The sequence below is a fragment of the Triticum urartu genome, chromosome 5 (assembly GCF_003073215.2).
Source record: "Triticum urartu cultivar G1812 chromosome 5, Tu2.1, whole genome shotgun sequence".
NCBI classification, from domain to species: Eukaryota; Viridiplantae; Streptophyta; class Magnoliopsida; order Poales; family Poaceae; genus Triticum; species Triticum urartu.
In genome coordinates, this window is record NC_053026.1 from 41,573,491 (window position 1) to 41,645,579 (window position 72,089).

A 72,089-nucleotide genomic window follows, 5' to 3' on the forward strand; every position below is an offset into this window, starting at 1 on the left:
ACCAATGTCGGTGTCAAAACCGGCGGATCTCGGGTAGGGGGTCCCGAACTGTGCGTCTAGGCTGGATGGTAACAGGAGGCAAGGGACACGAAGTTTTACCCAGGTTCGGGCCCTCTCGATGGAGGTAAAACCCTACGTCCTGCTTGATTAATATTGATGATATGGGTAGTACAAGAGTAGATCTACCATGAGATCAGAGAGGCTAAACCCTAGAAGCTAGCCTATGGTACGTTTGTTGATGTGTATGTTGTCCTACGGACTAAAACCCTCCGGTTTATATAGACACCGGATAGGGTTAGGGTTACATAGAGTCGGTTACAATGGTAGGAGATCTGAACATCCGTATCGCCAAGCTTGCCTTCCACGCCAAGGAAAGTCCCTTTCGGACATGGGACGGAGTCTTCAATCTTGTATCTTCATAGTCCAGGATTCCGGCTGAAGGTATAGTTTGGCTATCCGAACACCCCCTAATCCAGGACTCCCTCAGCAGGCGTCGACTAGCCGCTTCACGAGACCGAAGTAGCTACTGGGGATAACTTCGACTGGCCACAGCGGACTATCAAGTCCTTCATGGACAATTCGGCCACCCTATGCAGCTCGACCAGCTGTTTTAGCTGGTCGCTCAAGGGCATCGGATATTCTGGCGCAAGGTATTGCGACTAGAACAGCTTCTCCGCCGACCTCCCCTCTCTAGCTCAGAAGAATTCAGTAGCGTCAGAAACGCCGCGCGGCAGATCCGCAAACGCCCCTGGATAACACCAAATACGGGTCAGTAAGAGATATCTCTTCTCCACATACTTGCTTTGCATAATAAAAGCCTTACCCGCCGCGATCTTTTTGGCCTCCCAGATTTCCTGGAGGGCGCCTTGAGCTTCGGTCCGGGCCACTTGCGCACTCTGGCGGGCCTTCCCTAGTTCGGATTCTTGGTCCGCATGTTGACGCTCCAAGGACGCATATTTCTTTGAAGCATCCTGGAGCTCCCGCTAGACCTCCCTAACCCTTGCCTCATGCTTTTTCCGGACGGCTCGTTCCTTCGCCGCCCTCTCCTCGACCTCGGCCAGTGCTTTCTCGAGGGTTTCAACCTCATTCTCCGCTCCTACATATCACGGCACTACAATCAATATACATTGTTTATTCTTTCCGAACATATAGCAAGTCTCCACATACCTTGCTTGTCCTCCAGCTGCCTTTTCACAAGGCAGAGCTCTTCTTCGGCCCGGTCTAGACTCTACTTTAGTCCAGAGACCTCAGCGGCATGAGAGGTGGCGGCCAGCAGCGACGCGTGTGTTCATAAGACATATTCAGTTAGTTTCCTACGAAAATTACTTGATCCTCTATCCGGCTTTTCTTTCTGAACACCGGACAGTGTCTCAGGGGCTGCACTGTCTATATTGGGACTTTCTCTTTTACATTGCTTACCTCAACACCTGTCAGCAGGCTGCTGCAGGCTTCGGTTAGTCCGCTCTTGACGGACTGAACCCTCTCAATCACCGTACCCATAGGGATACTGGGTTCATCCACAATGGAAGCGCCTCATAGCGCCTCCAACAGATTATCCAGTGCCTCTGGTTGGACAAAGGTCACCGGCGGGATAGGCACACCTCCTTCTCTCGAAGGAGGCTGCTCGCCAGATTCCGAAGCCGTATAGGTCTCCGGAACCATATCCGGCTGGGGGCCAAACTGAACACGGCCCCCATCGCCGGTCTCCATGGGGATCTGTTCCGCCAAGTGTCCGGCGACCGAGGTTTCGCGCTCCATCGCCTCCCTGACGGCCTCCTGAACCTCCCCTTGGCTTGGGAAGGTCCTTCGGGGCAGCACCTCGGCGTCGCCCTTGGCCTTGGGAGAGTGAGCGGCCGGCGGAGACTCGCTGGCCATCGCCTTCGAATCCAGCGAACCTCCTGATGAGGATCACAGGGAGCTGTCGTGGGCTGGACTGCAATAGCATGATTAAACATGTTGATACCATGAAGAAGAGAGGTCGGGTACATGGACGTATGCGGGTTTCTAGTGCTTACGATGCAGCTAGGGGCTTATTTCAGGGGCGGCGCTCCGGGCTGCTATCAACATCCCACGCGGAGTTATCCGCAAGGGGGCCCTTCCCCCTCTTGGGCGCCTCCGCCTCCAGATTTGCGGAGGCCGCCCTCTTCATCCTCCCCCCATCATGGGGAGAGTTACTTTCATCCTCCTCCTCGTCGTCATCTTTGGCGGCGGAGGTGTGAGTCTTGTCTTCGGACGACACGTCCGAAGCTCCCTTGTGGCGGGGGCCACACCGGACCCCCTTGGCCTTCTTCTTGGCTTTCTTCTCCGGCGCCTGATAGGGCGCCGGGACCAGCATCCTCGCTAGGAGCGGGATGACTGGTTCCTCAGGCAGCGGAGCCAGACATTGAATCCGCTCCGCTTTCTCTGTCCATACCTGAAAAAATAAAAAATAGTAAAGTTTAGATATCCTCCTTGAACAAGCAAGTAGATGATACGCCTTGAGACATGAAAGACTTACCTCACTGGTAGGATGGACAAGATCGTGCCCGCGGTCTGAGTCTACGGCCGGTGGTGTCTCATTGCCCTTAAAGAGCAACTTCCAGGCATATTCGTGAGTGGTTCCGAAGAGCCTCTCCAAGGTTTGGTGCTTCTTCGGATCGAATTCCCATAAAGGGCAAGTTCGTCTTTGGCATGGGAGGATCCGACGAACTAGCATCACCTGGATCATGTTGACGAGCTTGATGTTTTTATCCACCATGCTTTGGATGCGCGTATGCAGCGCTATCTGTTCGTCCAACGAAGACCAATTTGGGCCCTTCTCTATCCAGGAGGTGAGCCGCATTGGATCTCCGGACTTGAGTTCGGGAGCCGCGGCCTAGGTGGCGTCGCAGGGCTCTGTGATATAGAACCACAGTTTCTGCCACTCCTTGACGGTCTCCACAAAAGTACCTTTGGGCCACGTGACATTGGGCAGCTTGCTCACCATGGCACCTCCGCACTCCGTGTGCTAGCCATCCACCACCTTCGGCTTCACGTTTAAGATCTTGAGCCATAGTCCAAAGTGGGGTTGGATGCGGAGGAAGGCCTCACACATGATAATGAATGCTGAGATGTTGAGGAAAGAGTTCGGGTCTAGATCATGGAAATCTAGCCCGTAATAGAACATAAGTCCGGGGACGAAAGGGTGGAGAGGAAACCCTAACCCGCGGACGAAGTGGGGGATGAACACCACCCTCTCGTTAGGCTTCAGGGTGGGGACGATTTGCCCCTTGGCTGGAAGCCGGTGGGCGATTTCTTTCGCCAAATACCCAGCCTCCCGAAGCTTGGTGATGTCCTTCTCCTTAATGGAGGAGGCCATCCACTTGCTTTACCCTCCAGATCCGGACATGGTTGAGTGCTTCCTTGAGGCGGAAACGATGAGGACTTGGGCGCTGGAGCTCAAGAATGGAAGGGCAGAGAAAGAGAGAAGGAGTGGGTGACGAAAGGGAATCCTTATCTCCTTATAAAGACGGTGAATATCAAACTCCTCCCCACTCGCCATGAAACTCTCCTATTCCCTAGGGGCCGTGCAAGCGGCATGGTTGGATTACCATACCCGTGTTGATGAGGATCCCGTAATAAGGGGACACGATCTCTGCTTTGACAAGATGTGCTAACAAAACCGCATCTTGAAATACGAAGCGGCAGGACGAAAAATGGTTCGAAATAATAATCGGGCAGGGACGTGATATCACGTTACAAAAGGTTGTCAGCGGATTTGACTCGTGAAATATTATACTCTCTGCGGTTGTGTGTGGTACTTGGGTTACATATCCGGATACATTCTTTGCATCCGAAGACTATTTTGGAGAAGGGAACCCGCCTTGCAATGTCGAAGACAATCTACACGCCGGACACCTCGTCAATGAAGCCTGGTTCAGGGGCTACTGAGGGAGTCCTGGACTAAGGGGTCCTCGGGCGTCCGGCCTGTTAGCCATGGGCCGGACTGATGGGCTGTGAAGATACAAAGACCGAAGACTCTACCCGTGTCCAGATGGGACTCTCCTTTGCATGGAAGGCAACTTGGCGACCAAATGTGAAGATTCCTTTCACTGTAACTGACTTTATGTAACCCTAGATCCCTCCCATGTCTATATAAACCGGAGGGCTAGATCCTTAAAGGGGAACGATGATAATCATAATCCAATAGGCTAGACTTCTAGGGTTTTAGCCATTACGATCTCGTGGTAGATCAACTCTTGTAACCCCCATTGAGGGAGTCCTGGATTAGGGGGTGTTCGGGTAGCCGGACTATACCTTCAGCTGGACTCCTGGACTATGAAGATACAAGATTGAAGACTTCGTCCCGTGTCCGGATGGGACTTTCCTTGGCGTGGAAGGCAAGCTTGGCGATGCGGATATTCAAGATCTGCTACCATTGTAACCGACTTTATGTAACCCTAACCCTATCCGGTGTCTATATAAACTGGAGGGTTGTAGTCCGTAGGCAATCAACTCCATACACAACAATCATACCATAGGCTAGCTTCTAGGGTTTAGCCTCCTTGATCTAGTGGTAGATCTACTCTTCTACTACCCATGTCATCAATATTAATCAAGCAGGAGTAGGGTATTACCTCCATCGAGAGGGCCCGAACCTGGGTAAAAAACATCTTGTCCCTTGTCTCCTGTTACCATCCGGCGTTGACGCACAGTTCGGGACCCCCTACCCGAGATCCGCCAGTTTTGACACTGACATTGGTGCTTTCATTGAGAGTTCCTCTGTGTCGTCGCATTTAGGCCCGATGGCTCCTTTGATCATCAACGATGATACGGTCCAGGGTGGAACTTTTCTCCCCGGACAGATCTTCGTCTTCGGCGGCTTCGCTCTGCAGGCCAATTCACTCGGCCACCTGGAGCAGATCGAAAGCTATGCCCCTGGCCATCAGGTCAGGTTTGGAATCCTAAACTACACGGCTGACATCCACGGGGACTTGATCTCCGACGGATTTGAGCCACAGCCAAGCGCGCCGCACTGTCTCGATGGGCATGATATAGCTCTTCCGACGAACAGCGCCTTGGAGGCCGCATACGCATCGGTTTCGACCATTGATTCGGAGCATACTGCGCCGATCGAGGATCAGCGGTTAGACGCTGCCTCAGGGGCTGCGATCTTAGAGGCGATCGAGCCGAACTCCAGCCCCGCACTCCGCATGGCCCGTGACTCCGAGGATCCGGACTCCTCCCCGGACTCCGTACCCCCCCCGCCCCTGCCAATCGAATCCGATTGGGCGCCGATAATGGAGTTCACCGCCGCAGACATCTTTCAGCATCCGCCTTTTGGCGACATCCTAAACTCTCTTAAGTCTCTCTCTTTCTCAGGAGAGCCCTGGCCGGACTACAGTCAGCGAGGGTGGGATACGGACGATAAGGAAATTCAAAGCCCACCCACCACCCACTTTGTAGCCACTGTCGATGATCTAACCGACATGCTTGACTTCAGCTCCGAAGACATCGACGGCATGGACGACGATGTAGGAGACGAACAGGAACCAGCACCTGTAGGGCGCTGGAAGGCCACCTCGTCATATGACATATATATGGTGGATACTCCAAAAGATGGAGATGGCGATGGAACAGTGGGGGATGACGCCCCCAAGAAATAGCCGAAGCGTCGGCGTCAGCGGCGCCGCTCTAAATCCCACCAAAACAAAAATGGTGATTCCGGCACGGGAGATAATACTACCCCGGACAACGCCGAAGAACACCCACCTCGGCAAGATTCGGCACGGGAAGATGGAGAAGCCAGCCCTCATGAGAGAGCGGCAGACCGAGAGGTCGAGGATGATAACTATACACCTCCCTCCGAAGACGAGGCAAGCCTCGATGACGACGAATTCGTCATACCATCAGACCCCGCCGAACAAGAGCATTTTAAACGCAGACTTTTAGCCACGGCAAGCAGCCTCAAGAAAAAGCAGCAACAGCTTAAAACTGCCCAGGATTTGCTAGCTGACAGATGGACTGAAGTCCTTACGGCCGAAGAGTATGAACTCGAACGCCCCTCCAAGAGTTACCCGAAGTGCAGGCCGCTACCCCGATCAGAGGAGGAAGCACCTACATCACCAGCGCATGACATGGCAGACCGGCCACCTCGCGGCCGCGACAAAGAGGCCCCTCGGCCATCCACCCAAGCCATGCCCCGACGCCGCTCAACTAAGGCACGGGAAAATGCGCCCGACCTGCGAGACATACTGGAGGATAACGCAAGACAAACAAGATCGATCTACGGATCACGCAGGCGCCCTACGGCATGTGACAATGATCTTCACTCTGGATACAACAAATCCGGCCGGGCCGAACACAACAGACATAGCGCTTCCGAGCTACGTCGTGATATAGCCCAGTACAGAGGCGCCGCAAACCCGCTATGCTTCACGAATGAAGTAATGGATCATAAAATCCCAGAGGGTTTCAAACCCATGAACATCAAATCATACGATGGCACAACAGACCCGGCGGTATGGATCAAGGATTATCTCCTTCACATCCACATGGCACGCGGCGATGATCTACACGCCATCAAATACCTCCCGCTCAAACTTAAAGGACCGGCCCGGCATTGGCTTAACAGCTTGCCAGCAGACTCAATCGGTTCTTCGGAGGACCTGGAAGCCGCAATCCTCGACAACTTCCAGGGCACTTACGTGTGACCGCCGGATGCCGACGACTTAAGCCACATCATTCAGCAGCCAGAGGAATCGGCCAGACAATTCTGGACACGGTTCCTAACAAAGAAAAACCAAATAGTCGACTGTCCGGACGCAGAGGCCCTAGCAGCCTTCAAGCATAACATCCGCGACGAGTGGCTTGCCCGGCACTTGGGACAGGAAAAGCCGAAATCCATGGCAGCCCTCACGACAATCATGACCCGCTTTTGTGCGGGAGAAGACAGCTGGCTAGCTCGCAGTAACAACTTATCAAAGAACCCTGGTAATTCGGATACCAAGGACAAAAGTGGCAGGACACGTCGGAATAAGCAAAAACGCCGCGTTAACAGGGACAGCAATGAAGACACGGCAGTCAATGCCGGATTCAAAGGCTATAAATCCGGTCAGCGGAAAAAGCCATTCAAAAAGAATACTCAGGGCCCGTCCAGTTTGGACCGAATACTCGATCGCTTGTGCCAGATACATGGCACCCCCGAAAGGCCAGCCAATCACACTAACAGGGATTGTTGGGTGTTCAAGCAGGTAGGCAAGTTAAGGGCCGAAAACAGAGACAAGGGGCTGCACAGCGATGACGACAAGGAGCCCAAGCCACCGAACAACAATGGACAGAAGGGCTTTCCCCCATAAGTGCGGACAGTGAACATGATATACGCAACCCACATTCCCAAGCGAGAGCGGAAGCGTGCGCTACGGGACGTATACGCGGTAGAGCCAGTCGCCCCAAAGTTCAACCCATGGTCCTCCTGCCCGATCACTTTTGATCGAAGGGACCATCCCACTAGCATCCGTCATGGCGGCTTCGCCGCATTGGTTCTCGACCCAATCATCGACGGATTTCATCTCACAAGAGTCCTCATGGAGGGCGGCAGTAGCCTGAGCCTGCTTTATCAGGATACTGTGCGGAAAATGGGCATAGATCCCTCAAGGATTAAGCCCACAAGAACGACCTTTAAAGGTGTTATACCAGGTGTAGAAGCCAACTATACAGGCTCAGTAACACTTGACGTGGTCTTCGGATCCCCGGACAATTTCCGAAGCGAAGAGTTATTCTTCGATATAGTCCCGTTTCGCAGTGGCTATCACGCCCTGCTCGGACGAACCACATTTGCAAAGTTCAATGCGGTGCCGCACTACGCATATCTCAAGCTCAAGATGCCAGGCCCTCGAGGAGTAATTACGGTCAACGGAAACACCGAACGCTCCCTCCGTACGGAGGAGCATACGGCGGCTCTCACAGCGGAGGTACGAAGTAGCCTTCTGAGGCAATTCTCCAGTCCGGCCATTAAAAAGCCAGACACTGCCAAGCGCGCCCGGAGTAACCCACGGCAGGACCGCCTGGCACACTCTGAGCAAGCGTAGCAATGCGGCCCCAACCCCAGCTATCGTGACATAGCGAAACCAGTACCTCGCGTACATAACTACGCCCTTGAAATACCCTGGGCACAGGGGAAGGGGCACAATAACGGCACGCCCAGAATACGGCTCAAAACGTACTAGGGGCTGCCGGATTCTCTTTTTAATTTTTTCTTACCTTCAGGACTCCATACTTCGGACGACCTGTTCGGCAATTCGACTGCCGCACAAATGATGCCAGATCCAGGGAGGCAGACAAGCCATGTCGCACTATGGAACTCCCAGGTGGTCTCTGTTACGAGCGGTATAACTGTTTTAAATACAATTCCGCGGCCTGCCCCCGGTCAGGACATACTGAATAGTCCAATATCTTTTGCTTACCGCACTATTTGTATCGTTCGGCTTTGATAAATAGCCTTTATATAAACAATGCATAGCTTTTGTCTATTTTCTGCATTACTCTCTTTTATATATGTTCATTAATGACATGTTGCACCCGTACACTGTGGTACGGCAAGTACGCCAGGGGCTTCAGTACCCTTTAATATGGTGTGAGAAGTCCGTACACTTTCACAAGTGTGGCACCCCGAACTTATAGCACTATATGCATCGGCTCCGAATCATGATTTGGGTCAATAGTTGGGTTTTCCCGGCTCCTATGTTTTGGTGCCTTACGTTCCTCTATATCGGCTAAGGTAGCACTTGGAGAACCACTGCCATTGTGCCCCGGTTGAGCTGGGTTAAGCACCTCAGTGGAGAAAGCTAAAACTGACTGTCATGATGAGGCGAGAGACCGGTCGCTGTTCGAGAGGTTTTTTCGAGTCCCTAAAGACTTATGCCGCTTCGAGCGAGGAGCCGGATTTGTCCGGCCAAGGCGTGGATAGCGCCCCGAACTCGGTCTTCCGAACTAGGGGTTTCGCCGAAATTTAAAATTATAAAGTTCTATGGCTAAGTGAGAGTGTTCAAGCATTATAGTCCGATTGCCTGGTTCGTTGTGCTGAGCGCCTCCCTCGAAGGACCCAACTATGGGAAAAAGAGCGCTCAGGTTTATCCCGAACACCCCAGCACTAGTGGCATGGGGGCAGAAACCGACGACTGGCCATCTCTCAATTTTTTGATAAAAGGCCGCACAGAAAATAATATTTTAAATTCAACAAGCATTGCTTAAGCGCCTATGAACAAGTTTTCAGCGCACAGGATAAAAACGAGTGAGTTTATTCAAAAATTACATCCTTGGTACATTCATCCGCCACAAGGCGGGCACCCGCAAGAACATCCTTGTAATAGTTCTCAGGCTTGCGATGCTCCTTCCCCAGCGGCGGCCCATCCTTCACAAGCTTCTCACCATCCAGCTTTCCCCAGTGCACCTTTGCACGGGCAAGGGCCCGACGGGCACCTTCGATGGAGACGGAGCGCTTGATGACCTCGAGCCTTGGACAGGCCTCCACCAGCCGCCGCACCAGCCTGAAGTAGCTCCCAGGCAAGGCCTCTCCGAACCACAGCCGAACTATGAAGCCCTTCATGGCCTGTTCGGCCGCCTTGTGGAGCTCGACCAGCTGTTTCAGCTGGTCGCTCAAGGGCACAGGGTGTCCGGCCTCAGCATACTGAGACCAGAACACCTTCTCCGTCGAGCTGCCCTCTTCAGCTCGGTAGAATGCGGCGGCGTCGGATACGCTGCGGGGAAGATCTGCGAATGCCCCTGGAGAACTCCGGATTCGGGTAAGTAACAAGTAGTTTACTTTTATATTTCTGCTTTGCATAAAGAATGCCTTACCCGCTGCTATCTTCTTAATCTCCTCAAACTCTTGGAGGGCCTTTAGGGCTTCGGCCTTGGCAAACTTAGCAGTCTCAAGGGCCGCCGCGAGCTCGGACGCTTGGGTCTTTGACTCAAGCTCCAAACTCTCATGTTTTTTCATGAGAGCCTGAAGCTCTTGCTGCACCTCGCCGACCTGAGCCCCAAGTTTCTCTCGCTCGGTGCGCTCCGCGGCCGTTTTCTTTTCGGCCTCGGACAACGCCTGCTTGAGGGTCGCCACCTCAGTCGTGGCCCCTATAATAAGAAGTGCAATCCTGTTATTTTTTGCAATCATGCCTCTCTATAGGCACTTTTTCTGTAAGGTATTTCCTACCTTCTTTTTCCTCGAGCTGCCGCTTGGCAAGGCCTAGCTCTTGCTCGATCCACTTGAGGTCCTGTTTCAGGACACCCACCTCCGCAGTCAGTGCGGCGGTGGATAGTAGCGAAGCCTGCACACGCATATTGACTCTTTATTGTTAGACTCCTGTGAAATTTACTAGATCCTCTATTCGGCTTTTCTTTCCGAACGCCAAACAGAGCATCAGGGGCTACTGTCTATGCGGTTATATTTTTACGTATTTTTACTTACCTCGAAGCCCGTTAGGAGGCTAGCGCAAGCTTCACTCAGTCCGCTCTTGGCGGACTGAACCTTCTGGATCACCGTACTCATAATAGTACGGTGCTCCTCGTCGATGGAGGCGCCGTCAAGCACCTCGAGCAGATTGTCCGGCACATGCGGTTGTACGGAGGCCGCCGGCTCAGAAGGCTTGCTCCTCTTGGAAGGAGTTCGCCTACCGCGGTCCGGAACTGTTGGAGATTCCAGCGCGGTGTCCGGCACAAATCCGGACTTGGAGCCCTGGGGGGTCTTGTCCCCTTTACTCCTGGGGTCCGGGAGGTCGCCCTGCGGCTCCTCCAGGACCACCTCCTCCTGCCCCGGAGCTCGTTGCGATGCCATGTCGGCGTCGTCCGCAGTGCGGGGGGAGACAGCGGGCGGAACTGAGTTCACGTCCGATGAATCCAGGGAGCCGCTCGACGACTCGTTGAGTTCGGCCCGGGGCGGGCTGCATAATTATGTTCGACATTAGGGAAAGCTGTGCAACAAAGGAACATCATGAGTTATTCTGATATCCGAACTTACGATTTTGCCGGACGCTTGGCCCTGTTTGGCCACTCCTCTTTGCCCTCTTCAGCGTTAGGGGCGTAGTCCGGCGGAGGGGTCTTCCTTTTCCTAGACCCCTCGGCCTCCCCCGTTGGGGCGGCCATCGTCTTCTCTCCTCCCCCCGCTGGGGGGAGAGGTTTCTTATTCCTCCTCCTCGTCTTCATGGGGGGAGTGCGTCTCGGACTCGTCGGACGACGAGTCCGACACCACCATATGCCGGGAACTCTTTCGAGTCCCCGTGGCCTTCTTCTTCTTGGCCTTCTTCTCCGGCACCACAAAAGGTGCCGGAACCAGCAGCTTCGCTAGTAGAGCGGGGGCTGGGTCTTCGGGCAAGGGAGCCGGACAGTTAATCGATCCGGACTTCGCCCGCCAAGCCTGTCAAAGGTAAGGGAGCTTAGATCCCGCATAGAGTCAAACTATGAAAAAACTTAACATCCTGTAAAAGGTGAAAATAGCTTACCTCGCTAGCGTGACGCTGCGAGCTGTATCCACGGTCCTCGGAAGCGGATGTGGGAGCCTCGGCGCCTTTGGTTAGCACCTTCCAGACATCTTCATATGTCGTGTCGAAGAGCCTGTTAAGGGTTTGGTGCTGCGCCGGGTTGAACTCCCACAGATTAAAGCCCCGTTGTTGACACGGGAGGATCCGGCGGATGAGCATAACCTGGACTACATTGACGAGCTTGATTGGCTTGCTCACCAGGGACTGGATGCATGTCTGCAGTCCGGTCACCTCTTTTTCGTCGCCCCATGACAGACCCGTCTCTTTCCAGGACATAAGCCGCGTGGGGGGTCCGGATCGGAACTCGGGGGTTGCGATCCATTTCGGATCGCGCGGCTCGGTGATGTAAAACCACCACGATTGCCACCCCTTCAGGGTCTCCATGAAGGAGCCCTCGAGCCATAGGACGTTGGCCATCTTGCCCGCCATGGAGCCTCCGCATTCCGCCTGGCTGCCGCGCACCACCTTGGGCTTGACGTTGAAGGTCTTGAGCCAGAGGCCGAAATGGGGGCGGATGCGGAGGAAGGCCTCGCACACGACGATAAACGCCGAGATGTTGAGGACGAAGTTCGAGGCCAGATCGTGGAAATCCAGGCCATAGTAAAACATGAGCCCCTGGACAAATGGGTGGAGTGGAAAACCCAGTCCGCGGAGGAAGTGGGGAAGGGATACTACCCTCTCATGGGGCCTTGGGGTGGGGAGAAGCTGCCCCTCCTCGGGAAGCCGGTGCGTGATGTCTTTGGACAAGTATCCGGCCTTCCTTAGCTTTTTGACATGGCCCTCCGTGACGGAGGAGACCATCCACTTGCCTCCCGCTCCGGACATTGCTGGAGAAGGTTGAGGTGGGAAGTGCGGGCTTGGGCGCTGGAGCTCGAGTGTGCAGGAGATGGATAGGCAAAAGAGGAAGAAGGCGTAGGTAAAAGGGTGGATCCTTATCCCCTTATATGGGCGGATGCGGTTGTGCGTCCCCACCAGCCTAGTAAAACTTGCTTGCCTCCCAAGCGTCGTGATAAATGGCGCGGTTGGGTTACCCGAGTATGTATTGATGAGAATCCCGTAAAGGGGGTACACGATCTCTGCTTTGGCAAGACGTGCCAAGGAAACCGCCTCGCAAAACATGCTGAGGTGGAAAAGTAAAAACGATTCGAGTAAAGGACTTGGCCGTAGTGTGATGACGCACTGCGGAATACGTCGGCAGATTTGATTTGTGTCAATATTATTCTCTCTATGGCAATATGTGGAAACTTATTTTGCAGAGCCGGAAACTACTCTTGGTGTTTACAATCTTCTACGAAGGACTTGGAGGAGGAACCCGCCTTGCAATGCCGAAGACAATTTGCGCGCCGGACTCGTCGTCATTGAAGCCTGGTTCAGGGGCTACTGAGGGAGTCCTGGATTAGGGGGTGTTCGGGTAGCCGGACTATACCTTCAGCCGGACTCCTGGACTATGAAGATACAAGATTGAAGACTTCGTCCCGTGTCCGGATGGGACTTTCCTTGGCGTGGAAGGCAAGCTTGGCGATGCGGATATTCAAGATCTCCTACCATTGTAACCGACTTTATGTAACCCTAACCCTATCCGATGTCTATATAAACCGGAGGGTTGTAGTCCGTAGGCAATCAACTCCGTACACAACAATCATACCATAGGCTAGCTTCTAGGGTTTAGCCTCCTTGATCTCGTGGTAGATCTACTCTTGTACTACCCATGTCATCAATATTAATCAAGCAGGAGTAGGGTATTACCTCCATCGAGAGGGCCCGAACCTGGGTAAAAAACATCTTGTCCCTTGTCTCCTGTTACCATCCGGCCTTGACGCACAGTTCGGGACCCCCTACCCGAGATCCGCCGGTTTTGACACCGACACCCATACTCATCAATAATAATCTATCAGGACGTAGGGTTTTACCTCCATCGAGAGGGCCCGAACCTGGGTAAACATTGTGTTCCCTGTCTCCTGTTACCATCAACCTCAGACGCACAGTTCGGGACCCCTTACCCGAGATCCTCCGGTTTTGACACCGACAATAAGGTACCCCAAGGAGCCTTGAATGCTCGGCCGCGCCCGCCTCATTTTATCACTTGTAATTGGGAGGCCAGGATATTGATAACCCACAACTATAGGGGATCAATTCTAGCCTCTTTCGATAAGTAAGAGTGTCGAACCCAACGAGGAGCTAAAGGTAGAACAAATATTCCCTCAAGTTCTATCGACCACCGATACAACTCTACGCACGCTTAACGTTCGCTTTACCTAGAACAAGTATGAAACTAGAAGTACTTTGTAGGTGTTGTTGGAAAGGTTTGCAATATAATAAAGAGAACGTATATAAAAAGTAGGGGTTGTTTAGATGAAGACACAGCTAAGTTAGTTTTAGTAGAGAGCTTGTTGTCACACAAGAAAGTTATTTGTCCCTCGGCAATCGATAACTAGACCGGTAATCATTATTACAATTTTATTTGACGGAAAGGCATAAGCTAAGACACTTTATCTTCTTGGATCATATGCACTTATGATTGGAACTCTAGCAAGCATCCGCAACTACTCCCTCCGTCCAGAAATACTTGTCATCAAAATAAATAAAAGGGGATGTATCTAGATGTATTTTAGTTTTAGATACATTCATTTTTTGTCCATTTTGATGACAAGTATTTTCGAACGGAGGGAGTACTAAAGATCATTAAGGTAAAACCCAACCATAGCATTAAAGTATCAAGTCCTCTTTATTCCCATCGCAAACAACCTACTTACTCGGGTTTGTGCTTCTGTCACTCACGCCACCCACCATAAGCAAATCATGAACATATTGCAAACCCTACAGCGGGGATTGTCGGTGTCAAAACCGGCGGATCTCGGGTAGGGGGTCCCGAACTGTGTGTCTAAGGTGAATGGTTAGAGGAGGCAGGGGACACGATGTTTACCTAGGTTCCGGCCCTCTCGATGGAGGTAACACCCTACTTCCTGCTTGATTGATCTTGAAGATATGAGTATTACAAGAGTTGATCTACCACGAGATCGTAGAGGCTAAACCCTAGAAGCTAGCCTATGGTATGATTGTTGTTGTCCTACGGACTAAACCCTCCGGTTTATATAGACACCGGAGGAGGCTAGGGCTACACAGAGTCAGTTACAAGGGAGGAGATCTACATATCTGTATTGCCAAGCTTGCCTTCCACGCAAAGGAGAGTCCCATCCGGACACGGGACGAAGTCTTCAATCTTGTATCTTCATAGTCCAACAGTCCGGCTAAAGTATATAGTCCGTCCGTCCGAGGACCCCCTAATCCAGGACTCCCTCAGTAGCCCCTGAACCAGGCTTCAATGACGATGAGTCCGGCGCGCAGATTGTCTTCGGCATTGCAAGGCGGGTTCTTCCTCTGAATACTCCATAGAAGATTTTGAACACAAGAATAGTGTCCGGCTCTGCAAAACAGATTCCACATACCACCGTAGAGAGAATAATATTTCCACAAATCTAATCTACTAACAACTTTTCATAGCGCGACATCACACTACGGCCCTGTCATTATTCGAACCATTTTTCTCAACCAGCTAATGTACATATTGCGAGGCGGTTTTCTTGGGACATCTTGTCAAAGAGATCGTGTCCCCTTATCACGGGATTCTCATCAATACGGGTGTGGGTAACCCAACCGCCCATCAATTACGGCGCTCGGGGAAGAAGCGGTTCTACCAGGCAAGTGGGGAGGCGCAAAATCCCTGCTGCCTTAATCAGGGGATAAGGACTCCCTTTGGCACCCACGCCTTCTCCTTCCCGATCCATTCCCCTCCGCCCAAGCTCCAGCGCCCAAGCATCCATCTTCTCTGCCCACAAAGGTTTTCCGGAAATGTCCGGATCCGGAGCAGGAGGCAAATGGATGGCCTCTACCGTCCAGGAGAAGGATATCAAAAAGCTTCGGGAGGCCGGGTATCTAGCCAAGAAAATCAGCCATCGTCTCCCGACAGCGGGACAGACCGTCCCCACCCCGGAACCCCACAAGAGGGTTGTATTCCTCCCTCACTTTGTCCGGGGGCTAGGGTTTCCCCTCCACCCGTTCGTTCGCGGCATCATGTATTATTATGGGATCAATCTTCACGATCTGTCCCCTAATTCCTTCCTCAACATATCGACATTCATTGTCGTGTGCAAGGCCTTTCTTTGCATCTCGCCACATTTTGGCTTATGGCTGAAGATTTTTAATGTGAAGCCCAAGGTAGTGGGTGGCGAGCACGTCGAGTGCGGGGGCGCTAGGGTGAGCAGGATGCCTAACGTTACATGGCTAATAGGCACCTTTAACGATTCCGTCAAGTAGTGGCAACAGCAGTGGTTTTACATCACCAATCCGCGCGGCACGGAATGGGCCACTACTCTCGAGTTTCGATCCGGTGCCCCCCTGCGGCTCACATCCTGGGTCAAGAAGGGCCTGAACTGGTCCTCCTCCGATGAATTGTCAGTGCTCCAGACGCGCGTTAAAGATATGGGAGACAAGAACATTGAACTCGTCAATGTGGTTCAGGTGATGTTAGTTCGCCGGATCCTGACTTGCAATCTATGGGAATTCGATCCGGCCAAGCACCAAACCTTGCGGGAGCTTTTAGGCTCATCGCGCAAGAACAGCTGGAAGGTACTTTTCAAGTCCAGCAAATCATGGCCGGACTCCGCCGAAGACCGCGGGTACCAACTGTCCCGCCCTGCGAGTTCGGTAAGTAATCGTACTTTTTGTCTGCATGACCCAAGGGAAGCGATTAATGTGTTTTCCATAATTCTCCTAGGGCTGGACGAAGAAGGTGGGGCAAATTCATTGTCCGACCCCGCTTCCCGAAGAACCGGCCGGCCCACTTCTGAGGAAGATGCTGGTCCCGGCGCCTTACAAGGTGCCGAAGAAGATGGCCGAGAAGGAGGCCAAAAAGACGCAGGGTGGCCTTCGTCGTCGCGGCACTTCGGACACAATATCCGAAGGCACCGATGCCCATTCCGCCTCCAAAGAGGAGGAGGAGGAGGAAGATGAATCCCCTACGGGGGAAAGAAAGAAGAGGACGACCTCCGCACACTTGGAGGCCGAGTTGCCTAAAAGGGGGAAAGTTCCTCCTTCAGAGGAGTTCGCTGCCGCCGCCGATAGTGGCCCGGCGTGGGATCCCAGGGCCCAGCCCCTGGTAAACTCGTGAGTATATACAGTCCGAGTACGTTTATGCGTTCATACTTATCATGGCATAATATTTCAATCTGAGCCATATTTTTTGTAGTCCGGCGAGGTCCCGTACCGAACAATCCTCCTCGGAGGATTAGCTGAGCTCGGATGCTATGGAAAGTGGTACACCCCTAAAGGCCCCTTCCTTCGAACAGGTGAATGCCATCGAGGCTTCATCCCACAGGGACCTCGGCCAAGGGGGAGAGGAAAATACCGTGAAGGCGGCGCCTGGAGGTCAAACTTCAGGGGCCGAACGAATGGGGGAGCAAATTCCCATGAGAGCTGACGGCGGGGGCCATCTTGAATTCAGCTCCCAGCCGGATGCAGTTCGGAAGAACAATACAGTTCCAGAATCAAGCAAGCAGCCTCTCTTAGCTGGAGGGGGTATATCGGCAACCTCTGTCCAACCAGAGGCGTCGGATGCTATGTTGGTGGTGCTGAAGAGCGCCTCCATCATCGATGAACACCGTGCCCTTATGGGTGCGGTGATTGAGAAGATTCAGTCTACTGAGAGTGGACTGAATGGAGCCTGTATCAGCCTTATAAAAGGTTTTGAGGTATGTTTTTCGAAGAGTGTCATAGTATGGATAGTAGCCCCTGATACACTGTTCGGTGAAACAAAAGCCGGACAGAGGATCAAATTTTGTGTTCGCAGGAAGACTCATTGAATGACATATATTTTTCTTCTGTTATAAGCAGGCGTCTAAAGCGGCTGCTGCCTCTCATACTGCGGAGATCTCTGGACTGAATCAAAATCTGGAGCAGGCCAAAGAAGAACTTGGCCAGTTGGAAATGCAGTTGGGAGAGAAACAAGGTATGCACAAGGCTTGTTCACGTTTATTGCGAATGAATTTTTAGTATGATGAAACAGGCTTCATGATTTGCACTAAGGATGGTGACCGAAGTCGAGGCCCTCAAGAAGGCTGTGGCCGAGTCCGAGGAAAAGGCAACCACAGAACAGGCTCTTTGTGACAAGTATGAGGCCAGGGCTATTAAAGCTGAGCAGGAGCTGCAAGAGGCCGTGAAGAAATGCGAGACCTTGGAGCAGAGTTTAACAGAGAAAGAATCCAAACTCACCAAGGCACGTCAGGCCATGAGCGATGCCCGTGGGGAAACCCAAAGCGCCCTGCAGGGGATCCAAGAGGCGAGGAAGATCACGGCGGGTAAGGCTTTTTCCTTGTAAAGCAAGTATTTGAGGAGAAAATTATGTTTCTAATTTTGAATTCGGATTTCTCCAGGGGTATTTGCGGAGCTGCCCCGTAACATATCAGATGCCGCCCAATTCTACCAGGCCGAAGAAAGGAACACTATAGATAAGCTCTTCTGGTTGCAGTATTTGGCACCGAAATATCCAGTGCCTTTTGTCGGTCAACTGAAACAGCTGATCGAACTGCATAAGGCGGCGGAACTAGCCATGAAGGATTTGATTATCCGGTTGTGGCCTGCCGAGCCGATTCCAGGCAGCTACTTCAGGCTCGTGAAGCAGCTTATAAGCGCTTGCCCTCGACTAGACGTCGTCAAGCGGTCGGCCTGAATAGAGGGTGCGTGAATGGCCTTCGCCCGCGCGAAGGTGCACTGGGGGAAGATGGATGCTGAGAAGCTGATGACCGAAGGGCCGCCAGAGGGGAAGGAACACCGCAAGCCCGAATTATATTATGAAGGTGTCCTGAAAGGATCCTACCTTGCAGCGGAGCTATGCACCAAGGATATTATATTCCCATGAATGCCAATCATGTTTTCCTTTGTAATGTTTGAACAAGGTCATTTATCTATTGCCTGCTATATAAAAGTTTACCCTTTTGTGCGGCCATTTTATATATTAAGCCTGAAAGTTAGCCAGTCGTCGGCTTCTGCCCCCACGTAAGAAGTACGGGGGTGTTCGGGATAAACCTGAGCACTCTTTATCCCAGTTTTGGGTCCTTCGGAGGAGGTGCTTAGCACAACGAACCAGGCGATCGGACTATAGGGCTTTATCACTCTCACTTAGCCATAGGAGCTTTAGTAAGGTAGGCGCAGCCCCTAGTGTTCGGAAGACCGTACTAGGGGCTCTATAAGCACCTGATCAGAGAAAAATCGATCCATCGCAGTCTGCATTGGTTATGGCATTATGCGGGAGAAATCCTTAAAGATTTTATGACTTCTCGAACAACTGACAAACTCTTGCCGTATCATGACAGTCAGTTGTCGGCTTTCTCTACTGAGGTGCTTGTCTGAAAGAACCGGGACCTTTAGGAATTTGTCTCGTATTATTATGAAGGTTGTGTTTATACTTTTGCCTAAAAGTATTATTATGCCTCCTGTGCGGTCGTTTATGTATATGTGTGTATATATATATATATATCCTGAAAGTTTGCAGTCGTCGGCTTCAGCCCCCACGCATATAATGCGGAGGTGTTCGCAAAAGCGCATCTTCACACTTGATCCAACGTCTTGGTCCATTAAGGAGGATGTAGCGTGGCGAACGAGGCAATCGGACTATATTGCTTTAACACTTTCACTTAACCATAGGAGTTTGACAGTGGGGCTACTATATAGCCCCTAGTACTTCCGCGCTCATCCGAATACGGGGTGCGTACGTATATGACCGGGAAACCGGCCCTTTGTTAATGCGGAGGAATCCCGAAGATTCCGCTAAGTCATCGAGTGGTTGACCAGTCTCGCACTTTATCATGACAGTCAGTTTTCGGCTTTCTCTACTGAGGTGCTCATCTGGATGAACCAGGGCACAATCGCAGTAGTTCTCCCGGTGCCACCTTAGTCGATAGAGCAAAACGTAAGGTAGCAAAATGTGGGAGCCGGGCAAACCCAACATTTGACCAAAGACATGATTCGGAGCTGATGCATATAAGGCCAAACTCGCGACGCCGAACACTCCCTAAGGTATTTGGTCTTTACAACACATTCCTGGCTGAGTAACGCCCTTGATAATGAACCCCGAGTGTCCAGGTACGTGCATTATTCTAAGGTGGCGAAATGCCAATAACGTCAGCATTCCTCTCGGTTATACTGAGTATCCGGAGGATGTGAAGCAACAAGAGACAGTAAAAAAAAGTTTACACAGGGTCTTAATCTGAAAAGAAACCTTTGAGCGGGTCCCTGCTGCACGTCTGTGCCTGTGTCCCCGTTGTGTCGTATCCTGGAAGGGTGTAGCACGATTGTCATCTGTAAAAGAGAAGAACGTAGGTGAAAGTTGTCGTGCGAAAAATTGGTTATTCTCAATAAACCATTAAAATTCAATATAAGTAAGGTTGAGCCAAACTGTACTCCTTTTTACATGCAGGAAGCCCCTGGTACCGCCTATGGGGGTATATCCGTCAAACCAATCTCAGGTTTATCTAAGCTGTTATAGCTACTGATGTGCCTTACTCGTCTAACCGTGTCTGCGGTCTTGACGACCGATCATTTATTCTGGTTGGAGAGGCCGTTTAGTGTTCGGCTGCTGAAGCCGCCACACTTTCTTCCGCACGTAAGGAACACTCAACATTTCCTCTAACTATGATGATGCCGCGCGAACCGGGCATCTTAAGATGAAGGGAAGCGTAATGCGGTACTGCATTAAAACGAGCAAAATCTGCTCTTCCGAGTAGTGCTTGACAGCCGCTTCGGAATGGAGCGATGTCGAAGGTTAACTTTTCACTTCGGAAGTTGTCGGGAGAACCGAATACAACCTCTAGTACTAGAGAGCCCATACAGCGGGCCTCTGGGCCTGGTATTACTCCTTTAAAGGTGGTATTGCTTTGGCTGATTCTTGTCGGGTCTATCCCCATTTTGCGGACTGTGTCCTGATATATCAGATTAAGACTATTGTCGCCGTCCATGAGGACTTGGGTGAGATGGTATCCGTTGATAATTGGGTCTAGTACCAAGGCAGCCAGTCCTCCGTGCTGGATACTCGTCAGGTGATCCCTGCGATCAAAAGTGATCGGGCAAGCCGACCAAGGGTTGAACTTAGGAGTGACGGGCTTTACGGCGCATATGTATTGGAGTGCATGTTTGCTCCTTCTTTTTGTTGCATGAATCATGTTCACTGTTTTGACCCTTGGTGGGAATTTTTTCTGTCCCGGTGCTTTGCTGGCGAGGCTCATCCTCATCTTCACTTGGTGTCTCCCTCCCCTCGTGTTCGGCGTTTAACTTGTCGGCCTGCTTGAAGACCCAGCATTCTCTGTGGGTGTGATTTGCAGGTTTGTCTGAGGTGCCATGAATCTGACATAATTTGTCTAGAATCTTGTTTAGGCTGGATGGTCCATCTCTGTTGCCTTTGAAAGGCTTTTTCCGCTGACCGGGTTGAGAGCCCCTGAATCCGGCATTTACCGCCGTGTTGTCTGGGCTGTCTTCGTTATTTTGACGCTTGTTTTTAATGCGTCGTGGTTTTCCATTGCCATCCCTGACTTCAGATGTGCCTGGGTCCCTGGTGCTACTACGGGCCAGCCAGCTATCTTCACCCGCGCAAAAGCGGGTCATGAGGCTTGTTAGGGCTGCCATTTTCCTTGGCTCTTCTTGGCCGAGGTGTCTGGCAAGCCATTCATCTCGGACGCTGTGTTTGAAAGCTGCTAAGGCTTCGGCATCCGGGCAATCGACTATTTGATTCTTCTTAGTGAGAAATCTGTTCCAAAGCGTTCGGGCAGACTCTCCGGGCTATTGAATTATATGACTTAAATTGTCTGCATCCGGAGGTCGGACATAGGTCCCTTGAAATTTAGCCCTAAAAGCATCCTCAAGCTCCTCCCAACTTCCAATTGAATTTTCGGGGAGGCTCTTTAGCCAGTGCCGATCTGGTCCTTTCAACTTGAGGGGCAGGTACTTGATGGCGTGGAGATCGTCTCCGCGAGCCATATGGATATGGAGGATGAAGTCCTCAATCCAGACCCCAGGGTCTGTCGTTCTGCCATACACCTCTATGTTCACGGGTTTGAATCCCTCTAGAAATTCATGATCTAGTACCTCATCCATGAAGCATAGGGGGTGTGCAGCACCCCTGTATTTGGATGTATCATGGCGTTCTGACGGTTGTAGTGTTCGGTTTTGATTCTGCGCTGGAGCGTGCTTCCTAGATCCGTAGATGGATATGGTCATGCCGTCTTTTTGATGCAAGTCCTCGCATAAATCATGTGCTGACTTATGTGCGGCCTCGTTAGCCGCTCTATCGCGGCCGCGAGGTGGTCGATCTGACCGATCGGCCGTTTTATTTTTTGGCTGTGTAGGCTCTAAGGCCTCTTCATCGAATTCGGGCAGCAGCTTGCGCTTTGGGTAACTCTTTGCGTGGTGACTACCACCGTACTTTTCTGCGGTGTCCAGCACTTTGTTCCATCTATTGATGAGTGTATTTTGCATGACCTTGAGCCTTTTGTTTCTGCTTCTTAAGGCTCCTCGCGGTGGCAATAAGCCTTCTGTGGAGGTTCTCTTGTTCCAAGTTCCTTTCCGGGATGTATGTATATCGTCATCCGGACTATTCTCCTCTCCGGAGACAGTTTGATGATTTCTACCCTCGGTGTCGCCATGATCGGACTGTGGCTCCATACTATGTTCGCCGTCCGCTGGCTCGTCCTGCTCTGTTGCATTGGATTCGACCGGGGTCTCATTCTTTCTTGAGCTATTATCGCTGTTTTTGCCGAGGCGGGATTTGGGGCGGTGTCTGCGTCGTCGCTTTGGTTGCTTCTCGAGGGGGTTATCCTTCGTTGCATCCTCCCGTTCCTCATCATTATCTTCTTTGGGTGAATCCACCATACATATATATATCATGAGATGAAGTGGATGTCCAGCGCCCTATGGGCGATGGTTCCTGTTCGTCTCCTGCATCGTCGTCCATTTTGTCAATGTCTTCGGAGACGAAATCGAGCATCTCGATTAAATCGTCGATAGTGGCTACTAAGTGGGTGGTGGGTGGGGAGCGAATTTCTTCATGGTCCACATCCCATTCTAGCCGGACATAGTTCGGCCAAGGGTCTCCTGACAGAGAGAGAGAGAGAGAGACTTCAACGAGTTTAGCACGTCACCGAAGGGCGAGTGCTGAAAGATATCCGTGGAGGTAAACTCCATGATCGGTGCCCAATCGGATTCGATAGGCACGGATGCAGGCGGCCCGGAACCCATGGCCGGGGACGAATCCAACAGTTCGACAACACGGGTCTCGTAGGAGGTGAAGTCAGTATTCGGCTCTATCACCGCTGAGAGTGCGGCCTCCGCGGCGGGGACCATCCACCCGTCCTCAGATGGCGCAATTTGTTCCGGATTGAGGGCCGGAGTAGTTGCAGGTGCGATCTCCCGAACACTGTCCGACGGCAGAGCTAAGTCATGTTCGTCGTGATTGTGCAGCATACTTGACATGGGCTCGAATCCGTCAAAGATCAAGTCTCCGCGGATGTCGGCAATATAGTTCAAGTTTCCAAACCTGACCTGATGGCCAGGGGCGTAGCTCTCGATCTGCTCCAGATGGCCAAACGAGTTGGCCTGCGGTGCGAAGCCGCCGAATATGAAGATCTGTCCGGGGAGGAAAACCTCACCCTGGATTGCATCGTTACCGATGATCGAAGGAGCCATCAAGCCTTACAGTGACGGCACAGTGGAACTCTCAATGAAAGCACCAATGTCGGTGTCAAAACCGACGGATCTCGGGTAGGGGGTCCCGAACTGTGCGTCTAAGGCGGATGGTAACAGGAGGCAGGGGACACGATGTTTACCCAGGTTCGGGCCCTCTCGATGGAGGTAACAGCCTACTTCCTTCTTGATTGATCTTGATGATATGAGTATTACAAGAGTTGATCTACCAAGAGATCATAGAGGCTAAACCCTAGAAGCTAGCCTATGGTATGATTGTTGTTGTCCTTCAGACTAAACTCTCCGGTTTATATAGACACCGGAGGGGGCTAGGGTTACACAGAGTCGGTTACAAGGGAGGAGATCTACATGTCCGTATTGCCAAGCTTGCCTTCCACGCCAAGGAGAGTCCCATCCGGACACGGGACGAAGTCTTCAATATTGTATTTTCATAGTCCAACAGTCCGGCTAAAGTATATAGTCCGGCCGTCCGAGGACCCCCTAATCCAGGACTCCCTCAGGAATCCCTCACGCTTGCGCGACACAAAGAGCACCATAGGACAACACCAATAATAAAACATGCAACTCAAACCAATCACGATCATCAATTAACCCATAGGACAAAACGGATCTACTCAAACATCATAGGATAGCCATACATCATTGGAAAATAATATATAGCGTTGAGCACCATGTTTAAGTAGAGATTATAGCGGGTAAAAGAGGGGTTACACCGCTGCATAGAGGGGGGAAGAGTTGGTGATGACGGCGGTGAAGTTGTTGGTGTAGACGTTCTCGCGATGATGGCCCCGACGGTGTTCCGGTGCCACCGGGAGAGAGGGGGAGAGAGCCCCCTTCTTCTTCTTCTTACTTGACCTTCTCCCTAGATGGGAGAAGGGTTTCCCCTCTGGTCCTTGGTCTCCATGGCATGGGAGGGGCGAGAGCCCCTCCGAGATTGGATCTGTCTCTTTGTCTCTCTCTGTTTCTGTGTTCCAGATTCTGGCCTTTCGCCGTTTCTTATATTCCCGGAGATCCGTAACTCCGATTGGATAGAAATTTGAACACGATTTTTCTCCGGATATTAGCTTTCTTGCAGCGAAAGAAGGGCACCAACCACCTTACGGGGTATCCACGAGGGTCAGGGGCGCGCCTGCCCCCTGCCTCGTGGCCCCCTCTGGCATCGTCTCGCGTTGATTCCACTTCCCAAAATTCACATATATTCCAAAAAAATCTCCGTCAGTTTTTATCCGGTTTGGACTCCGTTTGATATGGATTTTTTGCGAAACAAAAAATATGCAACAAACAGGAACTGACACTGGGCACTGGATCAATATGTTAGTCCCAAAAATAGTATAAAAAGTTGCCAAAAGTATATGAAAGTTGTATAATATTTGCATGGAACAATCAAAAATTATAGATACGACAGAGACGTATCAGCATCCCCAAGCTTAATTCCTGCTCGTCCTCGTGTAGGTAAATGATAAAAAAAGATAATTTTTGATGTGGAATGCTACCTAGCATAATCTTGATCATGTAATCTAATCATGGCATGAATATTAAGACATGAGTGATTCAAAGCAATAGTCTATCATTTGACATTAATACAATAATACTTCAAGCATACTAATAAAGCAATCATGTCTTTTCAAAATAATATGGCCAAAGAAAGTTATCCCTACAAAATCATATGGTTTGGCTGTACTCCACCTTCACCACACAAAATATTCAAATCATGCACAACCCCGATGACAAGCCAAGCAATTGTTTCATACTTTTGATGTTCTCAAACCTTTTCAACTTTCACGCAATACATGAGCATGAGCCATGGACATAACACTATGGGTGGAAAAGAATATGATGGTGGAGGTTGTGCGGAGAAGACAAAAAGGAGAAAGTCTCACATCGACGCGGCTAATCAACGGGCTATGGAGATGCCCATCAATTGATGTCAATGTGAGGAGTAGGGATTGCCATGCAACGGATGCACTAAGAGCTATAAGTGTATGAAAGCTCAAACTGGAAACTAAGTGGGTGTGCATCCAACTTGCTTGCTCATGAAGACCTCGGGCATTTGAGGAAGCCCATCATCGGAATATACAAGCCAAGTTCTATAATGAAAATTCCCACTAGTATATGAAAGTGATAACTCAAGAGACTCTCTATATGAAGAACATGGTGCTACTCTGAAGCACAAGTGTGGTAAAAGGATAGTAACATCACCCCTTCTCTCTTTTTCTCTCAATTTTTCTTCCTTTTTCTTTCTTTTTTCTTTTTTTGGTGGGCTTCTTTGGCCCTTTTTTGTGGGATTCTTTGGCCTCTTTTAATTTTTTTTGTAAAGTCCGGAGACTCATCCCAACTTGTGAGGGAATCATAGCTTCCAGCATCCTTTCCACACATGGGACAATGCTCTAATAATGATGATCATCACACTTTTATTTACTTACAACTCAATATTACAACTCGATACTAGAACAAAATATGACTCTATATGAATGCCTCCGGCGGTGTACCGGGATGTGCAATGATCTAGCGTAGCAATGACATCAAAAAATGGACAAGCCATGAAAACATCATGCTAGCTATCTTACGATCATGCAAAGCCATATGCCAATGATGCTCAAGTCATATGATGATGATGGACGTTGCATGGCAATATATCTCGGAATGGCTATGGAAATGCCATGATAGGTAGGTATGGTGGCTGTTTTGAGGAACATATAAGGAGGCTTATGTGTGATAGAGTGTATCGTATCACGGGGTTTGGATGCACCGGCGAAGTTTGCACCAACTCTCGAGGTGACAAAGGGCAATGCATGGTACCGAAGAGGCTAGCAATGATGGAAGGGTGAGAGTGCGTATAATCTATGGACTCAACACTAGTCATAAAGAAGTCACATACTTATTGCAAAAATCTATTAGTCATCGAAACAAAGTACTAAGCGCATGCTCCTAGGGGGATAGATTGGTAGGAAAAGACCATCACTCGTCCCCGGCCGCCACTCATAAGGAAGACAATCAATGAATAAATCATGCTCCGACTTAATCACATAACGGTTCACCATACACGCATGCTACGGGAATCACAAACTTCAACACAAGTATTTCTACAATCCACAACTACCCACTAGCATGACTCTAATATCACCATCTTTATATTGCAAAACTATTGCAAGGAATCAAACATATCGTATTCCGTGATCTACAAGTTTTATGTAGGATTTAATGACTAACCATGTGAATGACCAATTCCCGTCGTCTCTCTAAATAGGTATAAGTGAAGCAAGAGAGTTTAATTCTTTCTACAAAAGATATGCCCACGCTCTAACAAATATAAGTGAAGCAAAAGAGCATTCTACAAAATGGCGGTTTTCTATATGTAGGTAAATGATAACCCACAAGTATAGGGGATCGCAACAGTTTTCGAGGGTAGAGTATTCAAACCAAATTTATTGATTTGACACAAGGGGAGCTAAAGAATATTCTCAAGTATTAGCAGCTGAGTTGTCAATTCAACCACACCTGGAAACTTAATATCTGCAGCAAAGTATTTCGTAGAGAAGTAATATGATAGTAGTGGTAACGGTAGCAAAAGCAATATATGAAAAGTTCGTAGGCAATGGATCAGTGATGGATGATTATGTCGGATGCGATTCCTCATGCAATAGTTATAACATAGGGTGATACAGAACTAGCTCCAGTTCATCAATGTAATGTAGGCATGTATTCCGAATATAGTCATACGTGCTTATGGAGAAGAACTTGCATGACATCTTTTGTCCTACCCTCCTGTGGCAGCGGGGTCCTATTGGAAACTAAGGTATATTAAGGCCTCCTTTTAATAGAGTACCGAACCAAAGCATTAACACCTAGTGAATACATGAACTCCTCAAACTACGGTCATCACTGGTAAGTATCCCGATTATTGTCACTCGGGGTTCACGAATCATAACACATAATAGGTGACTATAGACTTGCAAGATAGGATCAAGAACTCACATATATTCATGAAAACATAATAGGTTCAGATATGAAATCATGGCACTCGGGCCCTAGTGACAAGCATTAAGCATAGCAAAGTCATAGCAACATCAATCTCAGAACATAATGGATACTAGGGATCAAACCCTAACAAAACTAACTCGATTACATGATAAATCTCATCCAACCCATCACCGTCCAGCAAGCCTACGATGGAATTACTCATGCATAGCGGTGAGCATCATGAAATTGGTGATTGAGGAAGGTTGATGATGACGATGGCGACGGATTCCCCTCTCCGGAGCCCCGAACGGACTCCAGATCAGCCCTCCCGAGAGAGTTTAGGGCTTGGCAGCGGCTCCATGTCGTAAAACGCGATGAATCCTTCTCTCCTATTTTTTTCTCCCCGAAAGTGAATACATGGAGTTGGAGTTGAGGTTGGTGGAGTGTCAGGGGGCCCACGAGGCAGGGGCGCGCCCAGAGGGGTTGGCGCGCCCCCCACCCTCGTGGACAGGGTGTGGGCCCCCTGACATGGATTCTTTCGCCAGTATTTTTTATATATTCCAAAAATATTCTCCATTGATTTTCAGGTCATTCCGAGAACTTTTATTTCTGCACAAAAATAACACCATGGCAATTGTGCTGAAAACAGCGTCAGTCCAGGTTAGTTCCATTCAAATCATGCAAGTTAGAGTCCAAAACAAGGGCAAAAGTGTTTGGAAAAGTAGATACATTGGAAACGTATCAAATCCCCCAAGCTTAAACCTATGCTTGTCCTCAAGCAATTCAGTTGATAAACTGAAAGTGATAAAGAAAAACTTTTACAAACTCTGTTTGCTCTTGTTGTTGTAAATATGTAAAGCCAGCATTCAAGTTTTCAGCAAAGATTATAAACTAACCATGTTCACAATAACATTTAGGTCTCATGTTTACTCATATCAATGGCATAATCAACTAGCGAGCAATAATAATAAATCTCGGATGACAACACTTTGTCAAACCAATCATAATATGATATAACAAGATGGTATCTCGCTAGCCCTTTCTGAGACTGCAAAACATAAATGCAGAGCACCCCTGAAGATCAAGGGCTGACTGGAAATTGTAATTCATGGTAAAAGAGATCTAGTCAAGTCATACTCAATGTAAACTAACAACAATACATGCAAATGACCGCAGTGCTCTCCAACTGGTGCTTTTTAATAAGAGGATGATGACTCGGCATAAAAGTAAATAGATAGGCCCTTCGCAGAGGGAAGCAGGGATTTGTAGAGGTGCCAGAGCTTGATTTTGAAATAGAGATGAATAATATTTTGAGCGGTATACTTTCATTATCAACATAACAACCGAGAGATCTCGATGTCTTCCATGCTACACAAATTATAGGCGGTTCCCAAGCAGAATGGTAAAGTTTATACTCCCCCACCACCAACAAGCATCAATCCATGGCTTGCCCGACACAACGGGTGCCTCCAACTAACAACAATCCTGGGGGAGTTTTGTTTGCAATTATTTGATTTGATTTGAGCATGGGACTGGGCATCCCGGTGACCAGCCATTTTCTCATGAGGAGCGGAGTCCACTCCTATTGAGAATAACCCGCCTAGCATGGAAGATACAGACAACCCTAGTTGATACATGAGCTATTCGAGCATACAAAACAAAATTTTTATTTGAAGGTTTAGAGTTTGGCACATACAAATTTACTTGGAACGACAGGTAAATACCGTATATATGAAGGTATGGTGGACTCATATGGAATAAATTTGGGGTTTATGGAGTTGGATGCACAAGCAGTATTCCTGCTTAGTACAAGTGAAGGCTAGAGAGAGACTAGGAAGCGACCAGCTAGAGAGCGACAACAGTCATGAACATGCATTAAAATTAATCAACACTGAATGCGAGCATGAGTAGGATATAATTCACCATGAACTTAAATATCGTGGAGGCTATGTTGATTTTATTTCAACTACATGCGTGAACATGTGCCAAGTCAAGCCACTCGAATCATTCAAAGGAGGATACCACCCTATCATACCACATCACGACCACTTTAATAACATGTTGGCACACAAGGTAAACCATTATAAACTCCTAGCAAATTAAGCATTGCATGAGCATCTATAATCTCTAATTGTCATTGCAAACATGTTTTATTCATAATAGGCTGAATCAGGAACGATGAACTAATCATATTTACAAAAACAAGAGAGGTCGAGTTCATACCAGCTTTTCTCATCTCAATCAGTTCATCATATATCATCATTATTGCCATTCACTTGCACAACCGAATAGTGTGGTTAATAATAATAGTGCACGTGCATTGGACTAAGTTGGAATCTGCAAGCATTCAATATACAGGAGAAGACAAGGTAATATGGGTTTCTTGTTAAATCAACAATAATGCATATGAGAGCCGCTCAACATTTTCATTATGGTCTTATCCTCTCGACCCCCAAAGAAAAGAAAAGAAACAAAACAATTTACACGGGAAAGCTCCCAACAAGCAAAAGAACAATGATAAATCTTTTTGGATTTTCTTTTTAATTACTACTACTACAGGCATGGAAAGTAAACTAGCTAAAAGCTACAACTAATTTTTTTGGTTTTTCTTAAGGTTTTTCAAACACACAAGAAGAAAGCTTAAAAAGAAAATAAACTAGCATGGATAATACAATGAAGAAGTATGAGCACCGACAGCTGCCATGAGTGTGTGAACATGAATATAATGTCGGTGAGAAATACGTACACCCCCAAGCTTAGGCTTTTAACCTAAGTTGGTTTATGCCCATGGATCAAAACTGCCCTCTCCGATGTACTGAGGAGGGTCTTCGGGGTGCCACTGGTTGGCAATCTCCTCCGGATCCCACTGATAAACAGACTGACGGTGAGGATCAGATAGGGGCTCTGGCTCTGCAGCTGATGTCAGGCTCTGGTATGCCTGAACGGCCTTCGGCAAAACAAGGTACGTGCTCGAAAATATGTTGAATAAAGAGGGAGCAGGCAAGGTAATAGTCTCAAAGTGTTTCTTATCAAATATCAGTCTATAGTTAAGCATCTTCTTCTTATGCTTAACAATAAAATCATGTGCTACCATGCTCTTATAATCTAGAAAAAGTAGTAGAATGCTCATGCGTTGCTATGGGCGAAATAGGACAATGAATCAAAATGATGACTAAGTGGCATGAGTGAAGTCCTTCGAATATATATTGTCTTTTATCAATTTTCTTTAGCGGATACTATGAGAGCAACTATGCAACAGTCTCCTCTTATTTGGTTGTAAAAAAATTGATCATCGTCTTCTTCTTTCTCTTCGCTTCCTCCTTCCATGCCAACAACCCATCCTCCAAAACTGGTCGTGTCGGTGCCAATGTCGTGCACCACCATACATGAGTTGCCTTCTCCACTGGTTCACCGTTAACCCGACACTGGTCGCGGCTAGTGTCGGTACCACCCTGTTCGGGATACCTTCTTCATCGGTCCACCAGTGCACCCGATCCACTCTCCAACACTGGTTGCGACCCTGGTGCCAATGTCGCATGCTTCCCTACCTGAGCTGCCTTCACCGTATGTCTACCGTTTCCCCTGACACTCTTCTAAAATCCCATGCTCGTCGTCTTGTTTTTCCTTCCGTCCTTATGACTCACCTTTTGAAACTGCTTGCGGCCGACACAGTTGGGAAAAGAATGATGGAAATGCAATGTGATCAAATAAATCCATTTGTTAAGGAAAGTCTAATCTATTCCGATTTTTGCAGGTTATTTTGTAGAAAGGGAAGGTCAAAAAATGGTATGAAAAACTGGAAGATGGGGTGCAGTTGGGAAAAAATGAAACAAAAAAGGGAAACCAGAAAACAAAGAAAGAAAAAAATGCGCGCACGTGTCAAATTGACCGACCAACTTTGATTCTAGTTGATGTTTTGGTAGGATTTGATTTGATTGGGGTATGAGTAGTGAAGGCAAGGAAAGTTTGCATTTAGTTGATTTTTTGTTAAGATTTGATTTGAATGAGTTAATGCATGATGTTAGTTTGGGAAAGAGCCAATTTGGTTGTTCTCGAGTGAAAGGTCGCATGTAAGATGCTTGCAGGCATAATATATGGTTTGGTGGGGGGTTGATGGGAGGTGACGCCACACTACCAACTCTCCCTTTAGAGGTATAGATAACAAGCAGATGAAATTATTGTCTTAGGAGAATCGTTTGAAAATTTCACGTGGTTTCTCCAGTGCAGTCTGGAAGTGATAGAAACGACAAAGTGAAGATGTGTTACAGTTGGATAATCCTCCAGTAACCACAGGTTATGTAGTTTAGAAAGAGAACTTTCTTACTGTAGAATTTGACATTTCAAAGTTCATTGGAAATCCTCATTCGTGAAGTTGGTTTAAGATATAACAGTCCGCAATTTGATGATTGAATTTAGTAACCTATAACAATTAAACTTGGAATAATTAATAGTAAAAAAGGAGTAATCAAATTGCACTCTGATCAATGACTTTGCAAAAAGAGATAAGTTGTCTCCAGAAAGAGCAACATCCAACATAACATTTGGAATCTAGTTAATCAATTACCTCCTCGCCAATCTTCCAATTGATAATTATGCACTATGTATGCAATCAGTTCAGTAGTAAATTTTCTTCGATGTCAATGAGCTTAAATCAACACGATGCTCTAGTGTAGAATCAAGAAATGAGCAACCTAGTAGGAACGTACACCGAGTATATCGATTTTTTTAGAAAAACAATCAGTATATCATGTACTCCTCTTTCCACCAAGCCAGCTTCTTTATTTGGCACGGTTTGGGACATGTACTCAAGGACTCAAAGAAAGAAGCAATGATAGATTAAGCATTGAATTTGGGGCCCACGCATGGCCTCAGCCGTGTCGGCGGGCTCGTGCTGGGACAAGCACGAGTGCTTCTAGGCTGGCCCACAAAGCACGACCCTTTTGGTCAGGTCTGCCCCGGCGCTAGCCAGTCTCGTACACACGGGTGAACTGGCTTGGGCCCAAGGTCCACAAGATGCATTGTCTGCTTTCGGCACAATCACTTTAGTTAAGAATGTTCTAGAAGAAAATCATCAAAATATCTACTCATATATAATTGATTTAGGTGATTTGTCGAATCTTTGCAGACAAATACTTGTTGCTTTATGTTTTATTTGTATCATGTATGTCTGCGGGAAATTCTAATACCCTGTATGTCCACGGACGCTGCCCTCTATTTGTCTCCGGACGTGTTTGAATGCGGCTATGGACAGAAACAGGTCACTCTTTATTTGTCCAGCATTGCAACCACACCCTTGTTTCCAAATCCTCATTTCCATATACATATCTGGACGCATCATCCAAATTTTTCCACTCCATTTCTGCACTTCATATTTGGTGGTAGTGATTACTGGTTGCATTGCCTTCCTCCGAGGAGAAGATCAATGGGTACTAATGAGGTTATCTCCCACCGGGTAGGCCAATGGTGATCTAAAACTCAACAGAGGCACATGGAGGCCCAAGCTTGTATTCAATAAATACTAGAATACTCGACTGAATACTTGCACGAAGTTACTTTTTCTGGTTGTGAAGCTTGTAAATACTCGAGTGAAAGGAAAGTAACTTACATGCAGATATTAAACTAACCCTCATAGCTAGCAAATACCTTACATCGAAGGAAAAGAAACTTATTATGTACTCGTAGTAAGTAAGTACCACTACTAAGAGCTTCACAATAAGAAAAAAGAACTCACAACCAACAAACACAACTTGCTGCGACAATAAGAACGACGTTCAATACCTACATTTCAAAGGACTTTCCTTAGATAAACATGAATTCACAAATTATATATGCTTATATAAAATTGCTAAACGCATGCATCAGCATGTCTCTTACATTTATATAAACGAGGGGGAAAATGGACACCTGCATATAACCAAACCAGTGACTAATAGTTTGAAGAGAGTGTAGCTCTACACCGGGTAGATATTCATAGATCACGAGTAGCTTCTCATAGAAATCAAATAATAAATGAACAACTAAGAATAATCACCACTGAAGGAACCCACAGTGGAGCACCGCGAACAAACAAAAGTGAACAATAAACGGTGAGGCGGTGACTAAGAAAGTCCGAAATTCCATGAGAAATTTCTTAGCATGGACAATATTATCTTACCAAATGCAAAAAAATCATGAGAGTCTGCACTGTAGTAACTTCGGTCCACATAGTGAGTAATTGAAGTTCAGATATCCATATGAAAATGCATAAGAAGCATGGAGCAAGGGTAAAAATGTAAACAAAATAGTACTGATCAAAATAAGATTGTTCTTTTTTGGGGCACTCTTGAGATCAACACACTAAGTGGCTGGTTACCAAAGTGCCGATGTCAAATAACAATATATACTTCTTATGCCTAGAAACCATAGAGTGGAAGGCAACACTAATGAATTGGAATAATAATTTTGGAGCTAAATTTGAACTCTGGAAACCACACGGCAAAAGGTAATTCCAACGAATCGGCTGACATTAGTTAAAGTTATGTCGTATGAAGAAAACAGGCACACTCTCTAACTAATCTAACAACACCTGAATTTTGTGAAGCAAACCGAAGCCCAAAATATTTTTCTAGGACCATAGCTACAGAACGAGATCCTCTAACATAGTTAAAACTACTGCAGAGGGAAGTCAGAGGATCTCGTTAGTCGATGCACCATGTAACAGCAAGAAGGAAAAGCCCAGTAAAACAGGGCCCAGCCGTTTGTGACATGACCTCGACGGCGTGGTCCGACCATGGCCGCGGCAACTGCAACTCCCACTCCCTCCTGCACGGCAATATGCCTATACTTACACGAACGTGAGTCCTGGGTTGCCCGTGCTCTGAATTATCTCATGTTCACTGAATTATCGTGTATGGTGGGCGGCTAGCCCGTGCTCTGTGACGAGGGCCACCCTAGATGAGCGTGAGCTTCGGTGATGGCGGTGCTCAGCCGCTGTCGGTGTCAAAACCGGCGGATCTCGGATAGGGGGTCCCGAACTATGCGTCTAAGGCGGATGGTAATAGGAGGCAGGGGACACGATGTTTACCCAGGTTCGGGCCCTCTTGATGGAGGTAATACCCTACGTCCTGCTTGATTGTTCTTGATAATATGAGTAGTACAAGAGTTGATCTACCACGAGATCAGAGAGGCTAAACCCTAGAAGCTAGCCTATGGTATGATTGTCTGTTGTCCTACGGACTAAAACCCTCCGGTTTATATAGACACCGGAGAGGGCTAGGGTTACACAAGGTCAGTTGCAAAGGAGGAGATATACATATCTGTATTACCTAGCTTGCCTTCCACGCCAAGTAGAGTCCCATCCGGACACGGGACGAAGTCTTCAATCTTGTATCTTCATAGTCCAACATTCCGGCCAAAGGACTCCCTCAGTAGCCCCTGAACCAGGCTTCAATGATGGTGAGTCCGGCGCGCAGTATTGTCTTTGGCATTGCAAGGCGCGTTCCTCCTCCGAATACACCACGGAAGAGTTTGAATACAAGGATAGTGTCCGGCCCTGCAAAATAAGTTCCACATACCACCGTAGAGAGAATAATATTTCCACAAATCTAATTTGTTGACACATTTTGATAGTATGACATCACTTCATGGCCTGGTCATTATTCAAACCACTTTTCTCCACCAGCTCTGCACATATCGCGAGGCGGTTTTCTTGATACGTCTTGTCAAAGCAGAGATCGTGTTCCCCTTATTACGGGATTCTCATCAATACGAACATGGGTAACCCAACCGCGCCATCAATTGCGGTGCCTGGGGAATAAGTGGTTTTGTCAGGCAAGTGGGGAGACTCATCGCCTCCTCTGCCCTTATAAAGGGACAAAGATTTACTTTCTTTCACCCATGCCTTCTTCCTTCTCGCTTACCCATTCCCGCACACTCGAGCTCTAGCGCCCAAGCTCGCGTTCTTCTTCTCAAACCACTCCAAGTATGTCCGGAGCAGGAGGCAAGTGGATGGTCTCCTCCGTCACGGAGGAGAACATCAAAAAGTTACGGGAAGCCGGATACCTGTCTGCGGATATCGCACACCGGCTGCCAAATGCGGGGCAGATCGTCCCTACGCCCGAACCCCATGAGAGGGTGGTTTTCTCACCCACTTCGTCCGCGGACTGGGATTTCCACTCCACCCGTTCGTCCGCGGGCTCATGTTCTACTACGGGCTGGATTTTCATGATCTGGCCCCCAACTTCGTCCTCAACATCTTGGCGTTTATTGTCGTGTGCGAGGCCTTCCTCCGCATCAAGCCCCATTTCGGCCTGTGGCTGAAGACTTTTAATGTCAAACCGAAGGTGGTGGTCGGCCATCAGGCGGAGTGTGGAGGAGCCATGGTGGGCAAGATGCCAAACGTCACCTGGCTCGAAGGATCCTATGTGGAGACCATAAAGGGGTGGCAATCGGGGTGGTTCTACATCACCGAGCCGCGTGACACCCACTGGGTGGCAGCCCCCAAATTTCGATCCGGAATCCCCACGCGGCTCACCTCTTGGAGAGATAAGGGCCTGTCCTGGGGTTCTTTGGCAGAGCTAACCAAACTCCAGACCTGTGTCCAGAACATGATGAACAAGAAAATTAAACTTGTCATTGTGGTCCAGGTTATGCTCGTCAGCTGGATCCTTCCGTGCCAACGACGGGCATTCAATTTGTGGGAGTTCGACTCGGCCAAGCACCAGATGCTGCGAGACTCTATGACACGACGCACAAGGACGTCTGGAGGGTGATTTCCAAGAGTGCTGAGATCCCTCCCCCTCTCACCGAAGACCGTGGACTCAGCGCAAAGCGCCATGCCGGTCCGGTAAGCATTTATATTTCTTGGGGTATTGATTTGCCCAGTTTTAGTTATGTGTAGGATCTAAGCTCCCATGTCATTAACAGGACTGGATAAAGACGACGGAGAAGCTCGATAGCCCAGCACCGCTGCCCGAAGATCCTGCAGACGCTCTTCTAACGAAGATGCTGACTCCGACACTTTACGAGGTGCCAGCATAAAAGACCAAGAAGAAGACTGCGGGGACCCGAAAGGGTCTCCGGCGTACGGTCGTATCGGAATCGTCGGATGATGGCTCCGACGCACACTCCTTCCCTGGAAACGAGGAGGAGGAGAAGAGTTCTCCCCCCCCCCCCAGCCAGGGGAGACAAGAAAAGGAAGGCCGACCCATCCGGGGAGGCCGAAGGGTCCAAGAAGGGAAGGACCCTCCTTCCGGACCATGCCACGACAGCCGTCGACAGTGGCGACGAGTGGCTGCCTAGGGACAAACCCCTGGCGAAGTAGTAAGTGTCCGGGGGGCAACAATCCGTTTCGGTGTCCTCTGTCCAACCAGAGGCACCGTATAACCTGCTGGAAGCGCTTCGCAGCGCTTCCATTGAAGAAGAGCACCGCACTATCATGAGTGCGGTGGTCGAGAAGGTTCAGTCCGCCAAAAGTGGACTGACCGAAGCTTGCGCCAGCCTCCTAACATGCTTTGAGGTAAGCAATCAAAATATAAGAAAATATTACCGCATAGATAGTAGCCCCTGATGCTCTGTTCGGCATTCATGAAGAAAAGTCGAATAGAGGATCAAATGATAACTTAGTAGTCTAATGAGAGTATGTCTATGTGTATTTAAAGGCTTCACTGTTGGCCGCTGCCGCACGTACTGCGGAGGTCGCTGCGCTGAAGCAGGACCTGAAGCAGTCCGAAGACGAGCTCGGCCTTACCAAGAGGCGGCTCGAAGAGAGCAAAGGTAAGAAATACCCCTGTCTATATAGTTAAATAGAAGTTGGGTATAAAGTAATAGGATCATCATGGATTTTTCAGGGGCCACGACCGAGGTGGCGACCCTAAGGAAGGCGTTGTCCGAGGCCTAAGACAAAGCGGCCAAAGAACGCCTTGAACGGGAGAAACAAGAAGGCCAAGTGGGCGAGGTGCAGCAGGAGCTCGAGGCTCTCGCCAAAAAGTATGAGTCCTTGGAGCTAGACTCTAAAACGCGAGAGTCCAAGCTCGCGCAAGGCCGAAGCGTCCAGAGCGCCAAGGCCGAAGCCCACAAGGCCCTTCAGGAGATTGACGCGGCGAAGAAGATAGCGGCAGGTAAGGCATTCAATATGCAAAGCAAGCATGATGGAGTCCTGGATTAGGGGGTATCCGGACAGCCTGACTATATCCTTTAGCCGGACTGTTGGACTATGAAGATACAAGATTGAAGACTTCGTCCCGTGTCCGGATGGGACTCTCCTTGGCGTGAAAGGCAAGCTTGGCAATACGGATATGTAGATCTCCTTCCTTGTAACCGAATCTGTGTAACCCTAGCCCCCTCCGATGTCTATATAAACCGGAGGGTTTAGTCCGTACGACCAAGAACAACAATCATACCATAGGCTAGCTTCTAGGGTTTAGCCTCTCTGATCTCGTGCTAGATCAACTCTTGTACTACTCATATTATTAAGAACAATAAAGCAGGACGTAGGGTATTACCTCCATCAAGAGGGCCCGGACCTGGGTAAACATCACGTCTCCTGTTACTATCCGCCTAGATGCATAGTTCGGGACCCCCTACCCGAGATCCGCCGGTTTTGACACCGAAACTGGTGCTTTCATTGAGAGTTACACTGTGCCATCACCGTAAGGAAGGATGCCTCGTCTCGTTGTTAAAAACAACATTACCGTCGGGGGAGCCCTGGCTGTCGGCCAAACTCTCCGGCTAGGCAGTTTCATCATGACCGCCCGTTCGGCTGCTGCACCGACGATGACTTCTCGGGTAATCGAAAACAGCCTCCACGTCGGCTCAGAATTTGCCGAGCAGATGGATCCAATGGAGCCCTCTTCCCTAAACGAGCTCTTGGATCGCATCGCTGCCTTGGGAGTCGCTACGGACTATGATCGGATTGGGCTTAAACCCGATCAAAGGGAGATTAATTCTCCACCGGTCACCCATCATATTACGGTGGTGGAGGAACAATGCGGCGATTCTTCCTCTATCTGGAGGACTAACTATGTCCGGATTCCTGAGCTCTCCGAGCCAGATACCCGTTTACGGGAGGACACCACCCAACCCCTGAACCTAGAGTCAGGCGGCGGGCCAGACTTATCGGGCAACATCCCGGATCCCGAACTTCCAAGATTGGAAAATCCTCGGCCCCTGGGTCTCAGATCGGGTAAGGGTTCGGACTCAAATCCACCCACCCACCCAAACATAAACGATCTTTCCCACATCAGGCAAGAGCCCCAGGAAACAGTACATCATTATTGCGCCAGATTCCTCCTTTTGATGAACAAGGTTAAGGACTGTCGCGAGGAAGACGCAGTCTCATTTTTCTGCAATAATTGCACGGACAAGGGAATCCTTAACGCCATAAGTCGCCGTGACATATCACGCTTCGCCGACTTGGTGTCCATAGTACGAAAGTACTGTGCGATGGAAAGCGCCTGGAAAACCGAAACGAAATTTTGGGATAATCCGGCTCCGAATACACACCCAGTCCGAAGTAAAAGGGTGCACTATCATAAGACACCCGAGTTAATTACAAAGAAGCAAAAACCCTCTACAGGGCATGGAACCGTATTGGAGGGATGGCTCAACGAACCCTACAAAATTCATAGTACAGTGGATACCATACCAACACACAGCCTTAGAGCATGTTGGGTACTCCGGCAGGTGGCCAAAAGTGGTGAGGATCTTCTCATCCCAGATACCACAGAGCACCATCCCGGGGATAACAATACGGTATTAACAGTCTTTGAGACCTTCGCATCAAATAATAGGCGCAAGCGAACACTCCGCAGCCTTGCCGAAATCTGCCACGTGGCAGCAATAAATCCATGGAGTGACACGGCTATTACCTTCAATGCCAGTGACGAACCTAAATTCCGAACAGCCCGAGCACCAGCTGCACTGGTCCTCAGTCCAATTGTGGACGGCTTTCGACTCACCAAAGTACTCATGGACGGCGGCAGTGGATTAAACCTCATCTATGAGGAAACTCTTCAAAAAATGTAAATAGACTGGAACCGCATTAGGCAAAGCAGCACAACCTTCAGAGGAATCATCCCCAGTCGGGAAGCACGCTGTGTTGGGAAAATCACACTAGATGTGGTATTCGGCACGCCGGAGAACTATAGGTCCGAAGAAATTACATTCCAAGTGGCCCCATTCAGTAGCGGATACCACACCCTTTTAGGGCGGGAGGCATTCACGATCTTCCAAGCAATACCCCATTACGGGTACATGAAGCTCAAAATGCCCGGGCCCAACGGAATCATCACTCTCGCTAGTGATCCGGACACAGCACTCCGGGCCGAAAACAAAACAACCGCATTGGCCCTTGAGGCATTATCCGAAGCCTTTGCGGCCAAGGAATTAACTGCGCTGCGCTCCATAGTGGACAGGGACGACGTGATACTTGAGAAGAGATCCAAGTCCACCTCTTTTAAACCAGCGGATGAAATAGTCAAATTCCAAATCCACCCAATGGACCCTACAAAAATAGCCTCCATCGGGGCACAGTTAAACCCCGCCGTGGATGCCGCACTACGAGAGTTCCTGTGCGAGAATTGGGACATATTCGCTTGGCATCCCTCATACATGCCAGGAATCACACGCAGGCTGGCCGAGCACAGCCTTAATATCCTAAAGGGATTCAAGCCGGTCAAGCAGACTCTTCGGCGTTTCTCTAAACCTAAGAGACAAGCTATGGGAGAGGAACTAGCCAAGTTATTGGAGGCCGGATTCATTAGAGAAATAAAACACCCGGACTGGCTAGCAAACCTGGTGATGGTACCAAAGAAGGACAAATCCTGGCGCCTATGTGTCGATTTCAAGGACATCAACAAGGCTTTCCCAAAGGATCCCTTCCCCCTCCCCCGCATCGATCAAATTATCAATGCTACCGCAAGACACGATTCATTGTGTTTCCTCGATGCATACTCCGGCTACCACCAAATCAAGATGGCGGAGTCTGACCAAGCCGCAACAGCATTTATCACACCATACGGCCCCTTCTGTTTCAACACAATCCCTTTTGGGCTCTAAAACACCGGCGCAACATATCAGCGCATGATTCAGACATGTCTAGAGAAACAGATCAGCAAAACAGTAGAGGCATACGTAGATGATGTGGTCGTCAAAACCAAACACATCGACTCTCTAATAGACGACTTGAGGCTCACATTCGACAACCTCCGAACATACGACATCAAGCTCAATCCGAAAAAATGCGTTTTCGGTGTACCAGCCGAGAAGCTCCTGGGCTTCATTGTCTCCAGTAGAGGAATTGAAGCAAATCCGGCCAAAATCCGAGCTCTGTCACAGTTGGCTATCCCAACGGACCTCAAACAAATCCAGAAATTAACCAGATGTGTGGCGGATCTAAGCCGCTTTATCTCCCGCTTAGGAGAAAAGGCATTACCCCTTTATCGCCTCCTTCGGCGCACCGAACACTTCGAGTGGACGGATGCTGCCACAGCCGGATTGGAAGAAATAAAAGCCATACTGGCAACCAACCCAATCCTGGCTGCGCCAAACATCGGTGAACCAATGCTATTGTACATTGCGGCAACTCATCAGGTTGTAAGCGCAGTGCTCGTCATCAAACGAGAAACGGACGGACATAAATTCCCCCTTCAAAAGCTGGTATATTATGTATCCACTATCCTCACTCCATGCAAATCACAGTACCCACATTATCAAAAGATAGCCTATGCGGTATTCATGGCATCCCGGAAGCTGCGACACTACTTTCAAGAGTGTTCTATTACAGTAGCCTCGGAAGTGCCACTTAATGATATTATAAACAACCGCGACGCCACGGGCCGGATTGCCGAATGGGCCATTGAGCTCCTCCCGTTCGACATAACATACAAACCCCGGTGAGCCATTAAGTTGCAAGTATTGGCCGACTTTGTCGCCGAATGGACGGAAGCCGAACTCCCTAAAGAGTACGGCGCATACTCCAATTGGATCATGCACTTCGACGGCTCCAAAATGTTGGCTGGTCTGGGGGCTGGCATCGTCCCGACATCCCCAACCGGAGATACAGTTCAATATGTACTCCAGATACTGTATACAGACTCCAACAACACAGACGAATGCGAGGCCATGTTACATGGTCTTCGGATGGCAGTTTCCATGGGCATTCAATGCCTGGAGGTGCGTGGGGATTCAAACCTCGCAATATCCCAAATAAATGGAGACTTCAATGCCAAGGATCCGAAAATGGCGGCCGATCGCAACGCCGTCCTAAAGATGTCAACTCGGTTCAAGGGGCACGAATTTCACCATGTGGCTCGGGAAAACAATCAGGCGGCGGATATCCTCGCTTGCATCGGTGCAAAATGCGATGCGGTCCCACCCAACATCTTTTTGGAGAGGCTGTTTAAGCCATCCGTGGTACGGGAAGGGGACACCGGTAACAACAGTACGGACCCGGCCAAAATGCCTGATACCGAACACTCTGACATAATCGGAGGCTCTGCCACCGAAATAACACCTTCAGCCCACATAATAATGGCCATCATCGCCCCGTGGACAGAACTATTCCTGGCCTACCTAACTAGGCAGGAACTTCCCGAGGACCAAAATGAGGCACACTGCATAGTGCGGCGATCTAAAGCCTACAAGGTCCACGAGGGAGAGCTGTATAAAAAAAAGCACTAGGGAGTCCTTCAAAGGTGCAAGTCTGAAGAGGAGGGGCGGAAGCTTTTGGCAGAAATTCACGCCGGACTCGGCGGCCACCACGCCACAGCCCGGGCCCTTGTAAGCAAGGCCTTCCATACAGGTTTTTATTGGCCGACGGCCCGGGTAGATGCACAGGACTTGGTCCAGCGATGCATCGGTTGCCAGCTTTTTGCAAACCAAAGCCACATGCCACCCACCACCCTCCAAAAAATCCCCATTACATGGCCCTTCACGGTCTGGGGGCTTGACATGGTTGGACCCCTTAAAGGGGGAACCCATAAGAAAAAATACTAGCTGGTCATGGTGGATAAATTCATCAAATGGATAGAAGCCAAACCTGTTAAAACGGCCAAATCTGGAACGGTGATACACTTCATATCCGGGGTTGTACACCGTTACGGCGTCCCCCGCAGCATCATCATGGACAACAGCACGAACTTCATGGCCGACGAGGTAAAACTCTGGTGCAGCAACATGGGCATCAAGCTTGATTATGCTTCTGTCTATCACCCACAAACTAACGGCCAAGTTTTGCGAGCAAATGGTCTTATCATGAGCGGCATCAAACCCAGATTAGTGCGGTCCTTAAAGGAATCTAACACGCACTGGGTAGAGGAGCTCGACTCCGTACTCTGGGGGCTGCGGACCACGCTGAATCATACTACCGGATACACACCCTTCTTTATGGCGTACGACGCAGAGGCGGTTCTTCCCTGCGGCATAATTCATGACTCACCTCGAGTGCGCATGTACGAAGAAAGAGAAGCCGAGCTTGATCGGCAGGACAGTCTGGACACCCTGGAGGAGGAGCGCGACGTGGCAAAAGCCCGTTCCGCATTCTATCAGCAACAGGCTCGAAGATACCAAAGCAGAAAAGTACGAGCCAAAACTTATAACATTGGCGAGCTAGTTCTACGCCTGCCGGAGAAGAAAAAGACCAGGCTTGAGCCCAAATGGGAAGGTCCCTTCATTATTGACAAAGTTCTGACCGGTGGAGCGTACCGTCTGCGGGATGCATCGGATAATCGACTTGAGCCGAACCCATGGAACGCAGCCAGGCTCCGAAGATTCTATGCCTAGTGTCGGACTCTATGTTCGTCTCCTTCCTCTGTCCATTTTTTGCATATACATTATTTGTTTTTTCTTTCTTCCTTCCTTTTTTTCTTTCTCAAGGCCTTCAAGGGCCAACTTGTGCCTTGCTTGCACACTATTGATGCACTAACCACACTCATTATACCTGGGGGCTTCTTACACAGAAGCTTAATTATTTATCTGGGCTTCATGCCCCGCACATGTGTTATTCTTCCGCATGTACCTTTTCTTCGCCATTATATGCATCGATATGACTTAAGGTTTGGCCAAGCTGGGTTGCCTCGCTCTTGTATTTATGCCATACGTTCCCGTTAATTCGGCTAGGGCATAAGGGGAGCACCTCTGCGATTGTTACTGCCGGGTCAGCCGGATGTGTACCTCAGACTAGGTGAAGCCGAAAGCTAGCGTTCTTAAGGGAATATTCGATCGGTGAACAAAAGATGATTTTTATTTATTTTCCATATGTGCCCCCAGATGTTTTTTCCTGCGTCTCTTCTCGCAGTCCGGACATGCACTTTAGGGCATGCGTACCCAGGGAAAGGAACCCTTAACTGAACTATTCTCCCTGGAAGATGTTTCTTACTACCCATGTAATATAACATAACTAGTTGGGTACTTGTCTATTCAAGCACTAATGACCCCTACGCCTGGTTTCCACGCATACCCCGGTTCTTATATAACTGAGCGGGTATTCGGATACACTCCAGACTATCGGGTCCCGAGGTTGAAGCGAAAAGGTCCGCCATGACAAATGATTTACAATCCGGCTAGAAGGCATTATACATGTTACTTTAATTACATAGTCAGTTAGACTGACTAAATTCCTCTTCTATACCATCCAACGGCTGTCTAGCCTACAATCCTGTTGGGAATACTTTGCGGCTAATTCTACTTGCCCATACACTAAGCTAATGGGGATCTCTTTCCCATCGAGCCCTACAGGTCCGACCTCGGCCATGTGGTTTGGGTCAGCCTTGGTATACCGCGTCTTCACCATGGCCCAGGCTTCCCTGGCACCTTGACGACAGGTCGATATCTTCCATAATCGGAAGCGCCGCCGTGCTCCCTTAAGCTTCTCTGCAAGCTCTCCAATGCTTGCTGGCAGGGAGACGGATGGCCACAAGGCCTGGGAAATACTTTGCATCACCTGCCGAACTTGTTCGTGCAGTTGTGAGAGCTCGGGTAGAGGATCACCCACAGACCTGGGCATCTCCTCCGCGGGACGACCCATCAGCATACCTGCAGACATAACTCTATTAGCCGCCTTCTTCGGCGCACTCTTTAAAGGGTTCGTTCAAGCACTTACTGAAAATGCCACGTCGAAGCCGCTTATTCTCCTTCACAGAGTCCGCAAGCTGGGCTCGAACATCTTTCAGTTCCACGCTCAGCTTGGTATTGGCGTCTTGGAGATTGTTTTTCTCCTGCATGACCTTAGTCAGCACGCGTTCGCCAGCCTTTAGCTGTCGTACGACATGCTGGTCCTCCGGAGTCATCTGCAATATCTATTGTTAGATTTGTAGCCATGCCGCACACTACATGGTACCTATCATTCTTTGAAACAAGTGTTACCAGTTGGGGACTTTTCAGGTCCCTTCAATGCGGCAACAGCGGCCCAAAGTTGGGTCTTGCATTCCTCCAGCTCCTGTGACAGTTGAGTATTCTTCTCTGTAAGAACCTGCACAATAAATGATCCTTAAATCAGTTGTGCCAACTGTTTCAAGTCTCAGGGGCTACTGATATATATACTCATCAAATTTTCTTACCCGTACATCCTTTACATACTGGTCCATGGCTCTGGCTAGACCATTTTGAGCAGCACGGATGTACGCATCTCCTGAGTTGAATGCATCAAATGCCTCTCGGGACAAACAAGCGTCACGGAGTACGGCTCGGTGACGCCTGTGGTCCATGGCGCTCTCCACTTTGGAATTCGTAGCGGATATCTTATCCGCATCTTCTGTAGAAGGAGCATCTGGCGTGTGCCTCGTGTTAGCTTCCGCCTCTGTGTCCGGCCCTAGAGCCCGACTGGTAGAGGCGTGATCAGCGACCTCTCAGGATATTGTCCGGCAGGCATCCTTCCTTCTAGGAAACATGGGTGTTATTATGTTTTTGAAGACGACAACCACGGAGTGAGGTGTTGCATCATACCTCTGCACCGGCGTTTCCGTCCGGACCACCTTCCTTTTTAGCCTGTCCGGCTTTGAAACCCCTTGTTGGCGAGTCGTCGCGAGCTCGGCATGGCGTCCTGATGGCCTTCCCTATAAAAACACCGTTTGTATACGGTAGGTGAAGTGCATAAAAGGAAATCCTTTTCAAAGGTTGGGACTCCGGTCTCATTTACCTGCGAGGCTGGGAGTAGCCCAGGGTAGTCGGCTATAATGGCCACCATGACGTCATCACAGCTTAGCTGATAGAAAATCCTATCAATCAGCTCCATGAATATGTCCGGATCCTCTTTGAGGCCGGGGTCGAGGACCCGTTTAGGATCCTCCGGTTGAGGAGGTGGGCTATTGATCTCCCCTACCGCCTTACGTAGTTCCTGCGATGAAACGGCAAGGTAAATATTTATCACGAAAACAAGGGAAGGATGGAAGTAAAAAAGAGCGGAAGCTCACCCAGCTTCGAGGGTTGTTCATGGAGAATCCATCGCATGTCTTGATGCGGAGGAACTCCTCTTCTTCCCCCTTATACAGATCGGATAGAATTTTTGCTAGAGTAGCAACTGAGTCCGGTCCCTTGCGCCCGCATCGAGTGGCATCATCTTCCCCGTTGAAGTGCCACATGGGGTGGCCTCGATATTGAAGTGGCTGCACCCCCCGCATAATGCATATTGCCATAACCTCGGTTATGGTCAGTCCTGATCTGGCCAGCAACTTTATCTGGCCCATCAGATAAAATATGTCTCTATCATCTTCCTCCTATGGGTTCCATGGGCGCCAGCTTAGGCGTTTCTTCAAAGGAGCGTTGTCGAACTCAGGAAGACCAATCCGAATAGGATCCGGGAGAGGAACATCCTCCATATAAAACCACTCCGAAGGCCAGTCCTCGGACGTCTTCTTCGGGGTACTAGAGAGGTATCCGGTCCCGGCGATGCGCCATACTTCGGCTCCGCCCACTTGATATATTGATCCCCTCTGTGTACGGGGCACAAGGCAGAACAACTTCTTCCACAACGCGAAATGAGTTTCGCAACCCAGAAACACCTCGCAAAGGGCTACTTAACCAGCGATGTGCAGTATGGAGGCAGGGGTGAGGTTGTGCAACTGGAGGCCGTAGAACTCCAGGAGCCCTCGGAGAAATGAATGGATTGGAAATCCGAGTCCCTTAACAGATAAGGGACAAGGCATACCCGCTCTCCTTAGAGGGGTTGGGAAAGCTCTCCGCTTGCTCCCCGCAATTATAGGTGGCGAGCCCGGCTCGAACCGGGACCATATACGCTGGAGGGAGGAATCCCTGGGTCTGTAGCTTCACTAATTGGTTGTACGGGATGGAACACTTCTCCGAATCTCCGGGCATGGGGCTGCGGGAGAGAGAGGAGGAGCTGCGCTGGCCGGCCATGTCGGGATGGATTTTTTCGGGCGCGCTCCGATGAATGCTCGCTGAGGGAGGATGGTGTGGTTTGGATCTGAGGATCCTCGTCTCTTTAATAGACAGTTCATTCACATAGATGGGGTGGTAAATGTAAAAACACTCTGGCTCCTCACATTCGCTTGACACGTGGAAGATGGTCATTATTGGACGCAGAAGCCAAGAAGCGCAACATTTACGAGAAGCCAGACACTATTTAACAGGTACTCAGAGTTTGAAGAAGAACCCGCCTTGCAATGCCGAAGACAATCTGCGTGCCAGACTCATCGTCATTGAAGCCTGGTTCGGGGGCTACTGAGGGAGTCCTAGATTAGGGGGTATCCGGATAGCCGGACTATATCCTTTAGCCGGACTGTTGGACTATGAAGATACAAGATTGAAGACTTCATCTCGTGTCCGGATGGGACTCTCCTTGGCGTGAAAGGCAAGCTTGGCAATATGGATATGTAGATCTCCTTCCTTCTAATCGACTCTGTGTAACCCTAGCCCCCTCCGGTGTCTATATAAACCGGAGGGTTTAGTCCGTAGGACCAGGAACAACAATCATACCATAGGCTAGCTTCTAGGGTTTAGCCTCTCTGATCTCGTGGTAGATCAACTCTTGTACTACTCATATTATCAAGAATAATCAAGCAGGACGTAGGGTATTACCTCCATCAAGAGGGCCCGAACCTGGGTAAACATCGTGTCCCCTGTCTCCTGTTACCATCCACCTAGACGCACAGTCCGGGACCCCCTACCCGAGATCCGCCAGTTTTGACACCGACAAAGCATGTGAAGGAGAATTTTCTTTTTCTTACCTGAGTTCGGAGCTCTCCAGGAGCATTTGCAGATCTTCCCCGTAGTGTGCTGATGCCACGGAATTTTACCGGGCTGAGGAGGGGAGCTCGGCGGAGAAGTTGTTCTGGTCTCAGTATACTAGGACCAAACACCCCGTGTCCTTGAGCGACCAGCTGAAGCAGTTGGTCAAACTTCACAAGGCGGCCGAACAGGCCAAGAGGGGCCTTATAGTCCGGATGTGGCCTGGCGAGCCCCTGTCCAGCAGCTACTTCGGTCTGGTGAGAGCTGGTGGAAGCCTGCCCACGGCTTGAGGTCATCAAGTGGTCTGTCTGCATCAAAGGTGAACGCAGGGCTTTTGCTCGTGCGAAGGTGCACTGAGCGAAGTTGGACACCGTGAAGCTGGTGAAGGAGGGGCCGCCGGAGGGCAAGGAGCATCGACGCCCCGATAATTATTATGAGGGTCTCCTGGAGGATTCTCGCCTAGTGGCAGATGAGTGTGCCAAGGATGTAATTTTTGAATGAACATGCTCATGTGATCCTGTAATATGAAACGAGTTTATTTGCGCCATGCGACACTTTCTTAATTTAAAATATTACCTTCAGTGTGGCCATTTATAAAATCTGAGAGTTGGCCAGTCGTCGGCTTCTGCCCCCATGTAACGTACTGGGGTGTTTGGGATAAACCTGAACACTCTTTACCCCAATTTTGGGTCCTCCAAGGGAGGTGTTCAGCGCAACGAACCAGGCAATCGGACTATAATGCTTTATCACTCTCACTTAGCCATAGAAGTCTATGATTTTAAATTTTGGCGAAGCCCCTGGTATTCGGAGGGCCGAATTTGGGGCGCTATACACGCCTAAGCCGGACAAGGCCGAATCCTCGCCCAAAGCGGAAAAAGTCTTTAAGGACTTGAGACCTCTCGAACAGCAACCAGTCTCTCGCCTTATCATGACAGTCAGTTTTTGGCTTTCTCTACTGAGGTGCTCGTCCGGAAGAACCGGGACACAATCGCAGTAGTTCTCCCACCGCTACCTTAGCCGATATAGCGGAACGTAAGGTACCAAAGCATGGGAGCCGGGCAACCCAACATTTGACCCAAGACATGATTCGGAGCTGATGGATATAGTGCTAGAAGTTCGGGGTGCCGCACTGTCGAAAGTGTTCGGACTTCTTGCGCCGTATTACGGGGTAAACGAGAGCCCCTGGCGTACTGACCACACCTGAGCGTGCAGGTGTGAAATGTCGTGAATGGACATATAAGCGAAAGAAAAAAAACTTAAATAATGCAATGACAGATTAATAATATGTATTGCTATTTTAATAATACGTCGAAGCATACTGGTACAAGTAGTGCAATAAGCATAAAGTAGGATAATTCAAAATGTCCTATCCCAAGGCAAGCTATGCATAAATAGTGAAAACGGGTATATCAAGTATTACTAGAGACCACCTGGCGGTTCCCATGTTCATCTTAGCTTCTTGCAGCCTTGGTTGTTGCTTCCGGAGTGTGTCCGGCAATCAGACTACCGGAAAGGGCTTCCGAAGAGTTAGGCCCTGAAAGAGAAAAGGAATGTAAAAAGGTGTACAGCCCCTAGAGTGGTTAAGCCACAATGCGAGGCGTGTCCTGATTGTGCCCCCGCTTATGTCCATGGTATTTTCAATGCATAGTTATGTACGTGCGGCACGAATTTCGTCGCTGAACTGGGAATGGGACGGGGGCCGGATTGCTAGGAGAGCGTTGATCGCGCCAGGCGGTCCTGTTGCAGATTGTTCTGGACTCCCTTGAAGGTGTTCGGGGCCTGTAACGCCGAATGAGTGGTCTGCCTGAACAGGCTGCTTTGTGCCTCTGCTGCCAGGGCCGCAGTGTGCTCTTCTATACAGAGCGAGCGTCCTGTGTTTCCATTTACTGTTATGACCCCGCGGGGTCCTGGCATCTTGAGCTTGAGGTATGCGTGATGCGGCACTGCGTTGAATTTTGCAAATGATGTCCGTTCGAGCAGTGCATGATAGCCAATGTGAAATGGGACGATGTCGAAGATTAACTCTTCGCTTCGGAAGTTATCCGGTGATCCGAAGACCACTTCCAGTGTGATTGAGCCTGTGCAATGGGCCTCTACACCTGGGATGACGCCTTTGAAGGTGGTTTTGCTGGGTTTGATCCTCGAGGGGTCGATGCCCATTTTTCGCACTGTATCCTGATAAAGCAGGTTCAGGCTACTATCGGCGTCCATAAGGACTCGAGTGAGGTGAAATCCGTCAATGATGGGGTCTAGGACCAGTGCGGCGGATCCGCCATGACGGATGCTAGTGGGATGGTCCCTGCGATCGAAGGTGATCGGACAAGCAGACCATGGATTAAACTTCGGGGCGAAGGGCTCCATCGAGTAGACATCCCTTAGTGCACGCTTCCGCTTCCTCTTGGGAATGTGGGTTGCGTATATCATGTTTACCGTCTTTAATTGTGGGGGAAACCCCTTCTTTCCTCCTGGGTTCGGCGGCCGGGGCTCCTCCTCATCATCACTATGCAGCCCCTTGTCCTTGTTTTCGGTATTTAACTTGTCGGCCTGCTTGAACACCCAGCATTCTCTGTTGGTGTGATTGGCTCGCTTGTCAGGGGTGCCGTGGATTTGACACGAGCGATCCAGTATGCGATCCAGACTGGACGGAGCCAGAGTGTTTCTTTTAAATGGCTTTTTCCGCTGACCGGATCTAGAGCCTCTGAATCCGGCATTTACTGTCGTGTCTTCGGTGTTATCGCCGTTATTATGGCGCTTTGGTGTGTTAAGACGTTGCCTACCATTAACATCTTTGGTGTCCGAGGTATCCGGATTCCTTGATGTGTTATTGCTGTGAGCCAGCCAACTGTCCTCACCTGCGCAAAAGCGGGTCATGAGTGTCGTGAGGGCTGCCATAGACTTCGGCTTCTCCTGGCCGAGGTGGCGGGCGAGCCACTCATCGCGGATGTTATGCTTGAATGCCGCTAGGGCCTCTGCATCCGGACAGTCTACAATTTGGTTTTTCTTTGTCAGGAACCGAGTCCAGAATTGTCTGGCCGATTCCCCTGGCTGCTAGGTTATGTGGCTCAAGTCATCAGCATCCGGTGGCCGCACATAAGTGCCCTGGAAGTTGTCGAGAAATGCGTCTTCCAGATCCTCCCAACTACCGACGGAATCTGCTGGCAAGCTATTCAGCCAATGCCGAGATGGTCCTTTGAGTTTTAGTGGGAGGTACTTGATGGCATGTAGATCATCACCACGAGCCATGTGGATGTGGAGGAGGAAATCCTCGATCCATACAGCGGGATCTGTTGTGCCATCATATGATTCGATATTTACGGGTTTGAAGCCTTCCGGGAATTCATGATTCATAACTTCATCAGTGAAGCATAGGGGGTGTGCGGCACCTCTGTGTCGGGCTATATCCCGACGCAATTCGTATGAGTCTTGTCTGCTATATTTGGCCCAGCCGGATTTACACTTGGTGTATCCTATGCGACGCTCGTCGTCCTGTGTGGGTGCACGTGCCCGTGTCCCGTATATTGACCTTGTAATTTTTGCCTTACTGTCCAATATGTCTCGCGGGTCCTCTGTGTTGCCCCAGGCATTAGTATTTTTGACTGAGTGGCGATGGGGTGCGGGCTGAACTTTAGGCTGAAACGCCTTACTGACTCGGCCGCGTAGTGGCCGGTCAGCCGCATTGTACACTGGTGAATGAGGTTTCAATGCTTCCTCCTCGAGGTGAGGTAGCAACCTGCATTTTGGCTAACCCTTGGATGGGCGCTCGAGTTCATGCTCCTCGGCCGCAAGGACTTCGGTCCACCTGTCTGCTAGCAAATCTTGATCAGCTTGAAGTTGTTGTTGTTTCTTATTTAAGCTATTTGTCGTGGCCATAAGCCGGCGCATGAAGCGCTCTTGCTCGACGGGGTCCTCAGGCATGATAAACTCGTCGTCGCCGAGGCTCACCTCGTCTTCTGAGAGAGGCATGTAATTGTCCTCCTCCGGTTCTCCATCTGCTGCCCGCTCTGGAGGGCTAGCTTGCTCATCCTCCGGCTCTACATCGTGCTGGAGGGGATTGTTGTTGTCTTCGGCACTATCCGGAGTGTTATTATCTCCTGTGCCAGTATCACTGCTCCTGCTGTGGCGGGACTTAGAGCGGCGCCGCTAACGTCGGCGCTTGGGTTGCTTCTTGGAGGGGTCATCCTCCGCTTTCTCGTCGCCGTTGGCTTCTTTGGGGGTGTCCACCATGTATATATCATATGAGGAGATGGCGGTCCAGTGCGCCGAGGGTGGTGGATCCTGTTCGTCTCTGGATTTGTCGTCCATACCGTCGAAGTCTTCGGAGCCGAAGTCGAGCATGTCGGTTAAGTCGTCGACAGTGGCTACTAAGTGGGTGGTGGGTGGGCAGCGAATTTCTTCATCGTCCGCACCCCATTCTAGCCGGACATAGTTCGGCCAAGGTTCTTCTGACAGGGAGAGAGACCTTAATGAAATTAGCACATCTCCGAAGGGCGAGTGCTGAAAGATATCCGCGGAGGTGAACTCCATGATCGGCGCCCAGTCGGATTCGACAGGCACGGATGTGAGCGGCTCAGAGTCCGAGGCCGGGGATGAATCCAGTGGTTTGGCGACATGGCTCTCGTAAGGGGTGAAGTCAGTATCCGGCTCTATCGCCACTGAGAGTGCGGCCTCCATGGCGGGGTCCATCCCTCCACTCTCGGATGGCATGACTCGCTCCGGATTAAAGGCCGGAGTAGCTACGGGTGCGATCTCCCGAACACTGTCCGACGGCAGAGTTACATCATGCTCGTCGTGACCGCGCGGCACGTCCGGCATGGGCTCGAATCCGTCGAAGATCAAGTCTCTGCGGACATTGGCCGCGTAGTTCAAGTTTCCAAATCTGACCTGATGGCCAGGGGCGTAGCTCTCAATCTGCTCCAGATGGCCAAGCGAATTGGCCCGCAGCGCAAAGCCGCCGAATGTGAAGATCTGTCCAGGGAGGAAAGCCTCACCCTGGACCGCATCACTAGCGATGATCGAAGGAGCCATCAAGCCTTATGGTGACGACACAGTGGAACTCTCAATGAAAGCACCAATGTCGGTATCAAAACCGGCGGATCTCGGGTAGGGGGTCCCGAACTATGCGTCTAAGGCGGATGGTAACATGAGGCAGGGGACACGATGTTTACCCAGGTTCGGGCCCTCTTGATGGAGGTAATACCCTACGTCCTGCTTGATTGTTCTTGATAATGTGGGTAGTACAAGAGTTGATCTACCACGAGATCAAAGAGGCTAAACCCTAGAAGCTAGCCTATGGTATGATTGTTTGTTCTCCTACGGACTAAAACCCTCCGGTTTACATAGACACCGGAGGGGGCTAGGGTTACACAAGGTCGGTTACAAACGAGGAGATATACATATCCGTATTGCCTAGCTTTCCTTCCACGCCAAGTAGAGTCCCATACGGACACGGGACGAAGTCTTCAATCTTGTATCTTCATAGTCCAACAGTCCGGCCAAAGGATATAGTCCGGCTGTCCGGAGACCCCCTAATCTAGGACTCCCTCAGCCGCCGCAGCCATGGTTGTACCACTCCGTCGAGGACGCGTCGGTGAAAAACGGGCACCGTGTTCATCATATGGGCGGACGACGGCACCCTGTTTAAGCAGGCGCAAGATGGCACATAGACGAGTGAGATCACCCGTCTTTCCTCTGTAGTAGTTTTAGATACATTAAAAGATCTAGTTACCATTGCTACATCATCAATTTGGGATGTGCAGGTGATGACGAACCTAGAGGTGGCGAGATCACATATATATATATATATATCTAGCCATATCACAAGTCACAACAAATCAGTCCAGAGGTGGACGAATTTCTCACCGCATTGGCCCTGGTTCTTATCTCTGATCGAGCGCGACCAGAGGAGGAGAAGAAGAGCGCATCGAGATCATCCCCAGGAGCCATCACGGTGGCGATGGCATCTGTGCCGTCATGGTGGAGGTGGACGCGGGGCATGAGAGAGAGAAGCCGATTTAGAAATAGAGAGAATTTTGATGGCTCCACAAGGAAAGAAATGAAAATTTGGAAACTACGTGATTTTCCATTGACATGCCCACAAGTCAGCGCTTCTGTGACATGAAAGAAAAAAGAGTACAGATCCTCTTGTGTATGGAAAGAGTGAAATTAATTGATTAGACTGTTGTTTATGAAAGCTTTTTGTGACGAAAATATTCGATATGATTTGATTGGTGTCCTTTTTGGAATGGGAGGATAGAAGGGTTGGTGTGTTATATGGAAGGGTGGGATCGATGGAAGGATGGAAGGGTTGCTTTGGTTTTCCTGGGCATGAATTAAACCCGGTATTGGTTTTTGGTGGGAGGAAAAAAATCAGTTGGAGGGAGATCGCCTGATGGGGGGAGATCGATGGAAGGGTGGAAACGAACGAAGCAAACGAATGACCTACCTACTAAGACATTAGGAGTAGAGATATGAGGCAGCAACTTTTCCTCTTTCTCATAATGCCTAATAGGTATGTTAAAGTGTGCAGCAAGGCGCCACGCGAAGATGCCTCCTAAGACGGGACATGCTACCTCTTGAGCACTGCATTGATTTTCCCTTGAAGAGGAAAGGGTGATCCAGTAAAGTAGCATAAGTATTTCCCTCAGTTTTTTAGAAACAAGGTATCAATCCGGTAGGAGACTACATGCAAGTCCCTCATAGCTACACAAACAAATAAGAACCTTGCAACCAACGCGATAAAGGGGTTGTCAATCCCTTCACGGCCATTTGCAAAAGTGAGATCTGATAGAGATAATAAGATAAATATTTTTGGTATTTTTATGATATAGATTGAAAGTAAAAGATTGCAAAGTAAAATAGATTGGAAACTTATATGATAAAAGATAGACCCGGGGGCCATAGGTTTCACTAGTGGCTTCTCTCAAGATAGTATAAGTATTACTGTGGGTGAACAAATTACTGTCGAGCAATTGATACAAAAGTGCATAATTATGAGAATATCTAGGCATGATCATGTATATAGGCATCACGTTTGTGACAAGTAGACCGAAACGATTCCGCATCTACTACTATTACTCCACACATCGACCGCTATCCAGCATGCATCTAGAGTATTAAGTTCATAAGAACAGAATAACACATTAGGCAAGATGACATGATGTAGAGGGATAAACTCAAGCAATATGATATAAACCCCATCTTTTTATCCTCGATGGCAACAATACAATACGTACCTTGCTGCCCCTGCTGTCACTGGGAAAGGACACCGCAAGATTGAACCCAAAGCTAAGCACTTCTCCCATTGCAAGAAAGATCAATCTAGTAGGCCAAACCAAACTGATAATTCGAAGAGACTTGCAAATATAACCGATCATACATAAAAGATTTCAGAGAAGAATCAAATATTGTTCATAGATAAACTTGATCATAAACCCACAATTCTCGGATCTCGACAAACACACCGCAAAAAGAATTACATCAAATAGATCTCCAAGAAGATCAAGGAGAACTTTGTATTGAGATCCAAAGAGAGAGAAGAAGCCATCTAGCTAATAATTATGGACCTGAAGGTCTGAGGTAAACTACTCACACATCATCGGAGAGGCTATGGTGTTGATGTAGAAGCCCTCCGTGATTGATTCCCCCTCCGGCGGAGCTCCAGAAGGCCCCAAGATGGGATCTCTTGGGTACAGAAGGTTGCAGCTGTGGAAATAGGGTTTCGTGGTGCTCCTGGATGTTTTTGGGGTATATGGATATATATATAGGAGGAAGAAGTAGGTCGGTGGAGCTATGAGGGCCCACGAGGGTGGGGGCATGCCCAGGAGGGGCAGGCGCGCCTCCCTACCTCGTGGCCACCTCGTTTCTTTCTTGATGTCTACTCCAAGTCCCCTGGATCATGTTTGTTCCAAAAATAACTCTCCCGAAGGTTTCATTTCGTTTGGATTCCATTTGATATTCCTTTTCTGCGAAACACTGAAGTAGGCAAAAAACAGCAATTTGCACTGGGCCTTGGGTTAGTAGGTTAGTCCCAAAAATAATATAAAAGTGTATAAATAAGCCCATTAAACATCCAAAATAGATAATATAATAGCATGGAACAATAAAAAATTATAGATACGTTGGAGACGTATCAAGCGTCCCCAAGCTTAATTCCTGCTCGTCCTCGAGTAGGTAAATGATCAAAATGGAATTTTTGATGTGGAATGCTACCTAGCATAATTATCTTTATGGTGGCATGAATGTTCAGATCCAAAAGATTAAAGACAAAAGTTTAATATTGACATAAAAACAATAATACTTCAAGCATACTAACTAAGCAATCATGTCTTCTCAAAATAACATGGCAAAAGAAAGTTCATCCCTACAAAATCATATAGTTTGGTCGTGCTCCATTTTCGTCACACAAGAATGCTCTCATCATGCACAACCCCGATGACAAGCCAAGCAATTGTTTCATTCTTTAGTAATCTCAAACTCTTTTCAACTTTCACGCAATACATGAGCGTGAGCCATGGACATAGCACTATGGGTGGAATAGAATATGATGATGGGGGTTATGTGGAGAAGACAAAAAAGGAGAAAGTCTCACATCGACGCGGCTAATCAACAGGCTAGGGAGATGCCCATCAATTGATGTCAATGCAAGGAGTAGGGATTGCCATGCAACGGATGCACTAGAGCTATAAATGTATGAAAGCTCAACAAACGAAACTAAGTGGGTGTGCATCCAACTTGCTTCCTCACGAAGACCTAGGGCATTTGAGGAAGCCCATTGTTGGAATATACAAGCCAAGTTCTATAATTAAAAATTCCCACTAGTATATGAAAGTGACAAAACAAGAGACTCTCTATCATAAAGATCATGGTGCTACTTTGAAGCACAAGTGTGGAAAAAAGGATAGTAGCATTGCCCCTTTTTTTCTTTTCTTTTTTTCTTTTTTTTCTTTTTTGGGTCTTTTTTTATTTGGCCTTTCTCTTTTTTTGGGGGGGGACAATGCTCTATTAATGATGATCATCACACTTCTATTTATTTACAACTCAATGATTACAACTCGATACTAGAACAAAATATGACTCTATATGAATGCCTTCGACTGTGTACCGAGAAGGGCAATGAATCAAGAGTGACATGTATGATAAATTATGCATGGTGGCTTTGCCACAAATACGATGTCAACTACATGATCATGCAAAGCAATATGACAATGATGAAGCGTGTCATAAATGAAACGGTGGAAAGTTGCATGGCAATATATCTCGGAATGGCTATGGAAATGCCATAATTGGTAGGTATGATGGTTGTTTTGAGGAATATATAAGGAGGTTTATGTGTGATAGAGCGTATCATATCACAGGGTTTGGATGCACCGGCGAAGTTTGCACCAAATCTCAAGGTGAGAAAGGGCAATGCACGGTACCGAAGAGGCTAGCAATGATGGAAGGGTGAGAGTGCGTATAATCCATGGACTCAACATTATTCATAAAGAACTCACATACTTATTGCAAAAATCTACAAGTCATCAAAAACCAAGCATCACGCGCATGCTCCTAGGGGGATAGATTGGTAGGAAAAGACCATCGCTCGTCCCCGACCGCCACTTATAAGGAAGACTATCAAAGAACACCTCATGTTTTAAATTTGTTACACAACGGTTACCATACGTGCATGCTACAGAACTTGCAATCTTCAACACAAGTATTTCTCAAATTCACAACTACTCAACTAGCACAACTTTAATATCACCATCCTCATATCTCAAAACAATTATCAAGTATCAAATTTCTCATAGTATTCAATGCACTTTTATGATAGTTTTTATTATACCCATCTTGGATGCCTATCATATTAGGACTAATTTTATAACCAAAGAAAATTACCATGCTGTTCTAAAGGACTCCCAAAATAATATAAGTGAAGCATGAGATATCAATAATTTCTATAAAATAAAACCACCACCGTGCTCTAAAAGATATAAGTGAAGCACTAGAGCAAAATTATCTAGCTCAAAAGATATAAGTGAAGCACATAGAGTATTCTAATAAATTCCAATTCATGTGTGTCTCTCCCGAAAGGTGTGTACAGCAAGGATGATTTTGGTAAACTAAAAAGCAAAGACTCAAATCATACAAAACACTCCTAGCAAAACACATATCATGTGGTGAATAAAAGTATAGCCTCAAGTAAAGTTACCGATATAAGAAGACGAAAGAGGGGATGCCTTCCGGGGCATCCCCAAGCTTAGGCTTTTGGTTTTCCTTGAATTTTACCTTGGGGTATCTTGGTCATCCCCAAGCTTAGGCTCTTTCCACTCCTTATTCCATAATCCATCAAATCTTTACCCAGAACTTGAAAACTTCACAACACAAAACTGAACAGAAAATCTCATGAGCTTCGTTAGTATAAGAAAACAAACCACCACTTAAGGTACTTTAATGAACTCATTATTTATTTATATTGGTGTTAAATCTATTGTATTCCAACTTCTATATGGTTCATAACCTCCGATACTATCCATAGATGCATCAAAATAAGCAAACAACACAAGAAAAATAGAATCTGTCAAAAACAGAACAGTCTATAGTAATCTGTAGGTTTCGAATACTTTCGTAACCCCAAAAATTCTGAAATAAATTTTTGGACGTGAGGAATTTATCTATTAATCATCTGCAAAAAGAATCAACATAATCGCACTCTCCAGTAAAAAAACGGCAGCAAATCTCGTGAGCGCTAAAGTTTCTGTTTTTTACAGCAAAATCGCAAAGACTTTCCCCAAGTCTTCCAAAAGGTTCTACTTGGCACAAACACTAATTAAAAGCATAAAACCACATCTAAACACAGGATAGATGAATTATTTATTACTAAACATAACCAAAAATCAAGGAACAAAAATAAAATTGGGTTGCCTCCCAACAAGCGCTATTGTTTAACGCCCCTAGCTAGGCATAAAAGCAAGGATAGATCTAGGTATTGCCATGATAATGATAAGGTAAATCATGAAAAATCATCTCATACTCCCTACGTTCAGCAGCAAGCTTTCTTTGTGGCAAGCAAAAGTAATCAAAAGGGCTAAATTTAATGGGACAAAAGTCCCCAAGATCAAGGTCGGGAGGTATTGGTTCCTCCTTTGGCCCCTCATATTGCACAACCAATTTATCATTATAAGCATTCTTTTGGCAAAAAGTCATGAGCTTTTGTTCAAGGGAAAAACCTAACCCATTATTATGGATAGAAAAATTATCATTAAGTTCAGAGATCCTGTCAACAAGAACATTAGTAGGAACCTTTTTTCTAAGGTTTTCATTAAAAGCAACATGATCTAAAGATCGTAAACGCATAATGTCTTCTTGATAAAAAAGGATTGCTTCTATGGGAGGACGGCCGGCATCCACCCTATAATGCGCAAAAATTTCATTGGCCTCTTTTATTATAAATCTGAACTCATGAGCTAAAAAGATGGTCGCTTCTCGCTTAACAGAAGAATGCTCAATATTTGAAAATTCTAGGAAAATCCTTTGTATGGAAGGATGCATATGTAAAAATTGTCTTTCAAGTTTAACTATGAGCAAAGATATAGCATCCGTGGGACTACTAGTTTTATGAAGAATAGACCCGCTCATGGTGGGCAAAGCACCGGCACAAGTAAATAAATCTTGAATAACTCCCTTCTCACTAATATTACCGCTACCAATCTGAAACTTTTTAGTGTGTAAAATAGTAGGATTTTCAAGAGGATCATCAATAGCATCAAAGTTTTCCATATTATTATCCTTATCAATGATAACCTCCCCAGTTTCAGACATGACGGCAAAAAATTGCGAAAAGAACAAGCACACAAAAGGCAAGAAGGAAAAAGAGGGTGAATAAAACGGCAAGGGTGAAGTGGGGGAGAGGAAAACGAGAGGCAAATGGCAAATAATGTAATGCGAGGGATAAGAGTTTCTGATGGGTACTTGGTATGTCTTGACTTGATGTAGATCTCCCTGGCAACGGTGCCAGAAATCCATCTTGCTACCTCTTGAGCACTGCGTTGGTTTTCCCTTGAAGAGAAAAGGGTGATGTAGTAAAGTAGCGTAAGTATTTTCCTTAGTTTTTGAGAACCAAGGTATCAATCCAGTAGGAGACTACACGCAAGTCCCTCGTACCTGCACAAACAAATAAGCACCTTGCAACCAACGCGATAAAGGGGTTGTTAATCCCTTCACGACCATTTGCAAAAGTGAGATCTGATAGAGATAATAAGATAAATTTTTTTGGTATTTTTATGATATAGATTGAAAGTAAAAGATTGCAAAGTAAAATAGATTGGAAACTTATATGATAAAAGATAGACCCGGGGGCCATAGGTTTTGTCAGGGATATACCCCGCGGTATGACTCGGCCAGAATTGGCGACTCACTGGTGACCCGCCCGGAGCTTGGCGATTTACAGATAACCTGCCCGATCTTGGCGACTCATTAGGAACCCGGTGGGCGGGTCGGATGGACAAAAAGGCCCAAACCCTAGAAGGCCGGCCCATGTTATGATGGGCCGGATTAAGGGGAAATGGATGACGAATATTTCCTTTACGAGGAAGCAAGACCCGGACTTGTAATCAACTTGTAAGAGAAGATAGACTAGTCCTAGTCCTACTAGGACTACACATGTAACCCGCCCCTCTAACTTATATAAGGAGGGGAAGGGCTCCCCGAGAGGGAGAGGTAAGAAGAAACAATCTCTAGGGCTAGACACAAAGAGCCGGCTTACTGGCGACTCCCTCATGATCATAATGAGACCTGGCCACAAACAGCATGTAGGGTTATTACCGGATGATGTTTCCTGGGGCCCGAAGCTGTCTAAATCCTTGTCTTATGTTGTCTCTCGATTCCGCCCAACCCCTCTCAAGCTACCACATAGATGCGTTGGCCTCGCGACTAAGTCCTCACACTAAGGACATCTGTCGTGACAATTCCACGACAGTTGGCGCCCACCGTGGGGCCTGCACGGTGGTGTTGAGTACTTGGAGGGATCTCTCTAGGGATCCAGAAATTCGCGTTTGGTTGGATGAAAGGATGGCTCAGAAGGATCTAGGTCGACTCCAAGTGTCGTACGGGGTTCATCAAGGCTAGATCATTTTTTTCAAGAAAAGTTATGCATCACCGTCGAGTTGAATCTCAGATCAAGATCAGAACAAAAAAATTATGCCGGCATATAGCGACTGCGTTAGACCCGGCCTGCATCTCTGTGACACCAGCAGCACGAAGCCGTCAGTTTGGTTCGGCAATTTCAAGCCTCCAGCCGGGCGGACGTCTGTCTGAAGGGATCAATGAGGCTGCTAGGGCACTGCCAACAAATCAAGTTCCCGTGAAAGATTGGTATGCACAAGCTGCAGCTCGTTTTTTCGAGATCTAATCAATTTTGAAGCTATTTCTTAACAGGAAAAAGCCAACATCATCATCTGGAGCTTTCCTGACTACTAGCGATTGAACGAGGAAAAGACCACGACTCGGATTCCCCGTTCCAAGCCGGCCTGTAGGATCGAAAGTATGTCTAGAGGGGGTGATTAGACTACTTGACCAAATAAAAGTTATCCTTTTCCCAATTTTAGTTCTTGGCAGATTTTAGCAACTTTGGACAAGTCAAGCAATCTTGACACAATTCAAGCTAGCATGCAAAGAGTATATGAGCAGCGGAAAGTAAAGCATGCAACTTGCAAGAATGTAAAGGGAAGGGTTTGGACGATTCAAATGCAATAGGAGACACGGATGTTTTTGTCGTGGTTCTGATAGGTAGTGCTATCGTACATCCACGTTGATGGAGACTTCAACCCATGAAGGGTAACGGCTGCGCGAGTTCATGGAGGGCTCCACCCACGAAGGGTCCACGAAGAAGCAACCTTGTCTATCCCACCATGGTCGTCGCCCACGAAGGACTTGCCTCACTAGCGGTAGATCTTCATGAAGTAGGCGATCTCCTTGCCCTTACAAACTCCTTGGTTCAACTCCACAATCTTGTCGGAGGCTCCCAAGTGACACCTAACCAATCTAGGAGACACCACTCTCCAAGAAGTAACAAATGGTGTGTTGATGATGAACTCCTTGCTCTTGTGCTTCAAATGAGTCTCCCCAACACTCAACTCTCTCTCACAGGATATGGATTTGGTGGAAAGAAGATTTGAGTGGAAAGCAACTTGGGGAAGGCTAGAGATCAAGATTCATATGGTAGGAATGGAATATCTTGGCCTCAACACAAGTGTAGGTGGCTCTCTCTCAGAAAAAGCAAGTTGGAAGTGTAGGTTCGTTCTGATGGCTCTCTCTCTCCGAATGAAGAGGAGGTGGAGGGGTATATATAGCCTCCACACAAAAACTAACCGTTACACACAACTTGCCAATCTCGATGGGACCGAATTGATAACTCGGTCGGACCGATTCAGCAAATCTAGTGACCGTTAGGATTTTCGGTGGGACCGACATGCAACTCGGTAGGACCGATATGGTTAGGGTTAGGGCATAACATAATCTCGGTGAGACCGATTTTGGTAATAAGCTAACCAGAGAGTTGGTCAGGTAAACTCGGTGGGACCGATTCGCTCATTTTGGTGAGACCGAAATGTTACGAAAGGGAAACAGAGAGTTTACATTGCAATCTCGGTGGGACCAATCACTCATATCGGCGAGACCGAAATGTTACGAAGGGAAACAGAGAGATTACAATCCCATCTCGGAGAGACAGAGATCCCTATCGGTGAGACCGATTTGCCTAGGGTTTGTGGCAGTGGCTATGACATCTGAACTCGGTGGCGCCGGATAGAAAGAATCGGTGGGGCCGAGTTTGACTTTTGGTTTAGGTCATATGTGGATGTGAGGAAGTAGTTGAGGTCTTTGGAGCATATCACTAAGCATTTTGAGCAAGAGCCTCATTAAGCAACACCTCATCCCTCCTTGATAGTATTGGCTTTTCCTATAGACTCAATGTGATCTTGGATCACTAAAATAGAAAATGTAGAGTCTTGAGCTTTGAGCTTGAGCCAATCCTTTTGTCCTTAGCATTTTGAGGGGTCCACTTTTCTCATCCATGCCATGCCAATCATTGAGCTTTCCTTAAATATTAATCTTGAAATAGCATTAGCTCAATGAGCTATATGTTGTTAGGAATTACCAAAACCACCTAGGGATAGTTGCATTTTCAGTCTCCCCCTTTTTGGTAATTGATGACAACATATAGATCAAAGCTTCGACAAATGATAATAAGAATGAAAAACATTGTCGCTTTGAGAAGTATGTGAAAAGCAAGAGCTCCTCCTAAATTTGTGCATAGTTTAAGATTTGCTTTGGATTGCAAATGCACAATGAGTTAGGATCATGGGTTACTCTTCCATGTCACATACATCTTGGTGGAGCACTCAAAATGATAATAATTAAATACATGCACTCATCACCAAGCAAAGTGAATGATCATATAGGGATATAAAAGGATAATGTCATCCAACAAGAATTAAGGTAGCATATGATCAAACACATGATCATCCAGGTATCACACAAAAGCATAAAGTATCTCAAACAAGCAAATAACAAAGTTCAACCACCAAAAAAACAAGAGAGAACAAAGAGCAACACTCTCTCTCAAAGCCTATGATCTATACATTTTCTCCCCCTTTGGCAACAAGTTACCAAAAAGTTCAAAAAAATGCATAGTGCTAGATCGACTCTCAGGCTTGGTCTTCAGGTGGTGGTGTAGATAAAACTCCAAGGACGAAGGCATCAGTTGATGTAGATGGAGCTGGTGGAGTGGATGCTGGAGCTGCTGGCACTGAAGCTGTAGCTGGTGCAGATGAAGTTGCTCTGGTGTCTGTAACTGGCACTACAGCAGATCTCTGTCCTCTGGGCACTCTAGCAAAAGCATCAGTGGTAGACTTGCCCTTCTTCTCCTGCACTTCATCCGGAAGTTGCTCAACAACTGACTGTATCTCAGTGACCTTCACATCTAAATCATAGAACTTCTGCTCCATGATCCTCTCCAAGCTCTCCTAGTTTTGAGTCAGGGTGGCCAATCCCTTCTTAATCCTCAGAGTGGAGGCAATCAAGTAGCCAAGCTGATCTTGCTTGCTCTTCAGAAGATACTGATATGCCTCATCAATGGTTGGCATCTTTGCAGCCTTTTCATTCCTTGCCTTCTCCCTCTTTGCTTGTGCTTGCACAGAAGATGGTTCATTCTCATCCATCACCACAGTGTTGTCCTCAAAGTCTGGGTAGACGGGCATATGTTCCTTGTCCAAGAGATATGTGCCAGTGCCCATCTTGGAGTTGATTAGCTCCTGGGTCTGTGGGGCATACCCACAACTTCTCTTCTGATCTGCAGCTGTTCTCTTTATAGTTTCCACAATTAGGCTCATGACTTTGAACTTTTGAGGCACATCAAATATGTGAAGCAGGTTAATTGCATGGCCTCTGATCATCTTGTGATCACCTGACTTTGGCAATAGAGTGTGCATGAGGATCCAGTTGATTGTTGGCAAACCTGACAGAAGGTAATGTACTGATCCAAATTTGTGTGTCTCAAGAGCAGCATCTAGGATCTCTCTGTACATATGTGCCATGGTGTTGTGATCCTTCTTCTTCTTGGCATAGACATCCAAGTCATCTTCATTCTCCTTAGGAGCATTGATCAATTTTTCCCATTCTTCAACTGTTGATTGGTACCTAGTACCTTCAGACATCCAGACAATCCTTCCATCTGGGTAGAAATGAGCTGTGGAGTAGAACTGCATAATAAGCTCATCATTCCACTTTGTGAGCTTCTGCCCAACAAAGTCCTCTACTCCACAAGACTTGAAACTATGATAGACTCTAGGATAGTGTTCTTCATTTTCCCTGATGTACTCCCAGTCCACCCATCTCATATCACAGACTATAGGCTTCTTTTCAAGAAACACTGTCTCATAGAAGTCTTATTGTTCCTTTGTATGGAACATATAGTCCACAACAGTTCTTCTCCTGACTGCATAGGGATCAGTCAATCTTCACTGTTTGAGTCCTGCATCCTTCCTGAGCTTCATGTCCTCAGCTACTGGATGAGCATCATCGTGATCTGGAATTTTGGGCTTCAACTTCATCAAGACATGTGACTCATCATCTTCTTCTTCTATAGTAGCTTCAGGCACTGGGGCCTTGTTCTTCTCCGCAGCTGGAATATTCCTTGTACTCCTCTTAGGTGTAGTTTTGGGTTTTGGAGCAGCTGCCTTGGGAGCTTCTTTGGGCTTAGATGGAGCAGCCCCTGATCTTATAGCATCTCCCATAAGCTTTTGAGCTTTAGGTGCTGGTGCAGCAACATCTTCCTCTTACTTTTCTTCTCTGCCACAACCTGTTCTTTGGGTGTAGATCCCAAAGTTTCTTGAGTGGATGGTCTGGCCTTTGACATAGGAACTCTCTTGGCAGAAACCTTTGTCTTCATTCCTGGCTTAGTGGCAGCAGCTGTGCCATATTCCTTTTTCAGAACTTTCTTCTTTGAGGTGGCCTCTTCCTCAACAGCCACATAGTCCTCATCCTCAGAATCTGAGGTTCTCTTCTTTCTGGCCCTGGTGGCTGCCTTAGGCAAGTTGCTGGGTGTACTCCTGCTTCCCTCATCATAGCTGCTAGAGGAACTAGTGCCATCACTCATGTGAACTTGCTCCTCAGACTTGTTTTGACTGTCACTCTGATCTGACATGATGCAAACACTGACATCAGACCCTATGAATAGATATAGATGAGATAGATTGGATGAGCATCACAAAGTACAGAGGTTTTTGCAAAAGAATGAGTTAAAAATTAGTTTTAGTTTTCCACAGAAAGCATTTCGGATCTACCGATTTGAAAACTCGGTGATACTGAAGCAGCTTTTGGAACCTAAACTAGTGAACTCGGTCAGACCGAATCACAGTTCGGTGGCACCGAGACTACTAGGGTTTCACAAAGAATTGAACTCGGTCACACCAATTTGCAATTCTCGGTCAGACCGAGAATCACATGTGCAATGGCCTTAGCCAAATCGGTGGAACCGATTTCAACAACTCGGTTGGTCCGAGATGATTTCGGTGGAAACCTAACCCTAAATTTTCAATCCACAACTAAAGTACAGAGTGATTTCGCTGGATAGAGTGATCTCAATAGTGGCAAGATACATGGCAAAACAATGTGCTAGGAATCGGAGTGAGATTAGCACAAGGATCAAGTCCATACCCTAAGTGCGGCGATGGACCTGCTACGGCAGCAACGGCGGAGAAGATTTCCGTTGACGGTAGCAAAGACCAGTGGCGGGAGGCAACTGGCGATGAGGAGGACGACCGAAGACCCAGGGACGCAGAGCAGGCTGAGCGCGGGCGAAGGGGTTCAGAGAATTTTCCAAATTTTGGCTCGGGGATATATATAGCCTGACCCTGTCGGTGTGACCGAGTGGAACAACTTGGTGGCACTGAGATGCATAACTACTAGTAGTTACTGCAACTCGGTGTGACCGAAAAGTTCAAATCGGTTGCACCGAGATTGAAGACCTAGATCGACTTAGTGATCTCGGTATGACCGAAATGGATGAATCGGTCAGACCAAAACGCACAAAGAAGTTTTGGAAGTTTAAGTCTATGACGAATCGGGGACTCCGAGTGCTCCTCACACAGAGTGGTTCGAATCTGACTTGATCAAACTTTGTGATGTAGCATGAATAGAGTTTGAGACAAGAAAAGCATAGATAGCTAGAGAAGGTTCTTAGGCATTCTTGTCCATCCACTTGGCAAAAGAAAAAGGAACCAAGCAATCAAAACAACAAGTGGATGTCCTCGAATGAGTAAATTATGCAACCAACATGCTCACACAATAAATGGCAAATGAAATATGTGGCAAAGCATGCACAACCAATTCTAGCATCTATCAAGCAATTGGCGATGACTAGGTCATCTACATATGAGTATATTGACTTAGGAGTCAAATGAGAACATTTGATCATAGGTCATACTCATCGTTTAAGCACAAGTGGGGTTACCACTTTTACATAAAGCATTGTTGTGTTCACACCATTAGAGTTGCTTTAGCTCAATTCTTAGAGTAAAGCTCCCACTAGATGTGAGATCCCCCCTAAGAGGGATGAACTAACCTTGGGTTTTGTCGATGATGACTTCATGTAGGTGTTGAAGATGTGGATTCTCAATGTTGATGTAGATCATTTGGAGCAATCCTTTGGAGTGAGTTGCACTTTCGATGCCTACACGGGTTAGTCCCACAAGGAACAAACAAGGATATCCATAGACATAGAGTGATGCACACACAAGATGATGTCTATGATAGCGTTAGGTTACCTTGTCCCTTGTCTTACCAACAAGAGGGTTTGTGACTCCTTGAACTAGTGCAAGATGTGGAAGTTGATTGCTTGTTCTTGCCAAAATGATAAGAGTGAAGTATGTTGGCGGAGTCACCCTCAAGAACTCTTTAGTTCTTCTTCTTCTGGATCCACATCATCTTGATGGGAATCCTTGTAGTTGTAGTCGTACTTGATGAAGTAGAACTTGATGTAGTCTTGGGAACCCACTTGACCAAGGCCTTGGGTGCTTCTTCAAATGCATCAATTTCCTCTTGAAGCTTATCCTTGGCTTTTTGCTCGTGGTCTTGTGGTGAAAGATCATCTTGAGCTTGTGTCCCTTTGAAGGAAGTAGGACCATACTTCTTTTGTTGAGGAACAAACTTCGTCTTGGGGTATTGATCTTCTTCCCACTCAACTCCATTGGCATTGCACTTTCGTTCAAAACCAACACCTTGGTTCTTCCGGTGCCTTCCTTGCTTGCGTACAATTTCCTCGAATTGCTTACTCCCGGCAAGGCTCTTATAAACACCTTTCTCTACAATTCCCTTCAATAAGCTATTTTCTTGCTCAAGTGTAACTTGGTTAAGAGAATCATTAGTGGAAACAAGAGAACTACTAGAAGCAACAACACTAGATTTAGCATGATTATTGTTACTACTAGAGGAAGAATCTTTCTTGTTCTTGTTACTAGACTTGACTTGAGGCATGTAAGTGGATAAGAGTAAACGCTTGGCAATGTAAGAAGAACTTTTCTTGCGAAGATCATCATTGATTGCCTTTAAGAACTCATGCTCTTGCTCAAGGTTGCGCTTTTCAAAACGTAATTTCTCATGAGTCCTTAAAAGTTCTCGATGATCTCCTAAGATAGTTTCATGAGCTAACTTAAGAGTGTTTAGTTCTTTAGTTAGGAACTCAATCTTCTCCTTACCATTGTCATTCGTTTTATCTTGATTAGCATGATTAATTGACGTTTCATCATAGTATTCATCACTAGAGTTGTCAGCAAGTAAATCATCATCACCTAACAAGTCATCTTCATCACTATTGAAATCAACATACTCGGGGTGTGATACCTTTGGGCCTTTAGCCATGAAGCATCTTCCAAGTCCTTCATTTTGTGAATCAAATATGTCGTAGGAGTTGGTTGACACAAGTGCTAGACCGGCAACACCTTCATCTTGAGTATATTCGGAGTTGGAGTGATAGCTTCTCTCAGAGTGATTGTCAGAGTCGGAGCCGGATACCCATTCACCAACATGAGCTTGATGTCTTCGTTTTGTGTAGCTCCTTGATGACTTGTCCTTCCTTTCCGAATCCTCGCTTCTCCAGGATGTTCTTCGTTCATAACGATCATCTCTACTCCTTCTCTCTCTTGATGGTGATTCTTCTCTTCTACTTCTTCTTTTTTGAGAATATTCCCTTTTCTTGTATGGTGCCGTACACTCATAGGAATAGTGTCTGGGTCTTCCACAATTGTAGCAATTTCACTCTCGACTAGAAGATCTTTTGTCATTGTAGGACCTTGACTTGGAACTTCTCTCTTTGCTTCTACTCTTGTAGAACTTGTTGAAGTTCTTCACCATTAGGCTCAATTCTTAATTGAAGGTTTGTTTCTCACTTGATGATGTGGGAGCTTCACATGAGGCTTTGTAAGCACCACTTGACTTGTTATGGAGCTCCTCCTTATCCTTGAGTGACATCTCATGAGCAACAATTCTTCCAATGACTTCCGTTGGCTTGAGATCTTTGTAATTGGGCATTGATACGTCTCCAACGTATCTATAATTTTTGATTGCTCCATGATATATTATCTACTGTTTTGGACATTATTGGGCTTTATTATCCACTTGTATATTATTTTTGGGACTAACCTATTAACCGGAGGCCCAGCCCAGAATTGCTGTCTTTTTGCCTATTTTAGGGTTTCAAAGAAAAGGATTATCAAACGGAGTCCAAACGGAATGAAACCTTCGGGAACGTGATTTTCGGAACGAACATGATCCAGGAGACTTGGACCCTACGTCAAGAAACAAAGGAGGAGGCCACGAGGTAGGGGGCACGCCTACCCCCCCCAGGCGTGCCCTCCACCCTCGTGGGCCCCCTGTTGCTCCACCGACGTACTCCTTCCTCCTATATATACCTACGTACCCCCAAACGATCAAATCCGGAGCCAAAAACCTAATTCCACCGCCGCAACTTTCTGTATCCATGAGATCCCATCTTCGGGCCTATTCTGGAGCTCCGTCGAAGGGGGCATCCATCACGGAGGGCTTCTACATCAACACCATAGCCTCTCTGATGAAGTGTGAGTAGTTTACCTCAGACCTTCGGGTCCATAGTTATTAGCTAGATGGCTTCTTCTCTCTTTTTGGATCTCAATACAAAGTTCTCCCCCTCTCTTGTGGAGATCTATTCGATGTAATCTTCTTTTTGCGTGTGTTTGTTGAGACCGATGAATTGTGGGTTTATGATCAAGATTATCTATGAAAAATATTTGATTCTTCTCTGAATTATTTTATGTATGATTGGTTATCTTTGCAAGTCTCTTTGAATTATCAGTTTGGTTTGGCCTACTAGATTGATCTTTCTTGCAATGGGAGAAGTGCTTAGCTTTGGGTTCAATCTTGTGGTGTCCTTTCCCAGTGACAGTAGGGGCAGCAAGGCACGTATTGTATTGTTGCCATCAAGGATAACAAGATGGGGTTTTTATCATATTGCATGAATTTATCCCTCTACATCATGTCATCTTGCTTAAGGCGTTACTATGTTTCCATGAACTTAATACTCTAGATGCATGCTGGATAGCGGTCGATGAGTGGAGTAATAGTGGTAGATGCAAGCAGGAGTCGTTCTACTTGTCTCGGACGTGATGCCTATATACATGATCATACCTAGATACTCTCATAACTATGCTCAATTCTGTCAATTGCTCAACAGTAATTCGTTCACCCACCGTAAAATACTTATGCTCTTGAGATAAGCCACTAGTGAAACCTATGGCCCCCAGGTCTATCTTCATCATATTAATCTTCCAATACTTAGTTATTTCCTTTGCTTTTTACTTTGCTTTTATTTTACTTTGCATCTTTATCACAAAAATACCAAAAATATTATCTTATCATATCTATCAGATCTCACTCTCGTAAGGGACCGTGAAGGGATTGACAACCCCTTATCGCGTTGGTTGCGAGTAGTTAATTGTTTTGTGCAGGTACGAGGGACTTGCGCGTAGCCTCCTACTGGATTGATACCTTGGTTCTCAAAAACTGAGGGAAATACTTACGCTACTTTGTTGCATCATCCTTTCCTCTTCAAGGAAATCCAATGCAGTGCTCAAAAGGTAGCAAGAAGATTTCTGGCGCCGTTGCCGGGGAGTCTACGCAAAAGTCAACATACCAAGTACCCATCACATACCCTTATCTCCCGCATTACATTATTTGCCATTTGCCTCTTGTTTTCCTCTCCCCCACTTACCCCTTGCCGTTTTATTCGCTCTCTCTCTCTCCATCCTCCCTCTCTTTCTCTATTTGCCTCTTTTCGCTCTCTTTTCCCTCGCGATGTCGGAACCAAAAAGAATTGGGGGTTCTCTCCCAAGTTCTAGTGCTTTAGACAATCCTGCTATCTTATCTAAACTCATAAATCGGAACGCTATGGAAAAACTTGTCGGAGTTATCAATGAGAACCTTAGTAATTTTGATGAAGATGATTCTGGAATTTTTCGTTATTTACTCAGTGAATCTTTGAAAGATGCTTGGGATAGGCTGTTAAGGATCCGGGCTAGCTATGTACCCCAATATCAAATTGAGGTTTACTTAAAAAGCTTTTATGTTGGGCTACCTGCTTCGTTCAAACAAGTTTTAGATTCTATTTTTGAAGAGGGTTTTCTTGAAGGGGACCCCATAGATACCTATGAGATGATGAAAACTATTTTTGGGCACCCCATTAACGAGAAAGCTGAAATCACATCTCTTTTGCTTTCTTACCAAAATGAATCTATGAAAGAGATAAAAGCTAGCCTAGATGCCAATTTCCGCAACATTCTTAATATTTATTCTACCATTAATGGCCATGTACATTGTCAAAATAGAAATATTAATTCCATAGATAACAAGTTTTCTCTCTTTTTCCCTAAAACCAAAGATGGCAATACCTAGATCTATCCTTGCTTTTTATGCCTAGCTAGGGGCGTTAAACAATAGCGCTTGTTGGGAGGCAACCCAATTTTATTTTTATTCCTTGCTTTTTGCTCCTGTTTAGTAATAAATAATTTATCTAGACTCTGTTTTGGTTGTGTTTTTGTGTTTAATTAGTGTTTGTGCCAAGTAGAACCGTTGGGAAGACTTGGGGAAAGTCCTGTTAATCTTGCTGTAAAAAACAGAAACTTTAGCGCTCACGAGAACTGCTGCAATTTTTATTTAAAAAGTGCTATTTAGTTAATTCTTTTTCAAGATGATTAATAGATAAATTCCTCATGTCCGGAAATTTATTTTAGAATTTTTGGGGTTCCAGATCTCGCGCTAGCTACAGATTACTAGACTGTTCTGTTTTTGACAGATTCTGTTTTTCGTGTGTTGTTTGCTTATTTTGATGAATCTATGGCTAGTAAAATAGTTTATAAACCATAGAAAAGTTGGAATAAAGTAGTTTTAACACCAATATAAATAAATAATGAGTTTATTACAGTACCTTGAAGTGGTCTTTTGTTTTCTTTCGCTAACGGAGCTCACGAGATTTTCTACTTTAAGTTTTGTGTTGTGAAGTTTTCAAGTTTTGGGTAAAGATTTGATGGATTATGGAACAAGGAGTGGCAAGATCCTAAGCTTGGGGATTACCATGGCACCCCCAAGATAATCTAAGGACACCTAAAAGCCAAAGCTTGGGGATGCCCCGGAAGGCATCCCCTCTTTCGTCTACTTCTATCGGTAACTTTACTTGGAGCTATATTTTTATTCACCACATGATATGTGTTTCGCTTGGAGCGTCTTGTATGATTTGAGTCTTTGATTTTTAGTTTACCACAATCATCCTTGTTGTACACACCTTTTGAGAGAGCCATACATGATTAGGAATTTGTTAGAATACTCTATGTGCTTCGCTTATATCTTTTGAGTTATATAGTTTTGCTCTAGTACTTCACTTATATTTTTAGAGCACGATGGTGGATTTGTTTTATAGAAACTATTGATCTCTCATGCTTCACTTAGATTATTTTGAGAGTCTTAAATAGCATTGTAATTTTCTTAAATAATCATAATATGCTTAGTATGCAAGAATAGTAAAAACTTTCTTATGAGTGTGTTGAATACTATGAGAAGTTTGATGCTTGATAATTGTTTTGAGATATGAAGATGGTGATATTAAAGTTGTGCTAGTAGAGTAGTTGTGAATTTGATAAATAATTGTGTTAAAGTTTGTGATTCCCGTAGCAT